The sequence below is a fragment of the Pantherophis guttatus genome, chromosome 1 (genome assembly GCF_059756535.1).
Source record: "Pantherophis guttatus breed Tessera chromosome 1, ASM5975653v1, whole genome shotgun sequence".
Taxonomy (NCBI): Eukaryota; Metazoa; Chordata; class Lepidosauria; order Squamata; family Colubridae; genus Pantherophis; species Pantherophis guttatus.
This window is the reverse complement of record NC_142063.1, coordinates 6,024,495-6,096,583: the sequence shown is the minus strand read 5'-3', so window position 1 is coordinate 6,096,583 and position 72,089 is coordinate 6,024,495. Positions and strand designations below refer to the sequence as shown.

The 72,089-nt window shown below is 42.2% G+C and overlaps 2 protein-coding genes across 2 annotated transcripts; one reads left to right on the top strand and one right to left on the bottom strand.

Moving 5' to 3' along the window:
* Window positions 1-12,480: 12,480 nt before the first annotated feature.
* On the bottom strand, window positions 12,481-20,218 carry LOC148116287 (vomeronasal type-2 receptor 26-like). Its single transcript, XM_087886550.1, has 5 exons — window positions 19,993-20,218; window positions 18,388-19,244; window positions 15,510-15,728; window positions 14,736-14,865; window positions 12,481-13,395 (listed from the first exon to the last, which is right to left on the bottom strand). Exons 1-5 carry the CDS (start codon window positions 20,216-20,218, stop codon window positions 12,491-12,493), a joined length of 2,337 nt encoding a protein of 778 aa, XP_087742676.1. The 3' UTR covers window positions 12,481-12,490.
* Window positions 20,219-31,358: 11,140 nt separating this feature from the next.
* On the top strand, window positions 31,359-67,441 carry LOC148116286 (vomeronasal type-2 receptor 26-like). Its single transcript, XM_087886030.1, has 3 exons — window positions 31,359-31,529; window positions 65,523-65,652; window positions 66,511-67,441. The coding sequence occupies exons 1-3, from the start codon at window positions 31,359-31,361 to the stop codon at window positions 67,413-67,415; spliced, it is 1,206 nt and encodes a 401-aa protein (XP_087742156.1). The 3' UTR covers window positions 67,416-67,441.
* Window positions 67,442-72,089: the final 4,648 nt, after the last annotated feature.

Here is a 72,089-nt window from a genome sequence, read left to right as displayed (position 1 = left end):
TGCATGTCAATCTTATCTTACAGAGCCTTGGTGGCACAGCAGACTAAAGCACTGTTAAGTAAAACCAGCTGCCTGCAATTATTGCAAGTTCAAATCTCACCAGGCTCAAGGTTGACTCAGCCTTCCATCCTTTCGAGGTAGGTAAAATGAGGACCCGGTTTGTGGGGGCAATAAGTTGACTTTGTATAAAAAAGAACACCGCTGGGGGGGGGTTTGGCAAAAGCCCTACTAAGCAGGTATATACAAAAGTATGAAGGCTATTGCTTAACGCATTGTAAGCCTCCCTGAGTCTCTGGAAAAGGGCGGCATATAAATTGAACCAATACATAAATAAATAAATTATCAAAAATAACAAAAAAACAACAATAACAAAAAATGATTTAATGAATGTCTTCCTTGATCCTGGAAGGTTTCAATTTCATGTCTTGTCTACCTGTCTGATTAGAAAAGGTCCCTTCTGGACAAGCATCACATTGGTAGCAGCAAACCTGCTCGCCCTCTGGAACTCTTCTCCTCTCTCCTGCATGGCACCTCTTCATGCCACACCTGGCAAAGGGCACCTTCTGAAAGAGAAAAGAGAAATACTTGAGATGATCTAAGCAATGAACCTGCTGCATTCATTCTTTTCCCCATTTCTATGTTCAGATTTCTCCCCCCCCCTAAATGAATAGTTTGCCACTGTCTATCAGAAATCAAGAACAGTCCTGAGGGATTCAGGCCATTGGCATTCCTGAAACACCCATGGATGTGGGAGATAGGAACTGGGGTCTCAGCCTGCAGAGGAAGGCTTGTCATTGGACTACAGCATTTTTAAGAGAAAGATGAGGATACAACTGAGCAGAAATGGTCCATGGAAAACACTGTTGGTTGCTTTAATTGCATCCTGCGTTTCGAGCAGGCGTTCTTCTCAATCCCAGCCCTTTGTGGAATAACACAAATCAGACCCCAAATGTGTTACATGAAAGGGAGATTTTTCATAAAATGACTGCCATGATTTCTGACTCAATTGATTATTTCTCAAGTTAGAAAGATGTTCTGCATCTCAGAAAGAAAATGAATCTTTCCCTAAACTTACTGCCTTTCCTTGAAGCTCACCTTTATGGCCCAGACGATTCCATCAGAGTTAATGGTGAAATCATGGCCTGGGGGAGCCTCAGGATTTACTTGCCCAACCTTCATGGGGATAAAAGATTGATTGGGGAGGAAAACCCAGTTGAGAAGATCATAATGAGCAGATCCCAGTCCATCTTCTGAGAAGGAGACTTCATCTCCAGCACTGTTGTTGAACTGCACATTCCTCAAATAGGGAAGAATCTGAAAGAAAAGAGACCTTTGTCAGACCTGCCCCAATCTGGTCCCTTAGGAAAGAAAGACTCTCGACTCCATTAGGTTGAAGCAAAATATTATTTTATTAAAGGAATTGGTTGAAATAAAATCATGTGACCTCTAAGTTTTCCTGCGTGAAAAAGATACAGAAAGGATTGACTTCTCCCTTTATTGCAACATTCCAGAATTGATCACATTGGGTTTTGCTTCTGTGATACTTGGCTCCATGCAATTTTAAATATTTACTTTGTCCCATGGTCTTGTAACTGATAAATTCATTTTATCAACGGTTAAATAATTTGTATGACAACCATGTACAATTCCACAGGTTTGATGAAGTGGAGACAAGTAGAAGGAAGTGCCTGCCCTAGTTTGTCATTTCACTGTTCAGAGAAGTCAACTGTTTTTCCATTAGTGCGGACAAGTCTGATGGATTTGAGACAAACAACCCATTGAGACTATTTTGAGTCCTGCTTTATGTGCTCAGGTAGACAAAGACTTTCCACATTCACACAACAAGCTGAGCACTAGAATAAATGTAAAACTGAAGAAATGGGATGGGTTCACATAGGATGCTAAACCATAGAGTCATAAGCCATGATTGGTCACAGAGATTACCTGCCATGACTGGACATTTGAGATCCTCTTTCCAAGCTTCATCATGGTTGGTCGGGCTCCGGATCCAAACATAGCATGTAAAGCGTGTGCCAGAGCATAAATGGCATTGTAGATATTGTAACTTTCACCTGTCATGCTTGTTTCAAAAGTGTAATTGGGCAGATTCTGCACATTCTCCTTTCCTGTACATGTTTTTTTCCCCTTTGGAGGGATCTTGCCTGGTTTGTGGAGTTTGCAGCCAAAGACCGCTTCCCACCATCGAGGAAGAAATACATCTCCTTGTGGGTTCAAGGGGTCTAAAGACAGGAGGAAATGGCTGAATTCTGAGACATCCCCAGCGTGGTACCTAAAATGCAAGGCCCCATGGAAAGGCTTTATGCTTTGCAAGATGTTTTGAAATTTCACCATACTAAGTTTCCAATGGGAGGTTAAGAGCCAAACCTTCTGAAATGTTGTCTTTCTCGGTTGTTCAGACACAGCTAACTGTATATTGGAAATACTACTGGAGTCTCCAAACAGAATAAAGACTTCCATTTTAGACCAGTTCTTGAAAATGCTGTGTAATTTTTTCAGTGTAACATGACTATCATCCAACTTCAACCTTTCAGTGAAGGCCAGGCAGATCTCCTTCTCCTGGAGCATTGGTGTCAGAGTTGAGATGAAACGTTCTCCCCTCTCATCTTCAGGGGCCAGAAGACCAACCCAGTTCCACTGGAAATGCAGGAGCAGCTGGACTAAACCCACATACTGAGGAGATTCCTTGGGATTAATCCGGAAGAAGGAAGGATAAATTGTTCTGTTTCCGTGAGAGAACTCAAAGCCAACACCGAGCTGGAGAAGAAAAGATTCTTCTTTCAAAGACAAAGTAAAGGTTGATGTTATCTGTAAGGGACACCATGGTGTGACCCCAGCAGTCAGACTGACTCATTTTGAGTGGCAAACTTAATCTCCTTCCCCTTTGAGGAAGAGCTACCAATTATCCATCTTTATTGCTTGTGGTACATTAGAAGAGAAGAAACCATAAACTTGATACAAAGAATAAATAGCATTAAAATGATAACTGCCCTTTTATGAACATTTAAACTAAGAATCACAAGAATCATAATGTTCTCCCGAAAACTACCTTTGGTTTCATTTTTTCTGTGTGTGCTTCTGATCTTTGTCAACTCCATACTATCTCCAAATGGAGCCCCCTTACCTGTGGTACCTTAAAGATGCTGAAAATGGAGGCCATCTGTCTTGAAGACTTGGAGTTGAGACCTCCAATGACAGAGAGCAGAGTGTCCAGTCGGTCCCATTTGTAACCAGGAACCACTTGGCCTTGTGAGGAGAGCATGGAGAGGCTGTTTGAGAAAATAATCATCTCCGTCTGTAAATGGCCATAGATGTGGAAGCCAAGGGTGATGTTTGGGAACAGAAGAAAATCCTTATTGACCTCAGAGACAGCAAAAATCAATGCGAGGAACTGCTGGTAGTTACTGGGGATGATGAGGCTGTAATGAGAAAAATATTGGGGAACATTAAAGGAAAGCTCATCTGTACTGTTAGAGTTTGCTTCAATGTTTGGGGGGGAGGGGTTTGGGCAGCAACTCTCACATTTCTTTGAGGTTGGATTTTTTTCAAAGGATCCTCCTTGACTAAACTTGAATGGCTTTGTGAGAAAGGAGATCAGCCTTTCCACCTACATCACAGACTGTTTGACACCCCTCTATTATTCCTCCCTTCTTCACTTTGCTCCCATGGTTGCAATCCTTCCTATCTGCTCCTTTATCACGCTAATAATTTAGGGTCTCTCTTGGAGAAGCTTCTTCAGGTGTGGTAAAGGTTGCTGAGCTCAGGACTACAGTGGGAATTACGTTATAGATGTACTGAAGGCCATTATACATAAGCAATGCTGATGCTAACACTGGGGGTGGGGGTGGGGAGTTTACAACTCTTGAACACTCGAAAATGATTGCGTTTTATTTGAGTTTTCCACCACAACTTATTTATTTATTTATTTATTTTATTTTATTTAGTTAGTTAGTTAGTTTGTCAAACATGTACGAGATAACAGATATAAGATATAAACATGAATATGAAAACAGGAAATGGATACAAATAAATGGGGCAGTAGGACAGGGATGGTAGGCAGGTTGGACTGCTTATGCATGCCCCTTACAGACTGCTTAGGAATGGGGGGAGGTCCATGGTAGACAGTTTAAGGTTGAAGTTATGGGGGTTTGGGAATGTAACCATAGAGTCAGGTAGTGCATTCTAAGCATTGACCACTCGGTTGCTGAAGTGGTATTTTCTGCAATTGAGTTTGGAGCGGTTTACCTTAAGTTTGTATCTATTGTGTGCTCATGTAATATTGTGATTGAAGCTGAAGTAGTCATTGACAGGTAGGATGTTGTAGCAGATAATTTTGTGTACTATGCTTAGGTCAGACTGAAGGCGGCAAAGTTCTAAGTTGTCTAAGCCCAAAACTTCAAGCCTGGTAGCATAAGGTATTCTGTTGTGAGCAGAGGAGTGGAGGACTCTTCTCGTGAAATACCTCTGGACTTGCTCAATTGTATTAATGTCTAATATACAGTGCGGGTTCCAGGCAGATGAGCTGTATTTAAGAATTAGTCTAGCAAAGGTTTTGTATGCCCTAGTTTGCAGGACAATATTATTGGAGAAGAAGCTTCGCAAGATTAGGTTAATTCTTAATGACTTTTTGGCAATGCTGTTACTATCCAATTTCATATTATAATTTGACTTCTTCACCAGGCCAGCACAATTTCTAATGTGTTGCTCCTCTCCACTTTTGTTATTCTTTGTCGTCTTCCTGATGAAAATTCTGGAAAGATTGAGAATTCCAGCCTATTTTAAGAGCTTGGTACTTTATTGAGAAAGCACCAAATGTGAACTACACTAGGACAGTGCCAATACTAGAAGAAGTATTTGTATTTGTGAAAAGCATCCCTGAATTTAAAGTAAGCTCAATAATTAGCTGAAACTTACAAAGATTTTATATTAAACATCCATGGGCGTTGTTGAAAGACTGGGACCACAGACTTAATAATAGTTCCAAAGGGCAAATTCCCACCAATAATAAGATCACCAGGACTATAGTAGCTTTCTTTGAAGTCAATATAATCCTTGAACACACATATCTTTTGCAGCCTCCTTGCTGTAGTTGGAGCCAAGAGCCAGAAGAGCATCAGCATCAGAAGTAGCATGACTCCTGCCTGGTCATTCTTATCACCTTCCCTCCTAGAACAGAAATCAAGGTTTGTGCAGAACCTGATTGGAAGGTTGCTCCTGAAATCTCACTAAAACTTTAGCACAGTAGATGTTCTGTTAAAGCGGCAGACTGCTTGGCAAAGACAGAGAAACTCCACAGAAAGGGTATCTTGCAGATTACTTTTATTTGTCAGGCATTCTCTAAACAATAACTCACAGTCATTGAAAAGATTCGTCTGATGTATACATAGTCTGTTCCCAATTCACTTTGGTGAAACGAGGTAGCTTGTCCCCATGTTGTGGGAGCAAACAGCTCCAGATAGGGCTGAAATTTAAAACCCCCACTAATCTATACATAGCAAGTTAGCCCCACAGCCAATCAGAAGTCTGACCCAGTGGCCAGTCAGAAACACAGGTGTGACCATGCGACATAAAACTACATTTCTTAAAAGCAATCCCTTAAGGGGATGGTTCTTAATTCCTAAACTAGCTACTTACTCTAACCAGAACCACCTGTGTCACCTGAATGACCCCAGGACAAATTTATATCAACAGTGTTTCCTCTTACCTCTGTTTGGGCTGTGACCATAGAGGAAACGAAGGCATCTGAGTCTCTTCAAACCCCAGAGTTAGCTCTGCAAGACCAGCTAAGGTGACATCTCCTGCCCCCATCTGGAGAACTCAGAGATATTTTCTTTTGAAAGCAGGTTTCAACTTGGAAGATTTTTTCTATCTAAAAATCCATAGGGGATGCATGAAGAATTACCAGTCTTCTGATAATTGCAAGGCAAAGCAATTGTTCCACCCTTTTAGTAACAGCTTCGCTTCATACACCAGAATGGAAAACATGTTTGTGTCTCTTCTTGTAATGCACAGAGCAGGTGGACTTGAGAGTCAGGGTGACATTGTCTATTTGATCTATTTGAAACTGAGCCCCTGCATACATTATGTTGGCCTGTGCCACAGTGTCAGGTATGCCTCCTTTCAGTACTCAAGAAAGAAAAACCCCGACTCCATTTTCATAGAGAAAGATACTTTTACTGAGTATGAACTGAATGCAAGCAAAGAAAAGCAAGGTCTGAGGCAAAAGGTGCGAAAATCACATATAGAAAGCATCATTAAAACCCTCCCCCCAATCGTCCGGTCAGGATGATCCAATCCACATCCCCCCAAGGGGTCATGTGGGGTGCAGCTTCCAATGGCTCCATCCTCCTGGTATGCCACACCGGTTGACCTTGAGTGATTATCAGTGCGCTTCCCAGCTGCGGAGAGACGCTGAGGAAAAACTTTCTTCATTTACTCCACCAGCTCACTCCACCCCCCAAGACATCCAGACAGCTCCCCCCTCCCCCCGTTACAATGGCAGCCGAGCAAGCAAGTAATAAAAAGGCAGAGGCTGACACACAGTTTGGTCAGAAAGTAGGAGAGATAATGGGGCATGGTGGCACATGACCATCAGTCCTATCCTGGTAACTGTGACCACTCATGCCAATGCTTCCATGGAATAAGTAGATTATACAAACATAGCAGCAGATGAAATTAGAAACTGGGGTTATAAGAATGGGTGCATAGTATTTGTCAGGGTTCCAAGTAGTAGAACCAGCTAGGGAGTATGAGTTGGAAATGAGAGAAAGGAGATGAGAGACGGATGATCACTTGAATATGAGCCAGCCGTGTGTGGCAGCAGTCCAAATAGCTAATACAATCCTTGGTTGTATAAACAAAGGCATAGAATCAAAATCACATGAAGTATTAGTACCGCTTTATAAAGCCTTAGTATGTTGTGGCCCGTCAGTGGCCTGTGCAGATTGTAGCTGATTCTGACAGCGAGGAGGCTGGTGTGGTGCTGCGCCAGCAGCCTGTGCAGCTGGCACCCGAGTCAGACAATGAGGAGTCTGGAGAAGATGTGGTGCCAGAGGCAGGGATTCAACCAGGGTTTTCAGAACCTCCAGAAGCTCCTTTAAGTCAAGAGGACTTCACTGCGCGCCCATGCCTCTTCTCGAAGCACGGGCATGCAAAGCTGCCAAAAGGCAGGAGTGGCTCCTCAGGAGGAGGTCTCCTTGAGAATAAGGCTTGGGGCTAATTGGCCACTCCCTTAGCCTATTTAAGGAGAAACGCCAACTGAAGCAAGTTGTAGGGAACAACTTAAGTTCATTCCCCTTCGTGTCTGGATCTCTGTGAATTGCTTCTGGGCTTTCTGCCAACCTTAGTAAGATTGTGATTACTTTATCTTTGTTTTTTTATAGGCTGTTAAAAAAGCTTATTAACAACCTTTGTTTTGAAAAAAGACTGAGTTATTTCAGTAAATTTAAGTTTTGTACAAACTTTGTGTGTGCTGTGTTCTTTGGGGTCCATAGCTGGGGCAGAACATGGTAAGGCCACACCTGGAATGCTGCCTCCAGTTTTGGTCACCACATGAGAAAAAAGATGTTGAGACTTTAGAAAAAGTGCAAAGAAGAGCAACTAAGATGATTAAAGGCCTGTAGACTGAAACATATGAAGAACGGTTGCAGGATTTGGGTATGGCCAGTCTAGAGAAAAAGAAGGACTACCTGGGACATGAGAGCAGCATTCCAGAATTTGAGGGGCTGTCACAAAGAAGAGGGGGTCAACTTATTTTCCAAAGCACCAGAAGTCAAGACAAGAAACAATGGATGGAAACTAATCAAGGAGAGAAGCAACATGGAATTAAGCCTCCTCCCCCCATAGGCGATGTAAAGCCATGGATGCATGCAGCCTTTGCACAAGTGGCAGCCGGCATGCACACGCACAGCTCAACTTGTGTGAGCGGCAGGCCAGTGTACAAATACACAAGTGCCCACCAACCCACTGCTTGCGCAAGTCAAGCTGTGTGTGTGCATGTGAACGTCAGCCCCCACTCACATGGCCCAGTTCCCCTCTCTCCCCCAGCCGGTCTGCCAAGCTGTAAAAGTTGGGGTCTGCTTTGTTAGAATACAGATGTAGAAGCAATGACTTCACTGCCTTCTGCTTGAGGTGCTGATTCCATTGCTGGGCTGACAACAGAGACTCCAAGAACTTTAATTTGCTACCAGGCAATGTTGAGCCTGGGGTAGCTCAGGAGAATTTGATCTCCATGGTAATTTGGATGTTCTCCAATCAGCCATCTCTAATTCTTTGCAATTCTGTGTGCTAGGTGTTCTGACTTAGGCTTCCTGAGACAGTAAAAAGCACACGTGGTCCCAAAAACTCTCTTTTTATTTCAACGGCTGTGAATTCTGTTCATTCACAGCCCGTAATGAGTCACAAATAGTTTGTAAAGAGTCCGACAGAAGTCTGCCACAGTCCTTCAGGATAAGGCTAATAAGCACCCACCTTTATCTCTCTTGACACTCTGCCAAAGACCTAATTGGCAATTAGATTTGCAAGGCCACATGGAGCACAGAGTCAAAACGGAGCTGCAGAATTTAAAGCAGAATGAACCAAGTTGCTTCCTGCAAAGGCTCACTTGCCTTTGCTCCCCCTTTATGTCTTAAGGGAGGGGCCAATCATCTCCAAGCCCTACTCCCCAGTCGTCCCTTTTGTCTTAACTGTTCTTGCCTTCTGGCAGCTCTGTGCATGCACGCACTGGGAAGAGTCTCCCCTTGTTCCTCTGCCTCGCTGAGGTCCGACTCTGGAGGCTTCAGAGTCAGCATATAACTCCCAGATGGCCCTGGCCCCATCTCTGCCTCCAATGCAGAGCCCTCATCTAAGCCTTCCCCAGACTCCAGGACTGGCCCATGTTCCTCCCCAACCTCCTCACTGTCCAACTCTGCCGCCAGCTCCACAGGCCACTGGCAGACCACAACGCTAGATCACTCCATATCTTCCGATTTTACACGACTTCATTCAGTTATTCTATGCTCTGTGTCATGCCCCTGTCGGAGTCTGAATCCAAAGGGGAAGACGAACAGCTGACAGAGAGCTAGAGAGTGGCTCTGTTGGCTGTGGAAAAAACTGGGGAAGGGCAAAGTCAGGCTGGGCAGAGAGGGGAGAGGTAGAACAAGGGAGAGGGGGTTCAGATGAAGACCAAGGCCACTCCCTTCTCATCCTAGGCAGTGCAGGGAAGAATGGACAAGAGAGCAACATGGGTTGCATGGCTTACCAGGGAGGAAAGGCCCCCAATTCCCTTCACAAGGCACACCTGGGGATGGAGAGGCAAATGGGAGGGACAGTTGTTGGGAACAAATGCTGAGTTCATCTTGTGTTCACTGTTTATCTCAGTTCCTGGCATCCTCCTGTAGGAAGTTAGCACCCACCCCTTTCCTGGAAGGGTGAAATATTTTAGGAAATATGAAAAAGGCAGAATATTATATTTCCCTGGATGAGAAATGGAGAAGCATATTTTACAGACAAAGCAGCTCCCACCTTCCTGCCCCCCACCCTTTGTTAATGGGCCAGCGGCAGAAACCCAATCCTTTGTCAAAGGACATTTGCAACACAATAGCAACAGAAACTAACACAATGGGCCCCATCTAGCAACTGAAACTCACCACATGTGACCATCAGCCAGCAAGGCTAGCTAAGACCCCCACCCCCTGGGAGTCTGACAACCAATCAGGATACTCTTTTGGGGCCCCAAGAAATGCAAAGCCAGAGAGAGCATAAAAACCCAAGGATCTACTTTATCTGTCCCTTTTTTCTGTTCAGGAACTCAAGCCATGTGATCCTGTCCACCATTAAACCATCTTTCCAAGCAGTCTCCATGTTTCCAGTGTCTGTTTCCCCACTTGGAGCAGAACCCAGAGGATGTTTCTTCCAACACTCCCAACTGGTTTGATTCACTGCCATGCTACTTCACTTCTGGAACTCCTTATCTTGCTGCCCTGCCAGATTAATTAACTTATCTACCCTTGTTGGATTTATAGTTGGAAGTTTTCTGATTACAACGTTTGGGACTGAAGTATTGTCAGGTTGGTGGAAGAGCTCTCTCTCCAGGCCAGAGAGTTGAAAGGGAGCACAGTTGGGGGCACAGTTGGTGATAATAAAGGGACTCTGGCGGTATTTTCTTTCTGTCACACCCCAGGTCATCACACTCTGGCTGCTGTCAGCTTTGATAGTGTCCAGACACAGTGTTCTTTGGTGATCTGGTTTCCTTTAAGCGCAAACTCTTCCAAACTTAGTTGTTTTCTGTAGTGAATTTTCCTGCATGACAGGGTCAAAATAAATGAGACATAGTATTGTGATTTTGCCTCCCAGTGACATGTCTGGTGTCAGCATTCCGAGTAATGCACCGAGTAATGAAAGCAGAACTCCAAGGGAGGGAGATCCCTCAAAGAACATGTCTGTTGGATAGGTCATATCGGCACAGCCCACTCTAACAGTTCCTGCAGTTTTCACCTTAATTAAAAGAGTTAAAATCCTCCCTCCCAGGTGTCATCGGTCACATTGTCTAATGAAGATGGATGTCAGGCTCCTCTCCTTCAATAGCCACCTGTTACAATGACCTTGGTTCCCACAGGAAAACTTTTTTTTAAAAAAAATTGATTTATATGTCGCCTTTCTCCAGAGACTCAGGGCGACTTACAATGCATTAAGCAATAGCCTTCATTCTTTTGTATATTTTATACAAAGTCAGCTTATTGCCCCCACAAACTGGGTCCTCATTTCACCTACCTTAGAAAGGATGGAAGGCTGAGTCAACCTTGAGCCTTGGAGAGATTCGAACCAGCAGAAATTGCAGGCAGCTGTGTTAATAACAGGGTGCACTAAACCACTGTACTATCAAGGCTCTTTTGTTTTGACAGTTAGCCGGGCTATCTATTTTCCCCCTCCCTTTCCCCTCTCGGGCTTCATGGCAACTATGAGGCAACACAGGATGGCTTCAGCCAGGTTCGCTTCAGAGTTGACATCTGGTATTTGTTAGTCACCTTTGCTGTCCAAGAAATACACAGGAGCCTCCTCCAGCCTCAGATAATCATCCCAGGTCACCCCAGATTAAAGAGGGCCTGATGTATACCATGGGTCAGATATTAAATCTGATATTTGTGTCAGGACAATTGTGATGTGATCTGGTATTGATGTAATTACCAACCTGTTCAGGGGCGGGTTCTAAATTTTTTTACTACCGGTTCTGTGGGCGTGGCTTATTTTGTGGGTGTGGCTTGGAGGTCGTGTGACTACGTGGGCGTGGCTAGCTGGTCAGAGTCATTTCTGGAAGGTCCTCGCACTTATGACCAGTCTTCGCACTTACGACCCAACTCATTTGTTTGCTTTTAACACTGATCAGCTGTAGGACGGCCCTTTGAAGCCCTGCGGCAAGAGTTTAAACAGTTTTTTTCCCTCTAGTCATCAGCTGGGACTCAGGAGGCAGCAATAGATCGGGGGTGGGACCAAATAAAAGGTAAGAATAACGTGGGGGGTGGGGGGGTGGGAGGGCGGGGGGGAGAACCGGTTCGGTGACATCATATCGTCACCACTACCGGCTCGGCCGAACCGGACCGAACCGGGAGAAACCCACCACTGAACCTGTTGCTGTGAGTAGATTGCTCTCTGATTGCCTTTCAGCTTGCTGGTGTCATGTGAGAAGGTAGAATATATAACATTAGCTCCACCCAGGTGATTTATGAACCCAAGTATGTTCCAGAGGGAGGTTAGGGTTCCCCTGAGGATCTAGTGAGTTAATTAAGTACCCTTGCAGAACAAAGAGATGTACTCGCATTTATAAATTTCAGAAAGGAGGGAAAGTGTTTTTATTTTCTTCATAACATTTCAGGTGCTTCTTTGAGAATGATCTGATAAACATTACCCCAGGCCCTGTGTGCTGAAAATTCCTTTCTTTCCCCTCTTTTTAAAAAAGTTTTATTACATATAAAAATTCCATTTCTAAATAAACAATATGTTCTCTGGGTACAAGTAATTTTGAGAAATAATAATCATAAAGTTTACAATGATGTTCATTACATTGGTATTAGTCACATAATAGTAATAATATTTGCTTATCCATTTTAGCAAACCTTCCTTATAAAATTAGTTTTATGTTTCCATGTTTCTAACTTCTCTTTTTATTGGCTAGACATTGATAAAATGCTTCCCATGTTAAAAAGTATTCAGTTTCTTCCTTTTCCTTAAGGCTGCATTCCTTAGGTCTTAATTTATCTACTATATAGCACCATTAATATAAAACAGATTTTACCTACACGAATGGATAGGCAACTAGAAAATCCTGGAAGACTTATATACAACAACTACAGCAAGATTATTATATGCTCAAAAGTAGAGAGTTTAGACACTATGCACAATGGAGGATGCTTTATTATTTCATATTTTTTTTAGAAATGTCATCACATCCTAAACATGCCTCAAAGAGAAATATAACTGTAGCCTATTCCTGCATTAGTTACAGATTCTTGTTTCTTATCATATTTTCTCTACAATTCAGATCTGGCCTCAGTAAGATAATGTAGCATTTGGGGAAAAAGATACAAGCCAAGAGAGCAGCTCCAGAGGCCAAAATGGAGAAGATCTCCACAGCCACCATGGACTTCCCTTTGGTGCTCAGGTAGGTGGGGAGGAAAGAGATCCAAACACTACAAAAGACCAGCATGCTAAAAGTAATGAACTTGGCTTCATTAAAACTGTCAGGTAATTTCCTAGCTGGAAATGCCACTGTGAAACTGACAAGGGCCAAAACAGCAAGATAGGCAAGGACCATGTAAAACATTAAAGCTGAGCCTTGCTTACATTCCAAGATGGCCTCTCCTACCAAGGAGTGGAAATCCAAGTTAGGAAATGGGGGAGAGGTTCCCAGCCAGATGGCACAAAGAAGTGCTTGGACCAGGGGACAGACTAAAACAATGGAATTGGTCAGTGGTTTCCCCAAGAGTTTCCTTGTCTTGTTCCCTGGCTTGGTGGCCATAAAGGCCAGAACTACCATAACAGTTTTTGCCAACACTGAGGAAACTGCAAGGGAAAAAAGAATGGCAAAAGCAGATTGTTGGAAGAGACAGGTGATCTTCCCTGGTCGACCAATGAAGAGGAAGGAGCAGAGGAAGCAGAGCAGGAGGGAGACCAGGAGGATGTAGGTGAGATCTCGGTTGTTGGCCTTGACGATTGGTGTGTCATGATGTTTATGGAAAATTACCAGGACTGCACATGTAATTACAGAGAGAGAAAGAGCTAGAGAAACTAAAGTGTATCCCAGGGTTTCTTGATAGGCAAGGAAGTGGATCTTCTTGACAATGCATTGGTCATTGTTTTTGTTGGGATATTGGTCTTCTGGGCAGGGTTCACAGTGAGCTGCATCTGAAATCAAGAATATTTATGTAAGGATTTCTGGGACACCTACTATGAGCATTATCCTTCACACAGATATGACATGACTCTTCCACTTCTGCTGTGGTGAATCAACAAAAGGTGTGATGAAAGGACCTACTTGGCAATTAATGGGACATCAAAAAGAGCAAGTCATCATTCATTCATAAAGGTTGTGTTGCTGTTGTTAGTTGTGAAGTTGTGTCTGATCCATCATGACCCCACGGACAATGTTCCTCCAGGCCTTCCTGTCCTCTACCATTCTCTGGAGTCCATTTAAGCTCACACCTACTGCTTCAGTGACTCCATCCAACCACCTCATTCTCTGTCGTCCCCTTCTTCTTTTGCCCTCAATCTTTCCCAGCATTAGCTTCTTCTCCAGGGAGTCCTTCCTCCTCATTAGGTGGCCAAACTATTTGAGTTTCATCTTCAGGATCTGGCCTTCTAAAGAGCAGTCAGGGTTGATCTCCTCTAGAACTGACTGGTTGGATCGCCTTGCAGTCCAAGGGACTTGCAGGAATCTTCTCCAGCACCAGAGTTCAAAGGCCTCCATTCTTTGGCACTCAGCCTCTCAGCCTTTCTTATGGTCCAACTTTCACAGCCATAGATTGCAACTGGGAAAACCGTAGCCTTGACTATATGCACTTTTGTTGGCAGGATGATGTCTCTGCTTTTTAGTAAGCTGTCTAGATTTGCCACAGCTTTCCTCCCCAGGAGCAAGCGTCTTTTAATTTCTTGGCTGCAGTCCCCATCTGCGGTGATCTTGGAGCCCAGGAAAATAAAATCTGTCACTACCTCCATATCTTCCCCATCTATTTGCCAAAAATTGAGAGGGCTGGATGTCATGATTTTAGTTTTCTTAATATTGAGTTTCAAGCGAACTTTTGCACTCTCCATCTTCACCCACATCAAGAGGCTCTTTAGTTCCTCTACCCTTTCTGCCATTAGAGGATAGGTTAGCCAGAGACAAAGATTTGTTTGTTCCATCTATCCATTCACTGGAGACTTCCATAAGTGTTGTGGCTTTCAGTAGAAGATTGCAGCCTGTTTTTTTCCCTTACTTTATACTGGAACCCACAGAAAACAAATAGATCAGTTAGCCATGAATGTTGCTATTTTGTACATTAACTGTTGGTTATCCCTGCATTGACTTCCCTTCTTTGTACTTTGTTTACTCATTCAGTTTTTTTCCCCCTCCATCCTTTATCTAACAGGATTATCTGAAGGGTTCTCCTGAAGATTTTGAGTGCAAGCCAATCTCATCAAAACTGAGAAAAAAACCTGATTGGCTTCCTTGATCCTGAAAAATCTACATTTGAAATCTGCTCTACCTGTCTGATTAGAAATGGTTCCTTCTGGACAAGAATCACATTGATAGCAGCAAACCGGCTCTCCCTCTGGAACTCTTCTCCTCTCTCCTGCCTGGCACCTCTTCATGCCACACCTGGCAAAGGGTGACCTCTAAAAGAAAGAGAAAAGAGAAAAGGGAAATACTTGGGATTAACATACTTAACAACTGGTTCAGTGATCGCGCGCTTCACTGCGCAAGTGTGCGTGTTCAGTTTTACAAATACTAATCTTCTGTGTTACCACTTGGGAGTAACACAGATGAGGTGCAGCAATCAGCTGAGAAGATAAAGGTAAATAAAGCACAGGGGCGGGTGGGTGGGCCGAGCTAATCATCAGAGCAAACCGGTTCACTCTCAGCTGATCATCAGAGCTACCAGTTCGCCTGAACCGATCCAAACTGGTAGAATCCCACCCCGATGCCGAAGATTGAAACTGGGACATTGACCAGCAATAAAAGCCTTGTGACACTGACCTACAGGATTTCTAAAACAAAAAATAACGACGATCCAAATGAACAAGAAGTCACTGCTACATCTCCTAACTGCATCCTGGGTTTCAAGCAGAGGTTCTTCGCAATCCAAACCCTTGTGGATTGACACAAATTAGACCTCAAATGTGCTACATGCAAAGCCATTTCTTCGACAAATGACTACCATATTTTCTGACTCAACTGACCATTTTTCAAGTTAGAAGGATGCTCTGCATGTGCTGGAGAGAATGAATCATCTCTGAACTTACATTTCCTTGTAGCTCACCTTTGTGGCCCAGATGATTGCATCAGAGTTAACGGTGAAATCGTCGCCTGGAGGAGCCCTAAGGTCTATTTTCCCAACTTTTGTGGGGAGAAAAGATTGATTGGGGAGAAACACCCAATTGAGAAGATCAAAGCAAGGAGAACCCAGTCCATTTTCTGAGAATGAGACTTCATCCCCAGCACTATTGTTAAATCGGACATTCCTCAAATAGTAAAGAATCTGAAAGATATAAGTCCAGAAATCGACTGAAAGCCATACATGAGAGATCTTGGCTTTGATAAGCCTTTGTTAAACATTAATTTAGGATTTGAGTGTCTGTCTGAGAAGCTAAAGGAGTTCCATTAGTAGAGATCTGGTCAATCAGTAGTAACACCAAGTATTTGTCTGCTTCCTCAGCACTACAAAAGCTTCACTTTATCACTAGGCATTTGTATCATAGCCTCTTCGATTCTAATTTTACCAGATTGACCCTACATACAAGGATTTTAATGCCACACTCCAAATTTCTTTATATGTTTTTGCTCCTATGACACTTGGCTATATACATTTTAAAATCTTGTAAATAACAAATTTACAAGAGGCTAAAACATGTGAAGAATGGTTGCAGGAACTGGGTATGTCTAGTTTAATGAAAAGAAGGACTAGGGGAGACATGATAGCAGTCTTCCAATATTTGAGGGGTTACCACAAAGAAGAGGGAGTCAACCTATTCTCCAAAGCACTTGTGGGCAGGACAAGAAGCAACGGGTGGAAAGTAATCAAGGAGAGAAGCAACTTAGAACTAAGGAGAAATTTCCTGACAGTGACAACAATGAAGCAATCGAATGGTTTGTCTTCAGAAGTTGTGGTGCTCAATCACTGGAGGCTTTTAAGAAGAGACTGGACAGTCACTTATTTGGAATGGTATCGGACAGTGATGGTTTTCCAGATTGAGTGCCCAAAGCGCATGCATGGGCAAATGCGCGCGTGTGTGCCCAAACCCCCAAAATGCAATGTGCGCATGGCCTCCGGGCATACGCACGTGGGCTCCCTACGTGTCCTATTCCCACGTATGCGCAGCAGAGACCTGAAGACCAGTTGGCCGGCGGGAGGCGTGCACGGCGGAGCTGAACTGGGGTGATGGCTCGTGTGCCCACAGAGACGCGTGCCATAGGTCTGCCATCACGTGTATAGGATCTCCTGCTTGAGCACAGGGTTGGAATAGAAGACCTCCAAGGTCCCTTCCAACTCTGTTAATCTGATAAACATATTTTAGGAATGATTAAATAATTTATATCATGGATATTTAAAATCCCACTGATTTTCTCTAGATCACAGTCAAAGACAGCAGAATGCAGGAATCGGTCTAACATGTAGATACATGTAGAACATCAGACCAGGAGCCCATTAGGATCACTTTGAGTCCTCCTGTGTGTGTGCTGAGAGATTCCTTTCACACGAGTTGAGTAGTGCAACAATGCCAAACTAAAGAAATGGGGTGGAGTCACACAGGATGCTAAGCCATAGAAACCTGAACCAAGGTTAAAATGAGTGGACTCGAATGTGTTCTTACAGTGAGATTCAGGTTACATATTGAGGGAAACAGAGGTAGTTCTGCAAATATGCCAATTGCGACTGGTTGAGCTGACCTCTTGAAGCATCTATAACCTGGAAATATTTGCCTTTGGGTGGAGAGAAGGGAAAAGTTGCTGAAGGAAATCTTAATCTGGCAATTGTCATAAACGTGGAAGCCAAGGATGATTTGGGGAAATAGTTGGAAATCCTTGCTGACCTCAGTAACTGCAAACATCAATAGCAATAGCACTAGCACTTAGACTTACATACCACTTCATAGTGCTTTTACAGCCCTCTCTAAGTGGTTTACAGAGTCAGCCTATTGCCCCCAACAATCTGGGTCCCCATTTTACCCACCTCGGAAGGCTGGAAGGCTGAGTCTACCTTGAGCCTGGTGAGAGTCGAACTGCCAAACTGCTGGCAGCCAGTGATCAGCAGATGTAGCCTGCAGTACTGCACTCTAACCACTGCACCACCACAGCTCTAAGACTGGGAGCTGCTGGTAATTCTTTTGCATGGGAACATGACAATAAAGCGCAAGTATTCTGGTGGAGTTTGCCCTGCTTTGGGATGCAATTGTTGAAGCAGCAACTCCCATGTTTCACTGGGTTTGGATTTAGTAGAACTTCAACCGACTTCTTGAAACATCTTCAAGAACTACACCCAGATTTTCATTTTGCTGTGGATAGAAACTTCCTCCCTGGAATGTCCACTCCACTAAAAACCAAGAAACCACTAAAGACTTTTCAGGACTTTATAAGAAAATCTTTCCTCTATAGATCTTATGGACAACTGGTTTGGTTTTCTCCCCTCTATCCCTTTTCATACAAACAGTGTACTAAATTCTTCTTGTTTCCATCCATTGCTTCTTGAGGGCAGGACAGGGGGAAAGAAGCAACCTAGAACTAAGGAGACATTTCCTGACAGTTAGAACAATTAATCAGTGGAACAACTTGCCTTCAGAAGTTGCGGATGCTCCAACACTGGAAGTTTTCAAGAAGAGTTTGGACAACCATTTGTCTGGAATGGTTTAGGGTTTCCTGCCTAAGCAGGGGGTTGGACTAAAAGACCTCCAAGGTCCCTTCCAACTATTCTATTCTATTCTATTCTATTCTATTCTATTCTATTCTATTCTATTCTATTCTATTCTATTCTATTCTATTCTATTCTATTCTTCACAGTTTTTAAATAATTGGTGTTTTAATGTGTACTGAGGGTATTTATATTGTAGGATACAGATATTTAATCAGTAGTTTAAGAAATTTGTATGGGGAGTTTTCCTCTCTAAAGATCTGTAGACTGGATAAAAATTTACAGAGATTACCTGCCATGACTGGATATTTGAGATCCTCTTTCCAAGCCTCATCAGGGCTGGTCGCGCTCCTGATCCATACATTGCATGTAATGTGTGTCCCACGGCATGAATGGCATTGTAGATGTTGTAACTTTCACTTGTCATGCTTGTTTCAAAAGCGTAATTCGGCAGATTCTGTACATTCTCCTTTCCTGTACATTGTTTTTGCCCCTTTTGTGGGATTGTCCCTAGTTTGTGAATCTTGCAGTCAAAGACCCTTTCCCACCATTGTGGGAGAAAAACATCCCCTTGTGGGTTGAAAGGGTCTAAAGATTGGAGAAAATGGGTGAACTCCAAGGTATCACTGGTGCGCTCTCTAAAATGCAAAGACCCATGGAAAGGCATTATAAATTTCAATATGTTTTGAAATCCCATCACACTTACTTTCCAATGGGAAGTTAAAATCCAAATTTTGTGAAATGATGTCTTTGTCAATTCTTCAAGAGCGTTCATTGCCAACACTAAATCTATAATAAGACGGGAGACTCCAGACAGAACAATCACTTCAGCTTTAGACCAGGTTTTGAATCTATGAAGTAATTTCAACTTTGTAGTCGTAAGAATATCATATTGAAACATTTCAGTGAAGGCCAAGCAGATCTCCTTCTCCTGGAGCATTGGTGTCAGAGTTGAGATGAAATGTTCTCCATTGTCATCTTCAGGGGCCAGAAGACCAACCCAGTTCCACTGGAAATACAGGAGCAGCTGGACTAAACCCACATACTGAGAAGATTCCTTGGGATTAATCCGGAGAAAGGAAGGATAAACTCTTCTCTCTCCCTGAGAGAACTCAAAGCCAACACCAAGCTGGAGAAAGTGAGAATCTTCTTTCAAAGACAAAGTAAAGGTTAATGTTGCCTTTACTTTATATTTTGCCCCACCAATCAGGTTGATTCACTTTGAGTGGCGAGCTTAAACCTCTTCTCAGGAAGAGCCTCCACTTACAGATGTTACACAACAATATTTACACATGTTACCCAAAGAGAGAAGCAACTTGGAATTAAGGAGAACCTTCCTAACAGTGAGGACAATTAACCAGTGGAACAGCTTGCCTCCAGAAATTGTGGGCGCTCCATCACTGGAGGTTTTGAAGAAGAGACTAGACAGTCACGTATCTGAAATAGTATAGGTTCTCCTGCTTGAGCAGAGGGCTGGATTTAGAAGACCTCCAAGGTCCCTTCCAACTCTATTCTATTCATGTTGTCTGGCAGTGAGAAGAGAGAAGGCAATGGAATAAACCCATCAATCTGATACAGAGAATAAACTGCACCAAAAGGTGGATCCATTTTTTGAACAATAAATTAGGAAGGAATACCTCTTGGCAAGTAGAGCATTTCAGAAATATCTCATCCTTTATTTCTTTGGGGTTATATAAAGATACACACCTTGACACCTATGGCATATTTTATAAGTCACCTTTTCTTGGTATGAATCCGTTGATTTCATCTTTGGCTTCAATGGGCATTTGTGTTATCTGTCTACTTCATAACTTTATCTAAAGTAGCCCCCTTACCTGTGGGACCTTGAAGATGCTGAAGATGGAGGCCATCTGCCTTGAGGATTTGGGGTTGTCACCTCCAATGACAGAGAGCAGGGTGTTCTGCCTGTCACATTTATAACCTGGAACCATTCGGCCTCGTGTAGAGAGTAAGGAAAGGCTGATTAAAGAAATTCTCCTCTCAATCTTCTGGTTGTCATAGATGTGGAAGCCAAGGGTGATGTTGGGGAGGAGAACCAGGTCCTTGTTGACCTCTCTGACAGCGAACACCAAGGCCAGCAAGTGCTGGTAGTTCTTGGGCATGATTCTATAGTGAGAAAAACATTGAGGAACAATTACAAGAAAGCTTGTGGAGGTTTGAACCACACTAAGACACTGGAAATATTATGAAGACCAGTACTTTTAAAAAGAATCCCTGAATCCAAAAGAAAGGAAACAAATTAGAATAGAATAGAATAGAATAGAATAGAATAGAATAGAATAGAATAGAATAGAATAGAATAGAATAGAATAGAATAGAATAGAATAGAAATTCTTTATTGGCCAAGTGTGATTGGACACACAAGGAATTTGTCTTTGGTGTATATGCTTTCAGTGTACATAAGGAGAATAAAATACATTCATCAAGAATAAAAAGATACAACACTTAGTGATAGTCAAGGTTACTAGTAAGCTATCAAATCGTATTAGGAAACAATATAAAAACAATATAAATTGAAAGATACAAGCAACATGGTTATAGTAATAAGTGGGAAGAAATAGATACTAGTAAGGAAGAGAAGAATAATAGTAATACAGTCTAGTAGATTATTTGACAGTGTTGTGGGAATTAGTTGTTTAGCAGAGTGATGGCATTTGGGGAAAAAACTGTCCTTGTGTCTAGTTGTTCTGGTGTGCAGTGCCCTATAGCATCGTTTTGAGGGTAGAACTTGAAACAATTTATGTCCAGGATGTGAAGGGTCTGTAAATATTTTCACAGCCCTCTTTTTGACTCGTGCAGTATACAAGTCCTCAGTGGAAGGCAGGTTGGTAGCAATTGTTTTTTCTGCAGTTCTAATTATCCTCTGAAGTCTGTGTCTGTCTTGTTGGGTTGTAGAACCAAACCAGACAGTTCTGGAGATGCAGATGGGACAGATTCAATAATTCCTCTGTAGAACTGGATCTGCAGCTCCTTGGGCAGTTTGAGTTTTCTGAGTTGTCACAGAAAGAACATTCTTTGTTGAGCTTTTTTGATGACGATTTTGATGTTAGGTGTCCATTTTAACTCTTGAGATATGATAGAACCTAGAAACTTGAAGGACTCTACTGTTGATCCTGGGTTGACTAGTATTGTAAGAGGTGGTAGTATAGGAGGTTTTCTTCTAAAATCCACCACCATTTCTACAGTTTTGAGTGAATTATTATCTACACAATCTTCCCGCTCCAGATAAAACTTACCCAGTTGGTAAACGATTCTGGGATGGGTCTCTATAAAAGCCTAATCCACTGAAGAAAAAAACAATGTTTTTCAGGGCCAAATTCCCACCAATAATGATATCACCAGACTTGTAACAGTCCTCCAGAATCTGCAAAGACTTTGCCAACAGACACACAGTTTTCATCCTCTTAGCAGAAGTTGGAAACAGGAGCCAGAAGAGGAGCAGCAGGAAAGGCAGCCCAATCATTCTTCCCACCTGCCCTCCAAGATCAGAAATCTAGGTTTCTGCAGAAGATGAATTGCATCCCTGGAGTTTTAGGACAATAGAGGCAGGGTATTCCACCTGGATGGTTTTGTAGCAGGTTGATCTCAACCATGCTACCCCATTGTATGTGTTTGGTTAGTGACCAAAGAGAAAGCTAAGGCCAGCTGAGTCTTACCAAACCCAGGTGTCAGCTCTTTGCAAGACAAGGCAAGGGGGCATGGCCTGCCCCCAATGGCAGAATTCAAAGCATATTGTTTAGAGCAGGTTTTATTTTGGAAGAATTTTGTGTCTAGAAATCCATGGGGGATACTTGAGGAATTACTGTTCTTCTGATAATTGCAAGGAACAGCAATTGTCTTGTCTGCTTAGCATTAGATTTTTTTTTGTGCATCAGAAGGGGAAAAACATTTCTCCCCAAGATGGCTTCTGCCTGAAAGGATGATTCTTCTCTCCCGACAACAATCTGCTGTTTTTGATGCCAAAGCTGGTTCTTTGGCTGGGTTGCTCCCAAGATTTGAATGTGGGTACTTAGGATTGATTCAAGATGAGTTTGGGATGGCTGTTATATAGGGAGCTTGGAATGCCCCTGAGGACGCAGTGGGCAAATTAAGCGAAATCTTGGCTGGTAGAAGCCTGGCTTAGGCATTTTAGGCAGGCCATGGATTTAATTTTTCTTCTCCCTCTGCGCTGATTCTGGGGTGCAGCTTATTTTTTTGAGGAACTTCAGTACTAGAAGGCAGATTTAAAGCATCATTGTAGGAAAACAAAGAGCAAATAAGATCATGCATACTAAAAGCTGATATACAGAACAAGGGTGAAATGCTACCGGTTTGCTCCGCTTCGAGAGAACCGGTAATGATATAAACTACCCGTTCGGGTATCCTGTGTGAGAGAAAAAAAAAAATCCCTCACAGTTGCTGTGCCTATTAATGGCCTTTGGCTTAGACAATTAAATAAGCCAATCAGAGACCAACTCCTGGCTTTAAACCTCCCTGGCTTTTCTATGCCCACCCCTAACTGCCACTGTGACAGTATAAAAGGAGATGCTTGCCAGCAGACAGTGTGTTCGGGATCAAAGGCAGAGCTGAAGTCACAAAAGCCTCTTCCTTCTGAGGAAGAAAAGCGTGAACTCCAATCACATAGAGCGATTGCACCAGAGAGCTGACAGGACACTTAAGAAAGAGAATGACATCTAATATTCTTTTTGAATAGACCTTGTTTTATTTTATGTAAATAAAAGCAGTTTAGTGTAAACTGCTCGTGAGGCTCATTTGTTCTAGTAGATTGTAAAAGAGATAAAATTATGGTCCATCAACCCCCCTCCATCACAACCAGTAGTAAAAAATATGCTTTAAAAAGTAAAAAAAAAGGTTCCAACGATCACAGCTGTGTTGCACGAACCTTTTTTAAAAAACTTTTTTAAAGCATTTTTTTTTTACTACCGGTAATAGGTAGTAAAAAATGCTTTTAAGAAAGTAAAAAAATATTCCAGTGATCACACAGCACAGCTGAGATCTTCGGAACCTCTTTTTTTTTTCTTTTTTTTACTTTTTTAAAGCATTTTTACTGCCTATTGATCTGAACTGTTAGTAAAAAAAAATGCTTTAAAAAAAGTAAAAAAAAGAGGTTCTGACGATCAAGCAGCACAGCTGTGATCGTCAGAACCTTTTTTTAAACTTTTTTTAAAGTATTTTTTTACTACCGGTTCAGGTGAATAGGTAGTAATAAATGCTTTAAAAAGTAAAGAAAAAAAAGTTGGCCATGCCCACCCAGTCACATGACCCCCCCCCATCAAGCCACACCCACCAAACCATGCTCACATAACCGGTAGCAAAATATTTTGCATTTCACCAGTGATACAGAACTACATCATGGTATTAAGAGTGGCAAAATATCCTTATTATTCTGTCCTTATTGATAAAGTTCCTCAGATCTACTTGGAATTGGATTTTGATGATGGAGGTCCAAGAAAAATCATTGGGCTCTACCATATGAGGTTACATAACTTAGCCTGAGCTTGTGATTCCTGATGAAGTGGACATAGTCCTAAGAAATGTGAGTTCTTAAACTCTTTTGTACTCCACAAAGCATGGAATCCAAATGTGGGACCCAAAGCAAATAATTAAGGCTCACTACAAAGTTTATTAGCCACTAAGTACTCACCTCCAAAAGAATAGTGGGAAATATAACTCTGCAAAGAGATGGGCTCATAATTATAGATTTGGGAAAAAATGGAAAGTGTTCTTTTTTAAAAAACATGTTTTTTTTTTTTTAAAAAAATTAAAACACAAACATACAATACATCTTTTCAGAACGAACCATTGATCTGGTCATAAGTAGGTACAATTAGTAACTCCTCTTTAACAAAAGCTTTTTCCGAATCTCCAGTAATTACCATCTTATAAAAAAAAAACCAAAGAAAAATGCCTAATTTATATTAATTTACACAAACTTTTCTATTATTTCACCTCAAATCTTGAAATGATATTGGGTTAAGGATTTTAAGATTTAGGTAATGGGTTTTAAGGCATTTTTGAATAGATAGAATTTATGGTAATAATGGTATAGAATATTAAGTTGTGTTATTTGAAAGTGTTCATTTTTATGTTCTTTGTAAAACTTTTAATAAAAATTCATTTCAAAAAAATAAAAAGGACTTTTTAGAAAAGTCATCACATTCCAAACATGTTGCAACGGCAAATCTGAATGTGGCCTATCCCTGCATTAGTTAGAGATTCTTGCTTCTTATCATATTTTCTCTGCAATTCAGATCTGGCCTCAGTAGGATAATGTAGCATTTGGGGACAAAGATACAAGCCAAGAGAGCAGCTCCAGAGGCCAAAATGGAGAAGATCTCCACGGCCACCATGGACTTCCCTTTGGTGCTCAGATAGGTAGGAAGAAAGGTGATCCAAACACTGCAAAAGACCAGCATGCTAAAAGTAATGAACTTGGCTTCGTTAAAACTATCAGGCAATTTCCTAGCTAGAAATGCCACTGTGAAACTGACAAGGGCCAAAAAACCTAGGTAAGAGAGGAGAGTGTAAAACATTACAGTTGAGCCTTGTTTACATTCCAAGATGGCCTCTCCTACCAAGGAGTGAAAGTCCCAGCTGGGAAATGGAGGAGAGGTTCCCAGCCAGCCGGAACAAAGAAGTGCTTGGATCAGGGGACAGGCTAAGACAATGGAGTTGGTCAGTGGTTTTCCTAAGAGTTTCCTTGTCTTGTTCCCTGGCTTGGTGGCCATGAAGGCCAGAATCACCATGACAGTTTTTGCCAACACAGAGGAAACTGCAAGGGAAAAGAGAATGGCAAAGGCAGATTGTTGGAAGAGACAAGTGACCTTCCCAGGTTGACCAATGAAGAGGAAGGAGCAGAGGAAGCAGAGCAGGAGGGAGACCAGGAGGATGTAGGTGAGATCTCGGTTGTTGGCCTTGACAATTGGTGTGTCATGATGTTTATAGAAAATCCCCAGAACTGCAGATGTGGTCACAGAGAGAAAAAGAGCGAGAGAAACTAAAGTGTATCCCAGGGTGTCTTGATAGGCAAGGAAGTGGATCTTCTTGGCAATGCATTGGTCCTTGTCCTTGTTGGGATATTGGTCTTCTGGGCAGGGTTCACATTGAGCTGCATCTAAAATCAAGAGTCTTTGTCTAAGGATTTCAGGGATATCCTGTGGCTTTCAGTTTGAGTTTGCCATTTGTTTTTCCCCCATTCTATACCCAAACCCACAGAAAACTGTTTGGTTTGGATGTACGTTATCTGTTGGTTATCCCTGCCTTAATTCTCTGTTTTGCATTTCAAATCTGCTGATTTAGAACGTTTTACTTCTCACTGGTCCATGTAAGAGAGATAAATGGATCATTTCTTTCTCTGACTGGTCTCTGAGGGTCAGGACTGTTAGGGGGGATTGAGGTTTGTCCCAACGAACCGTGAACCTGTTCACATGCAAACGCACTGGGGCTGAAATGAAACTGACAGAGGAGCCTTGTAAAAATACACTTTACTAGAAACATTAAAAAAAAGGACAAATGTCTTTAAAACACATCAATAGCTAACACTTATCTTCATTAGCTGTCTCTCCAAGTTCCTCTCCTGCAATACTGAAACCAGTCCTCTTAACCCTTTCCAAAGGGAAAGGCAAAAGCTAATACAACACTAAGTAGTTTCAGGATCGGTATATCATCGAGTCAGTGGGAAGCGGCAGCGTAAGGCTTCTCAGCAGTGATGAGTGAGAATGTCCTGTAGAGAGCTTCTGTGAATCAAGTCACCTGTAGAGTTGATCCAATCAGCATCGTGGTTTGAAGCTTCTGGCAGGAAACTTCTAGCAGGGAAATTCTCCAGCTCTTCCTCTTGGTCGTGGCTTCAACAGCAGTAGCAGCAACTACAGCTCAGAGACAACAGCAAATGCTGGCTTGCAGGCATATGTTGGCTTGCATGCTCAGCTCAGCAAAGGCAAGCTCTCTTCTCCTTTCTCTCTAACTCTCTGGCTCTGAGCTTCAGCTCTAGCTCAGGCATCAGGCAGGGACTTTGTTCCAGCTCTGTCTCTTTACTCAGCTCTCTGAGTCCAGGCTTCTTCGGGCTTCTTGGCTCTCAGCTGTCTTGGCTTGGCTTGCTGAATCGTTAACTTCTGCATTTCCACTAGGAAACATGGGATTTCTTTGGATAGTGAAAGTGCTTTTATTTGATTTACATTTTTATTGGACATTCATTACATGGATTTTGTATTTTATCAATTTGCAAAAAGTTTGCAGTTTTGGAATTTCTTATTTTTTTGGGGGGGGGGGGCATTTTGGATTAAAACATCCAGAAAATATCTTCCCTGTTGTTTTGTGTCTTTTCTTGTTCTGCAATGAAGAACTTTCTTATCAGTTATATTGAGCAACAACATATTGGATTACAGAGAAGGGAAGGAGGCTGACACTTGAAAATGAACACAGTCCTTTCAACAGGTCCAAGAAGGCTCCACCCCCATTTGCACCACTCAGGTGAGCCTGAGGACACAGATAAACATCCAGGTGGCCTTAATGACTGGCATCATTAGTTGTTAGTTGCGAAGTCATGTCCAACCCATCACGACCCCATGGACAATGTTCCTCCAGGCTTTCCTTCAGCCTTTCTTCTGAATGCCCAGAAGAGTGCACATTTGCACAAGCGGAACAAGTTTCTTGACAAAACTCCTCTCTGTGTTCCTCATGGGTGTTCAGACTCTCCACAGCCCAATATCACGCTTAACATAGCAGTAGCAATAGCACTTAGGCTTTACAGTGCTTTACAGCCCTCTCTAAGCGGAGGGCTTACAGAGTCAGCATATTGCCCCAACAATTTGGGTCCTCATTTTACCCACCTCGGAAGGATGGAAGGCTGAGTCAAACCTTGAGCCTGGTGAGATTTGAACTGCCAAATTGCAGGCAGCCAGCAGTCAGCAGAAGTACCCTGCAGGACTGCACTCTAACCACTGCACCACTGAGGCTCACCATACTGAATCCTTACAAAGACCTTCCAAGCCATAGCTACCATATTTTTTGGAGTATAAGATGCACCTTTTTCCTGCCTAAAAGGAGGTGAAAATGTAGGTGTGTCTTATACACTGAATGTAGCCCCGCCCACTCTTTGGCCTCTGCCTCGCAGCAGTTATCTCCTTGCAAGCAAAGAGCAAGAAAAAACAGCTCCTTTCAGCTTCAGCACAGCCTAATTAGCACAAGTTAATTGGATCAGCCTCCCGACTCTCAGCTGATTTGCTCTCAGCTGTTTTGCGCAGGGATCTGCTGCTTGCTGCAAAGAGGTAAATTGCTGGAGCAGATTTTTTTTCCCTTGTGCTAATCAAGCTTTGCTGAAAACAAAAATGAAAGTAAAGCAGGCTGTTTGCTGTTTGCTGCAATGAGGCAAAATTGCTCAGAGGCAGAGGGAAATTTCTTTTTCTTCTTTTCCTCACCAAAAAAGGTAGGTGCGTCTTATACTCTGAAAAATACGGTAGTTATTTGCTCTTTGAACAGGAGCTAAGAGTTCAGAAGACACCAGATTACACAATGGTCCCAAGTATGGTAGAGCAAAGTCATGCAGGACCAAAGAGGGAGAGTTTCCAGTACTGAGAAGACCAATATCCCAGAGCTGCTTGGTTTTGCTGAGATTCAAACTGTTCTTCCTTATCCAGCAGCCTTTCAGGCACTAGGACAAAACTTCAGCAGTCAACGGTTGTAAAACTGAATATCATCAGCATATATGATGATACCTGAACTCAAATGAGGAGCACCCGGAGGCTCCAACTGGTCCAGAACGCAGCAGCGTGGGTAGTGACGGGAGCAGCATGGCGCTCCCATGTAACACCGCTCCTGCGCGAGCTGCACTGGCTCCCAGTGGTCTTCCGGGTGCGCTTCAAGGTGTTGGTTATCACCTTTAAAGCGCTCCATGGCATAGGGCCTAGCTATCTTCGAGACCGCCTGCTGCCACCGACGATCTCCCATCGACCCGTGCGCTCCCACAGAGAGGGCCTCCTCGGGGTGCCATCAGCCAAACAGTGCAGGCTGGTGACCCCCAGGGGGAGGGCCTTCTCTGTGGGGGCACCTACCCTCTGGAATCAGTTGCCCCCAGAGATAAGGAGAATCCAAGACCTCGGTGCCTTCCGCCGTGCCCTTAAAACCTTCCTTTTCCAGCAAGCCGGGCTGGCCTAATTTTTTAAGTGTTTTTAAGTGTTTTGTTTATTGTTTTTAATTAATGGGGCCAAATTTATATATATATATATATATATTAACTGTATTTTAATATTTGTACTTGATGTTTTTTACTTGGCTGTTCACCGCCCTGAGTCCTCAGGGAGAAGGGCGGTATACAAATTCAAAATAAAATAAAATAAAATAAATTGAGAAGAGCTCCACCTTGTGGTCAGGAGCTCAGTTTCATGTATGTCCAATTCCCAAATTCACCTTGACTCTCAAATCCGCCCACTCTCTAGATCAGCAACGGAGAGATAAACATGTTTTCCTCCTTCTGATGCACAAAATAATACCTAGTGCTAAGTGGTCAGGACCATTGCTTTTCTTTACAATTATCAGAAGAACAGTATTGTTTAATGTGTCCCCTGTGGATTTCTTCCCATGAAAACCTTCCAAGATAAAAAAAACTGCTTAAAAAATATGCTTTGAATTCTCCAGGTGGGGGCAGGATGTGTCACCTTAGCATGTCTTGCAAAGAGCTAACTCCTGGATTTGAAGAGACTCACCTGCCTTCGTTTCCTCTTTCCGCAGCCCAAACACAGGTAAGAGGAAATGTTGATATACTGTAAATTTGCCCAAAAGCCATCCAGGTGGAACAACCTGTCTCTATTGTGCTGAAGTCCAGGTGAGATTTCAAATGCTATCTGCAATTTCAGATATACATAATCCTTAATTTCTCTTCTAGGAGAAAAGGTGAGAAGAATGACTGGGCTGCCTCTCTTGCTGCTGCTTTTCTTCTGGCTCCTGCCTCCAAATGTCTGTGAAGACACAACATTCTTCCAAGATTAAACCTGCTCTTAAAAACATGCTTTGAGTTCTCCCATTGGAGGCAGGCCATGTCACTTACACCTTGCCTTGCAAAGAGCTAACTCCTGGGTTTGGAGAGACTCGCCTGTCCTAAGTTTCCTCTTTGGTCTCAGCCCAAACACGTACAAGGAGAAGCATGGTTGATATCAAATTGCCACAAAGCCCTCCAAGTTGGATGGACAGTCTCTCTTGTGCTAAAGCTCTGGTGAGATTTCAAGTGCTACCTGCAGTTTAGCTTCTGCACAAACCTTGATCTCTGATCTTTGAAGGAAGATGAGAAGAATGCCTGGGCTAGCTCTCCTCCTCCTCCTGCTGCTCTTCTGGCTCCTGCCTCCAACTTCTGCAAAGAGGATGCAAACTGTATGTGTATTGTCAAGGTCTTTGGAGATTCTGGAGGACTATTACAAGCCTGGTGATCTCATTATTGGTGGGAATTTGCCCCTGGCAACCCTTGTTTTTTCTTCTAATGGCCCATCTTTTCATAAAGACCCATCTCTGCGTATTTTACCAATTTTGTAAGTTTCACCTGCAGAGGAAATTTATAGATAACTGTTTGCTTTCTTTGGGATTTAATAGAATGGAATGGAATGGAATGGAATGGAATGGAATGGAATGGAGTGGAGTGGAGTGGAGTGGAGTGGAGTGGAGTGGAGTGGTGTGTGGTGTGGTGTGGTGTGGTGTGGTGTGGAATGGAATAGAATAGAATAGAATAGAATAGAATAGAATAGAATAGAATAGAATAGAATAGAATAGAATAGAATAGAATAGAATAGAATAGAATAGAAATTCTTTATTGGCCAAGTGTGATTGGACACACAAGGAGTTTGTCTTTGGTGTATATGCTCTCAGTGTACATAAGGAGAATAAAATACATTCATCAAGAATAAAAAGATACAACACGTAGTGATAGTCAAGGTTACTAATAAGCTATCAAATCGTATTAGGAAACAATATAAAAACAATATAAATTGAAAGATACAAGCAACACGCTTATAGTAATAAGTGGGAAGAGATAGATACTAGTAAGGAAGAGAAGAATAACAGTAATACAGTCTTAGTAAATTATTTGACAGTGTTGTGGGAATTAGTTGTGTAGCAGAGTGATGGCATTTGGGAAAAAACTATCCTTGTGTCTAGTTGTTCTGGTGTGCAGTGCTCTATAGCATCGTTTTGAGGGTAGAAGTTGAAACAATTTATGTCCAGGATGCGAGAGGTCTGTAGATATTTTCACAGCCCTCTTTTTGACTCATGCAGTATACAGGTCCTCAATGGAAGGCAGGTTGGTAGCCATTGTTTTTTCTGCAGTTCTAATGATCCTCTGAAGTCTGTGTCTGTCTTGTTGGGTTGCAGAACCAAACTAGACAGCTATGGAGGTGCAGATGACAGACTCAATAATTCCTCTGTAGAACTGAATCAGCAGCTCCTTGGGCAGTTTAATGGAGTCCATTCAGAAATGTGATGTTCTCAATGTCTTAACCTAGTTTGAATCCTTGTGCTTTTTTTCAAGAATGAACCAGGCTTATACAAATGCTAGAATTCTTAATCTTTCCAGAACTCTTCATCAGGAAGATGATAGATATGAAATGTGAGGAGGAAGAACAAATAAACCATGTTGGTCTAGTGAAGAAGTTGATATATAATGTTAATTTGAGAAGGAAAGCCATAGTATAATTCTCAAAGAAAACTGCAATCATTTTTCAATGTGGGATACTAAAAATCCAACAAACAAACCAACAGTTTTGGAAACAGAAGTGCTCATGAATAACAGCCTTCAGTAAATTGATATTGTGATCCCCCCCCATAATGGAATCCTGTGCTCAGCAATGGTTTCCAGACCCAAAGAAGGTACTCCAAGAGAGAGACAAATTGATTAGATACTAGAGGAGAATTTGTGAAGGATTACGGTCACTGGAGCAAAATAGGGAAGGGAGGGATGATCAAGGGGTATAAAATGATCTGTGATTGGATAGAGAGTTTAATCAAGGATGTCCTTTAGAAAAATCCAAACCCAATGAAACATGGCACATCTACCAAGGAACAACACAAAAGACAAGACAAACTCCAACTGCATTTATGATCGTTCCTATAATGTTCCCCAATATTTTCCCCCTGCACTTTAGAGTCGTACCTAAGAAATACCAGCAGTTTCTGGCCTTGGTGTTTGCAACCAGAGAGGTCAACAAGGATCTGGTTCTCCTACCCAACATCACCCTTGGCTTCCACATCTACAACAATCACGAGATGGAGAGAAAGATTACTTTAAGCAGCATCTCTCTTCTGTCCACCCGAAGGCAGATGGTTCCAGGTTACAAATGTGATGGACAGGACATTCTGCTCTCTGTCATTGGAGGTCACAATTCCAAATCCTCAAGGCAGATGGCCTCCATCTTCAGCATCTTCAAGCTCCCACAGGTAAGGGATTTCTGCTGGATACAATGTGGAGTAGACAAGCAAAAGAAACACAGAAGCTGTGATGACCCAGGGCTGGGCATGGAAGCAACACAGCCGGAACGAAGGCATAACTCCCCTTTATTGCTCCAACTTTCCCCCAAAAGTCCCACCATTCACTGCAAGTCCAGGAGCAAAGCTCTAAACACACACCTCCAATAGTTCCTGGTTGCTATTAGTCCAGAGGAGCAGCACAGTTCTGAGAGCAGCCCCAGTTCAGAGAACTTGGTCCCAGGGAGTCCTCATCACAGGAAGAGTTCATTGGGACACACACACACACACACACACACACACACACACACACACACAGAGAGAGAGAGAGAGACAAAGAAATAAAGGGAGACTAGTATAAATGGCTAGCTGATGAGAGCTAAGTAGCTTGAAATAGTACTATAGTAGTTTCCCTTTATTTCTTTGTCAGTAAATATAAATTTAACACAAAATAGTTTGTCATGAAAGCGACTGTCTGAGGGCTCCTGGATTGAGGCTGAAAGGCAAAAGGAAGCAGTATGCTCCTTCCCATATTTGGGTAGACCAGGTTGCTTCAATAGAAAACTCCCCACCTCTGGACATGCAGACTCAGCCTGTGAAGGCATAATTAGCCCTGACCAAACACAGAGCAATGTGGCAGGGCTGTCTCAAACTGTAACAGATAGGATTAATGAGAAACGAACCTGGCCGATCACGAGGTCATGGACAAGGCAGCATATTGCAATGGCTGACAGGCTAACATCATCCCCCACTGATAAGCAAGCTAGGAGAGAGGAAACAGTAGGAATTAAGCCTCCATCATCCAGCATGACGGCAGCAAAAACAACACAGCCGATTGCAAGTGGGAGACAGCTGGAAGGGCCTATTATATGCGCAAGGGCCAAATTGATTAATGGCATATAAAGGCAGAGATTTCTGTAATGGTAATTTAATACTCTGACGATGTCAGCAGATAGCTAACGAAAGCTTAGTAAAATAAAATTTTAATTATTTTAAAATTTTAAAATTTTAAGTTCCGGAGCTCGCAGGATGTCTGCTTCTTTCTTTACATATGTGTGTGTGTGTGTGTGTGTGTGTGTGTAATTTTATTCATAAACATTTTTGAATACAATGTATTATCAGGGTTATAACTGTATTGCTGTGTTGGCAATAACTGTTCATAGCCAGAGCTCTGTCACTCCTCTATCTGCTGCCTGCCCTCTCCTCCCCTTTTGCTTGGTCATCCTGCACCTTCTCTCCTTCACTGGCAACCCTTCCCAGGCCCAAGGGACCTGGGACTGCCTCATCCTGCTCCTCCAGTCATTCCTCCATCAGCCCTAGCTCTGTCTCATCCTCCTCCTCTGACTCAGGCTCTGATGGGGCCATGATAGAAGCCAAAGATTAAAGCAAAGGTGTTTTGGGAGAAGGTGATTTAGAGAATCAATGCTACATTTTATGTGTCAAATAATTCCAGTGAGATAGATATTAAAATAATTCTGAAATTCTCTATTTGCTAAGACGAATTCCTTCCCTGACTTATTCTTAAAAAAAAAAAAAGTATCCATCTTTTTGGTGCAGTTTATTCTCAGATTGATGGGTTGTCCCTTATCTTATAACCTGTCAGAACTAGACAAAATATGTTAAATGATGACATCTCCTAAGAAGGGAAAAAGTGAAGCTTGCCACTCAAAATGAGTCACCTGGTGGGGCAATCAACCACAAATATTGACTGATAAAGGCACCATAAAACTTTTCACTGTCCTTGAAATATGTATTTCACTTTCTCCAGCTCGGTGTTGGCTTTGAGTTCTCTCAGGGAGAGAGAAGAGTTTATCCTTCCTTCTTCCGGATCAATCCCAAGGAATTTCACCAGTATGTAGGTTTGGTGCAGCTGCTTCTGTATTTCCAGTGGAACTGGGTTGGGCTGGTGGCCCCTGATAATGACAGTGGAGAACGTTTCATCTCATCTCTGTTGCCAATGCTCCAGGAGAAGGAGATCTGTCTGGCCTTCACTGAAAAACTGAAGTCAGATTTTGTTGTTACTACAAGGTTGAAATTACTTAGTATTTTCAAAACCTGGTCTAAAGCTGAAGTGATTATTCTGTTTGGAGATTCCAATAGCATTATAAATATACTGGCAGCAATGAATGCTCACAAAAAATGGACAAGAACATCATTTTGCAAAGTTTGGATTTTAACTTCCCATTGGAAAGTTAGTATGGTGGGATCTCAAGACATATTGAAAGGTCTAAAGCTCTTCGATGGGTCTCTGCATTTTAGGGACCACACCAGGCATGTCTCAGAATTCACCCATTTCCTCCTGTCTTTAGACCCTTTGAACCCACAAGGAGATGTATTTCTCCCACAGTGGTGGGAAATGGTCTTTAACTGCAAGGTCTACAAACCAGGTGAAATTTCTCCAGCCCAGCAAAAAACATGTACCGGAAAGGAGAATTTGAACATTCTGTCAGCTTACGTTTTTGAAACAAGGATGACAGGTGAAAGTTACAATATCTACAATGCTGTTTATGCTCTGGCACATGCATTACATGCCATGCATGGATCAGGAGTGAGATCAGCCATGAGGAGGATTGGAAAGAAGTTCTCAAATGTCCAGTCATGGCAGGTAATTTCTGGGACTTTTTATCTGGTCCACAAATTCTTAGAAAAGAAGCTCCCAATATGTATTTTTCCGATTTTTGATTAAATGTCCTCATGCTATCATATGAATGCATCTCACCACAGGTTAAAGCAGCAATTAGTTAAGAACTATAATATGAATTAAGTATAAAGTTTTCTTGAAAATGGGTAGAGGAAGAAGAGAGAAGTGAACCCAGCCACATATCCATAAGATCCAAAGTGGATATTTTACAATGTGTGGGAACAGTGGTATAACTGGATAGAACGGAGATAGATTGAAGATAGATAGTTATTAAGTACAAGTAATAGATAAAATAAGAATGTAAACACACACAATCTATTTTTTGTAAATAAAGTATGAATTATTGTCACAAGAAAAACACCACAATTAGCTGTTGTTGAGTGAAATAATTTTTTATGTTTTTAATGTAATAAAAGTTTAATAAAGTGTTTATTAAAAAAAGGATCCAAAGTGGAAAGTCCTTGCGATAAAGTCTTAAAAGGTCTTCAATGATTTCAGAAGGTAGCCACTTTAGAGAGGATGTTTCAGCCCAGAGCAAAATGACAATCTGGGTGTATTTGTGTAAGATGCTTCAAGAGGTTGATGGAAGTTCTAATGGACATATTTGCAGAACCACCTTAGTTTCCTTCAATATTTAGCCTGACTCCAACCAATAAAATGACAACCAACTCAATCCATTTTAATCTTAGATTATATTTCTATGGCTTAGCATCCTGAGGGATGCCACCCCATTTGTTTAGCTTGTGATCTGCTGCACTATGTGACTTGTTGTGTGAAAGCAGCACACACAGCAGGACTCAAAGTGGATCTAATGGGCTCCTGATCTGAAAGTCAACATAATTTTCGGCATCAAAGGCTGAAGACTGAATCTCTCTGGACAGTGAAGTGACAAACCAGGACAGCAGCTTCCTTCCATAGGGTCCCTCTTGATTAGACCTGGTTCCTACATTCTGCTGTCTTTGACTATGAGCTAGTCAATCAATCAGAATAGAGCTGGAAGGGACCTTGGAGGACTTCTAGTCCAGCCCCCTGCTCAAGCAGGAGAACCTCTACAAGCTGTCCTGTCTCTTCTTTAAAACCTAGAGAAAGTCAGTGTAATTTTACATAGTTCTGATAGAAATTATTTAATCATTCCTACAATGCATTTCTCACTTACAAGACCTGGAGCCAAAGAAAGCATTTAAAAATGCATACAACCAAGAATCACAGGAGCAACAGCATACTATAAAATCTAGAGTGTGCCATTAAAATCCTTATAAGTAGGAACATTGTGGTAGAACTAGATTTGAAGAGGTCATGATACAAATGCCCAGTGATAATGTGTCATCCTGGGAAAAGAGTTAAATTTTTGGTGTTACTCCTAATTGACCAGATCTCCATCAAAGGAACTCCTCTAGTTTCTTAGACATACACCTAAATCCTAAGATGATGTTTAACAAAGAATCGTCAAAGGGATGATATCTCATGTATAGCTATCAACCAATTTCCCCAATTTATGGAGCGATCTTTTCTCTCAGACTCTTCGATATTTGAGGAATGTTCAATTCAACAACAACGCTGGAGATGAAGTCTCCTTCTCAGAAAATGGACTAGGTTCTGCTCGATTTGATCTTCTCAACTGGGTTTTCCTCCCCAATCAATCTTTTGTCTCCAGGAAAGTTGGGAAAATAGATCCTGGGGCTCTCCCAGGCCATGATTTAACCATTAACTCTGATGCAATTGTCTGGGCAACAAAGGTAAGCTGGAAGGAAATGTTGTAAGTTCAGGGAAAGATTCATACTCTCCTGGGGATGCAGAACATCCTTCCAACTTGAAAAATGGTCAATTTAGTCAGAAAATATGGCAGTCACTTAGTAAAAAAAAATCTGCTTTACATGTAACACATCTGAGATTAGATTTGTGCCAATCCATAAAGAGATGGAAAATGGAAGGACCTTTGCTTAAAAACCAGGATGCAGTTAAAGGATGTGGCAATGACTTCCATCGATCATTCCCATTCAGTTGGATCCTCATGAATGTTTGATGTAGAAATGCTATAGCTGAATGTCACAAGACCTCTTTTGCAGGTTGAGGTCCCAGTTCCAATCTCCAGCATCCATTGGTGGGTCGGGAGTGCCACTGGTCTGAATCCCTCAAGATCTGCTCCTGGTTTTTGGTAGATGGTAGAAAACCATTTCATTTGATGGTATTCTGAACATAGAAATAGGAATATGGAATAGAAATAGGACTGTAGACATGGAATAATTGAAAATGCTCATTGTATAGGTCATCTCAAGCATTTCTCTCTTCTCTTTCAGAAGGTGCCCTTTGCCAGGTGTGGCATGAAGAGGTGCCATGCAGGAGAGAGGAGAAGAGTTCCAGAAGGAGAGCAGATTTGCTGCTATCGATGTGACCCTTGTCCAGAAGGGACCATTTCTAAACAGATAGGTAGACCAGAGTTCAAATATAAATAGCGATAGCACTTAGACTTATATATCATTTCACAGTTTACAGTGTCAGCATCATGTTCCCAACAATCTGGGTCCTCATTTTACTGACCACAGAAGGATGAAAGGCTGGGTGAACCTTGAGCCGGTGAGAATCAAACTGCCAAACTGCCAGCAGTCAGCAGAAATAGCCTGCAGTACTGCATCTAACCACTGCACTACCACGGCTCAATCTTCCAGGATTTAAGGAAGCCATTCAGTAGATCAAAATACTTTTTGTCATTGTTGTCATTTTTAGTAAGACTCACATGCAGTCATATTTTTCAGGAAACCCCTTCAGTTTATGGATCTAAATTAGGGGTGTCAAACTCGTGGCCCCCTGTTTTAGCAAAGAAGAAACAGTTGTGATACGTCATGTGATGACAACATGACACCTCGAGTTTGACACCCCTGATCTAAACTGTCCTGGCTCCAGAGGCCACATTTCCGCAATTTCATAGAGGATATTTTTAGGGCACAATTTATGAATCCCCAACTTGTATTTTGACTCCTAGTTTAACATCCAATTGGGAAAAAAACAATTTCCAATCTTTTCCTGAAGGAGTGAGGTTCAAGCTTCAATTTTTATTGTTTAGTGTGCGCTTCTTCAATTGGCACTATTAATCTCTGAGGAGATTCATCCACCTATATCTGTAATAAAGAGCAGAAGGGAGCAAAAAAAGTGTGAATGAAGAGATTCTAAGTATAGGACAGAGACATTAAGGAAGGGATAACCCACAAATAATGTACACAAAAACCAAACAGCAGCATTCCTGGCTAAGAGATCTAGCTGTCTTCTTTGGGTTCCAGGATAAAATGGGGAAAGAAACCGATTGGCAAATCTGAAATTGAAAGCCACGGTAGTCACAGTAATGTCGAGTGAATGGACAGCTGGAACTGAAAAAAATTCTTGTCTCTGGCTAACCTAACCTTAATATTGTAAGCAACCCACAGTTATCATGCGGTAGGATGGTCGGTTAAGAGATTTTTCAAATAAAAATAAATAAATAAATAAATCATGAAGAAAGGATGGTTTGCCCTTGTGGACGTACTATAAATAGCACAGTGGGTCCTTTTTTCACTCCCTTTGTGGGTTGGACGAGACCAGAAAGGGGACAGTCATATCATCTCTGTGGGAGGAATAGTACTCATAGTAGGTGCTTCGGAAACTTTTAGAGTGTTTAAGTGTTAGACTCTTAATTGTAGATGCAGCTCACTGTGACTCCTGCGCAGAAGACCAATATCCCAACATGGACAACGACCATTGCATTGCCAAGAAGATCCACTTCCTCGCCTATCAAGAGACCCTGGGATACACTTTAGTTTCTCTTATTCTTTTTCTCTCTTTGACCACATCTGCAGTCCTAGTGATTTTCTTTAAATACCACGACACACCAATTGTCAAGGCCAACAACCGAGATCTCACCTACATCCTCCTGGTCTCCCTCTTGCTCTGCTTCCTCTGCTCCTTCCTCTTCATTGGTCGACCAAGGAATATCACCTGTCTCTTCCGACAATCTGCCTTTGCCATTCTCTTTTCCCTGGCAGTTTCCTCTGTGTTGGCAAAAACTGTCATGGTGGTTCTGGCTTTCATGGCCACCAAGCCAGGGAACAGGACAAGAAAACTCTTAGGAAAACCACTGACCAACTTTATTGTCCTAGCCTGTCCTTTCATCCAAGCCCTTCTTTGTGCCACCTGGCTGGGAACCTCTCCCCCATTTCCCAACTTGGATTTCCACTCCTTGTTTGGAGAGATCGTCTTGGAATGTAATGAAGGCTCAGCTTTAATGTTTTATACTGTCCTTTCCTATCTAGGGTTTCTGGCCCTCATGAGTTTCACAGTGGCCTTTCTGGCTAGGAAATTGCCTGATAGTTTCAATGAAGCCAAGTTCATTACTTTTAGCATGCTGGCCTTTTGCAGTGTTTGGATCACTTTCCTCCCTACCTACTTGAGCACCAAAGGAAAGTCCATGGTAGCTGTGGAGATCTTCTCCATTTTGGTCTCTGGAGCTGCTCTCTTGGCTTGTATCTTTTTCCCCAAGTGCTACATTATTCTGCTGAGGCCAGATCTGAATTGTAGAGAAAATATAGTAAGAAACAAGAATTTCTAACTAGTACAGGGATCGGCCTCATTAATATTTGTTTTTGAGGCATGTTTAGAATGTGATTTCTAAAAAATGATGACTTGAAGGAGGATCCTCCATTGTATGTAAGATCAAAATTTTTGACTTATGCTGCAGTTGCCATATATAAGATCTCCAGGATTTTCTAGTTGCCTGTCCATTATTGTGTATTTTGACATGAATGGGACTGTTTTGTAGACATATTGAGAACTAAGGAATGTAGTCTTTCAGTTCACAGGGCCTATGATAATTTTTATCAGAACATTCTCATTGAACCTCGTGAATCTCAACATGCAAAAGTTTCTTCCAACTAAGACCATTCTTCTCTGTAGTTAACATAAAGGCAAAAGATCTATTAGGTTATTATTCATAAATATGTATGCATGCATCATTTCCCCTTCAAATAAAAGTTTATTAAAAGGTTTATGCAGATAAAAACAAACATTTTCCATCATTTCTGAAATATATAAATTTGAGCCCCTCTCTTTGTCTGCAGGACAGAGGTGGTAATCAACTGGTTCGCACTGGTTTGCACAAACCGGTGGCCAAGGTCGTCAAACCGGTAGCGATGGCCGGCTGGCTACGCCCCCGAACCTTTCCCCTCATCGCCATTCACTTGCCCTAGCTGCCATGTTTGTCGCCACCATGTTCTTCGCACACACGCCATCCCATTGCCTTGCAATAGTTCCACTATTTTTCTGGAAGAGATTTCTCTCCATAAAGCTGAATCTTCACATAATGTGTTCAAAGTAGGACAATTCCTCACTCCTGGGCAAATAGAACCCTAGAATTCAACTGTCAACTGTCTTCAACCATGCCGAAAAAAACCCAGCCCTGTGGAGAGAGGGTCAGGCAACAAAGAAGACAGGAAGTCTACAGCAGAGTCTCAATCAAGCCACCAGATCCATCCGGTGCCATTCTAGCCACTAACAATTCTTCCCCAGCCAATTCACAGCCAGCAGTCTCATCTTGTTCAACAGCCAGGATAAACCAGCCTGTACAACAAACCAGCTTGCCGTCCTTTGTGAGGATTCTGCTGCTAGTCCTTTACTACCAGATTTATTTATTGATGAAATTTCTATAGCCCCTACCCCAGACATGGTGTACAATAAAACAAGAACCCCCCCCAATTAAAAACAATTTATGTGGGAGAATGGAACAGCATCCTGCACACAAGGTAACCATCTTGCAAGATCTCCATTTCCCTGTGGTCCTTAAGCTCTCTGAATGAACCATGTTTTCAGGGATTTCTTAAATGCCCAGAGGGGTAAAGTTAATCTCAGTATGGGGGGGGGACTCTGCTCCAAAGAGTGGGTTCCATGTGAGAAAATGCCTGCCTCCTGGTCCAATCTGATGCCAAGCTCTTTAGCAGGACCTGTAACATTCCCCTCCCACCATGCTTGATTGGTCAGTAGATGCAACCAGGGAGAGGTGGCGCCTCAAATGATCTGGTGGGTAACAAACATCAAACATTTGAATGATTGCTCACACTTACTAGGGTGCAATGGACTTTTGTATGCCTCCATGACCTATTAGCAATCATACTATCCAGGCAGTGGTGAAATGTAAAATTTGTTACTACTGGTTCTGTGGGCGTGGCTTGGGGGGGCAATGTGACTGAGTGGGCGTGGCCAACTTTTTTTTTTTACTTTTAAAAGCATTTTTTCTACAACCTTAAGAGATTGCAGAAAAAAAATGTTTTTTAAAGCCCCTGACGATCAGGCAACTCAGCTGGGATTGTCAGAGGCTTTTAAAGGCATTTTTTGTTCTATAACCTCTTCGGGTGAAGAGGTTGCAGAAAAAAATGCTTTTAAAAGCCTCTGATGATTGCACAGCTCAGCTGGGCATGGGCGAGGGCAGGGATTTTTGCTACCAGTTCTCCGAACCACCCACCGCCATTCCTACTGGATTGGGCGATCCTGTCCGAACCAGGAGCATTTCACTCCTGTATCCAGGGTAAAATGGTCTGATAATAAATAAATAAATAAATAAATAAATAATTTTATTTCTATACCACCCTTCTCCCGAAGGACTCAAGGCGGTGTACAGCCTATTAAAAGCATAAAGACAGACATCAATTAAAAATAATTAAAATTATTAAATAATTTCGGCTCAGATTTAAAACCCCCCAAATTTAAAACACCCAATTTAAAATCATTACATTGATAGCCCGGCCTGGCGGAACAGCAGGGTCTTGAGGGCACAGCAAAATACATGGAGGTTGGAGATCTTACGCATTTCTGGGGGCAGTTCATTCCACAGGGCAGGGGCTCCCACAGAGGAGGCCCTCCCCCTGGGTGTTGCCAGCCAACATAACTTGGCCAATGGCACCCTGAGGAGACCCTCTCTGTGGGAGCGGACCGGCCAGTGGGAGGCTATTGGTGGCAAAAGTTGGTCTTGAAGATACCCGGGTCCTATGCCATGGAGCGCTTTAAAGGTAGTGACCAGCACCTTGAATCGCACCCGGAAGATCACTGGGAACTAGTGCAGCTCGCGCCGGAAGATCACTGGGAACTAGTGCAGCTCGCGCCGGAGGGATGTCACATGGGCACAATGGGTTGTGCCCATAACCACCCGCGCGGCCGCATTCTGGACCAGTTGGAGCCTCTGAGTGCTCTTCAAGGGGAGCCCCATGTAGAGAGCATTACAGTAGTCCAGCGGGGAGGTGACAAGGATGTGAGTGACCGTGTGCAAGGCGTCCCGGTCCAGAAAGGGCTGCAACTGGCGAATCAGGTGAACCTGCTAAAAAGACCCCCTGGCCACGGCCGTCATATGCTCTTCTAAAGACAGCCATGTGTCCAGAAGGACACCCAGATTGCGAGCCCTCTCTGTGGGGGGCAGAGATTCACCCCCAATAGTAAGCAATGGCACCAGCTGACTATATTGGGACACTGGGAGCTACAGCCACTCAGTCTTGGAATAGTTGAGTCTAAGCCTGTTCCTCCCCATCCAGACCCGCACGGCCTCCAGGCAGCGAGACATCACATCAAGGGCATCATTGGGGTGGTCTGGGGTGGAGATGTACAGCTGAGTGTCATCAGCGTACTGATGGGCTCTCACCCCAAAACCACGGATAATCTCACCCAGCGGCTTCACATAAATGATGAACAGAAGGGGCGAGAGGACTGACCCTTGCGGCACTCCCCATGCGAGGCGTCTTGAGGTCGACCTCTGCCCCCCTGCCAACACAAACTGTGAACGGTCAGAGAGGAAGGAGAAGAACCACCTCAGGACGGTGCCCTCTATTCCTATCCCCCTCAACCGTTGCAGCATGATACCATGGTCGATGGTATCAAAAGCCGCTGAGAGATCTAATAGGACCAGGACAGAGGAGCAACCCCTGTCCCGAGCCCTCCAGAGATCATCCACCAACGCGACCAATGCTGTTTCTGTGCTGTACCCCTGCCTGAAGCCCGACTGGTATGGGTCCAGATAGATAGCTTCATCCAGGTGCCGGGGAAGCTGTCGTGCCACCACACTCTCAACAACCTTCGCCACAAAATGAAGGTTGGAGACCGGACGATAGTTAGCTAATTCAGCTGGGTCCAGGGAAGGCTTCTTGAGGAGGGGCCTCACCACCGCCTCTTTCAAGGCAGAGGGGAAGAAACCCTCATTCAGAGAAGCACTTATAATCCCCTGGAGCCAGCCTCGTGTAACCTCCCGGGAGGCCAGTACCAACCAGGAGGGTTATTCTACTGAGGCCCGACCTGAATTGTAGAGAAAATATAGTAAGAAACAAGAATTTTTAACTAATGCAACAACTGGCCTTGTTGATATTTGTCTTTGAGGCATTTTTAGAATGTGATCAGATTTTGGAAAAAAAGATGGCACGAATGAGGAATTTGTCCATACAAGAATTGCTTATTAATTTCTGCAACTGGTTACAATATATCTGCTTTCAGCAACAATCACCCAGCCTTTCATTTATCATGTCTTCAAAGCATCCTTGTCTTGTCCAGTGCCCTGTGTGGATGGAAAGCTAGTTTTTAAAAATGTGTTTATTATTTCAAGGAGGAAATATTATCATTTTAATCTTTTTAATTTAGTCATTTCTTCATATAAGTATTTTAAAGGATTTGGTTTAGTATCTGTTTTTTTTTTAAGCATATATGGATGTTTCCTTAGATGTCTGTGGCTTTATGGAGTCCCCTAACAGTATTCAGTTATTTTTGAGAACATCTCCCTTTCCTTCAAATGGTCTGTCATGCGAGAGAAATAAACATAGAAGGAGTGTGCTAATTGACCCATAAAATAGCTAACTTGAATTCTCTGGTTTTCCATAAACTTTAACAAAATGTCTATGGCAATGTAAGGTAATGTAAGTGATATGTTCTTTCATTAAGAGAATGCTTCTTTGTTGACTATAGTAACAGTAGATTAGTGGGAAAATAACTGATAGGGTATTTGTCAGATTGCTAAAGTGATATTGCCATATAATTGGGGGGTTGCGGAGGAAGACCCCTGAATGTATCATCTTCCTATTTCCTTTGACAGCTGCTATTTTATTACCTTTATCCTGGTGCCTGACCGCCTTGGGATTTTCTCAACTTTCGTGGAATGCATTAAGGGGGGAGGGCCATGTGGGTTGTTTCACTCAGTATGCTAGCGGAAGATGACCCTGGGAACGCTGCCTTATCTCGTCCTCAGGACAGCCATTGCAACAACATCTTCACACCTGTGGATTGGCTGAATCCACATCTGACTGGAGGGAGGGGTTTCTAATGCCTTATTCCTAACTGTATTGACTGAAGGAATTTAGAGTCTGCTTTGCCTTTGTTCTGCTATCACTTTCTGCTCAATAAAAGAATTCTTTCGAAATACGCTCTTTGAAGAGTTCTACTTTCTTGAGCGGGAAGGAGAGGCAGGACCTTACAGATCCATTCTGCTTTTGTCATGCGGTCTATGCAGTATTGCGGAAAGCTCCTGAGGTCCCATGCCTGGTGGGTGGGTGCCAACAAGAGTGATTTTTGGTCTACGGGGTGTGAGGGGCCAAGGGTCGGAGACAACAACAGAATGGATGATGATGATGACAGTGGTGCTATTAGTAGATCAGATTCTTGTAGAGAGCATCAGCACACAGTAAGGCTATTTTCATTTGGATTGCCTGGACTCCTGACTGCCCACGCTTGATGGTTGATGACATTCAAGACCACCAAGTGGTCGTGTTGAGCCAGAATGCATGCATTGCCCTCATCCTGCTTCTTCCAAAGTTCATCTAAAATTGCTACCATTTGTGTTTATTGATGAACCTGTTTGTAGGCTTCATTTAATTTGTGTAACTTCAGCTTTGGGCCAGTCAAACCAGTGTCATAAATTTTCAATGTGGCTTAAAAACAGGGACCTCTGGTTATGGCACTTGACTACCAGCTGCCATGTGGCTACAAATAAGTTAGTTATTCCATCCAAGCATTGCTCACAGTTATAAGAGTACAACTGATTCTCATGTGCCACAAAACCCCATTGGCATTCATACTAGCTGACCAACTATGGCACAGGCCAAACTCCACCTTGTATGGAGGGGGTCAGTTCCATGGAGGTCAAATACACAACTTCAGCATGACTCCATTTGCTCTGTGCATTGCAAGAAACACAAACAGGTTTTTTTTCCATTCTGGTGTATCAGAAGCTTTAGAGAGAACAATTATTTTTCCTTGCAATTATCAGAATTACAGTAATTCTTACTGTATCCCCTGTGGATTTCTAGATACAAAAACTTCCAAATAAAACTTGCTATAAAAAATATGTCTGAGTTCTCCAGATGGGGGCAAAACATGTCACATTAGCCAGTCTTGTAAAAAGCTAACCCCTGAGTTAAAAGAGACTCACATGCCTTTGTTTCCTCGATGGTCACAGCCCAAACAGGTAAGAGGAAGCATTATTTCTATAAATAGGTAGCACAGGTGGTGTCTGATCTGCTAAAGTTCCAGTGAGATTTCAGGAGAAACCTTCAAATCAGTTTCTGCATAAACCTTGATTCTAGGAGGAAAGGTGATAAGAACGACTGGGCAGGAGTCATGCTACTGATGATGGTGATGCTTTTTTGGCTCCTGGCTCCAACTACATCAAAGAGGCTGCAAACCGTATGTGTGTTCAAGAATTATATCAAGTTGGATGAAAACTACTGTAGGCCTGGTGATCTCATTATTGGTGGGAATTTGCCTTTGGGAACCTTTTTAGAGTCTGTTGTCCCAGACTTTAATACATTGAATCTTCTTGTAGATAATGTGTAAGTTTCAGTTGGAGGAGAAACATGCAGTTAAATATTCTCTTTGCTTTAAATTCAGGGACCCGTTTCAGAAATAACTGTTCTAGTGTTTTGCAATTTCCTAGTGTAGTGAATCTTTGTTCTTCTCTCAATAAATTCCAAGCTCTTAGAATGGGCTGCAATTCTCAATTTCTTACTCAAGGAGATGATAAACAACAAACATGAAGGGGGTCAGTACATTAGGAACTGTTCTGGCATAGTAAAGTTGAATTATAATATCAATCTGAACAGTAACAGAAAAAATCCAAAGAAAAGCTCAATCCTCTTCTAGTGTTCAGGAGCTATAAAAATCCCTCAATGTTGGAATCAGCATTGCTCATTATAATGGCCTTCAGTAAAACTATGCAGTGACCCCCATTGTAATCCAGTGCGCAGCTATGTTTACCACACCTGAAGAAGCTTTTGCAAAAGAGACCCTAAATTGTTGATGTAAAAGAGGAGCAGCTGGGAAGGATTACAACCCCTGGAGCAAAGTGAAGATGGGAGACACCTGTCATGTCATGTCTTACATGACAGAGGGCTGTAAAACTATCCATAATATGGATAGAAAAGCTTGTTTCCTTTCTCATAAAGCCATCCATATTTAGCCAATGGAGATGTTTGGAAAAACCCAAAACCCAGGGAATTTGGAAACACCCTCCCCCCCACCCGCCCAAACAATGAAGCAAATTCTACCCAGCACACATGAGCTTTCCTATAATGTTCTCCAATGTTTTTCTCACTACAGTCTCGTACCCAGTAACTACCAGCAGTTCCTTGCATTGATGTTTGCTGTCTCTGAGGTCAATAAGGATTTTCTTCTGCTCCCCAACATCACCCTTGGCTTCCACATCTACCGCCATTTCCAGAGGGAGATATTTATTTCCTTAAACAGCCTCTCCATGCTCTCCTCACGAGGCCAAGTGGTTCCAGGTTACAAATGTGTCTGGAATGACACTCTTCTGTCCATCATTGGTGGTCTCAATGCCAAGTCCTCAAGGCAGATGGCCTCCATCTTCAGCATTTTTAAGGTCCCACAGGTAAGAGAGCTCCATTGGATACAGCATACAAAACATTTACTGGACCAATTTTCGAATACTGCTCATCTGTCTGGAACCCGCACTGCATATCGGACATTAATACAATTGAGCATGTCCAGAAATATTTCACAAGAAGAGTCCTGCACTCCTCTGCTCGTAACAAAATACCCTATGCCACCAGTCTTGAAATTCTGGGTTTAGAAAATTTAGAACTACGCCGCCTTCGGTATGATCTAAGTGTAGCTCATAAAATTATCTGCTACAATGTCCTACCTGTCAATGACTACTTCAGCTTCAACCACAACAATACATGAGCACACAATAGATACAAACTTAAAGTGAACTGCTCCAAACTCGATTGCAGAAAATACGACTTCAGCAACGGAGTGGTCAATGCCTGGAATGCACTACTTGACTCTGGTTTCTTCCCAAACCCCCAAAATTTTAACCTAAAACTGTCTACTGTTGACCTCACTCCATTCCTAAGAGGTCTGTAAGGGGCGTGCATAAGTGCACCAGCGTGCCTATCATCCCTGTCCTAATGTTCCCTTTATTTGTATTCATTTTATGTATTCAATTCATGTTTATACTTATATATATTATCTAATACGTACTTGACAAAATAAATAAATTAAATAAATGGAGTAGACAGAGATCAGATGGTTACTCAGAAACTAAAGATCAAACCAAAGGCAGATTTTTTTTGGGGGGGGGGCATGACATGATTACAGATTGACAGAGTTGGAAGGGACCTTATAGGTCATCTAGTCCACCCCCCCACACACCCAAGCAGGAGACCCTACACCATTTCTGACAAATGACTGTCCAGTCTCTTCCTGAAAGTCTCCAGTGATGAAGCTCCCACAACTTCCGAAGGCAACTTCTGTTCCATGGGTTGATTGTTTTCACTGTCAGAAAGTTCCTCCTTATTTCTAGGTTGAATCTCTCCTTGATCTGTTTCCATCCATTATTCCTGGTCTGGCCATCAGGTGCATAAGCTTGTGACTATTTATATGTGATTAAAGAATAGTCATTATAGTGCCATTTATTCTCTGTATCTTGTCTTCTGAGATACCACAACCAATCAAAATGGGTAACTTGTAGCTCTTTCTAAGTAGGGGAAAAGGTTCAGTTTGCCATTCAAACTGAGCTACCTTGACAGCTGGGGCTATCAACCACACAATGGTAACTACTAAAGTCAGCATAAAACATTTACTTTGTCTTTCAAAAAAGAATCTCTTTTTCTGCAGCTCGGTGTTGGCTTTGAGTTCTCTCAGGGAGAGAGAAGACTTTATCCTTCCTTCTTCCGGATGAATCCCAATGAATATCATCAGTATGTGGGTTTAGTCCAGCTGCTCCTGTATTTCCAGTGGAACTGGGTTGGGCTTCTGGCCCCTGAAAATGACAGGGGAGAACATTTCTTCTCAGCTGTGAATCCAATGCTCCAGGAGAAGGGGATCTGCCTGGCCTTCTCTAGAATGTTGAAATTGGATGGTATTCATATCACAATGAAAAAAGTACTTCACATTTTCCAAACATGGTCTAAAATAGAAGTATTTATCCTGTTTGGAGATTCCACTGTGACTACCAGTATACAAGTGGCTGTGGTTACATATGAAATAATTGAAAGGATATCATTTAGGAAAGTCTGGATATTAACTTCCCATTGGAAACTTAGTTTGGTGGAATCTAAAGACGGATTGCAATACATAAAGCCTTTCCATGGAGCATTGCATTTCAGAGACCACACAGGGGATGTCTCGGGATTCAGCCACTTCCTCCTGTCTTTAGACCCCTTGAACCCCCAAGGAGACGTCTTTCTCCCTCTATGGTGGGAACATGTCTTTCACTGCAAGATCCACAAACCAGGCAAGATCCCTCCAAAGGGGCAGAAACAATGTACAGGAAAGGAGAATGTGCTGGATCTGCCCAATTACACTTTTGAAACAAGAATGACAGGTGAAAGTTACAATATCTACAATGCCATTTTTGCTCTGGCACATGCATTACACGCAATGTTTGGATCCAGAGTTGGACTGACCATGATGAGGCTTGGAAAGAGGATCTCAATTGTCCAATCGTGGCAGGTAATTATTGTGGCTTTTTACTCAGTGCATAGATACCTAGAGAGGAAACTCCCCATATCAATTTCTTCAGCTACTGATTAAATGTCCGCATGCTCCCATATCAATCCATCTAAAAACCTTTTAAAACACCAATTATTAAAAAAGGTTAAGAACCATATTTTATTGAAAGAGGGTAGATGGGGAAAAGAGAAGTAAGCCAAACCAGGGGTCCATATCTTCCACAGAGGAAAGAACTTTATAAACTCCTGAATTGCCTTCAACAGCTGCCTGAGTGTCAGAAGGGGACCAGTCCGAGGGGGAAGTGCCAGCCCAAAGCAAGATAGCAATCTGGGTGTGTTTGTGCAACACATTTCAGCAGCTCAGTTGAAATCTTAGAGGGCATCTATGCAGAACAATCTCAGTTTTGATCAGAGTGTGCCCTGAATCCAATTTGTAAAAATACACTCAATTCGTTTTAAGCTTACTTTAGGTTCCCATGGCATAGTATCCTGTGTGATCCTCTGCCCTTTATGTTTAGTTTACCATTTGTTGCACTAGTCACCTTGTTGTGTGAAGGCAGCCTCTGTCAACCACAGCACACAGCAGTGGTCTTAAAGGGATGCTGACAGTGGACAGTGAAGTGACCCACCAAGAGTGGTGCTTCCTTCTACTTGGTGCCACTTGGTCAGACCTGGTTACTGCATTCTGCTGCCTTTGACTATGAGGTAGGGAAAGTCAGTGGAATGTATTTGAATATTAGTAGCTCGGGTTGGTAGTTAGGCTGTTGTTCAAAGCTCCAAGCTTGGCAATTTGGTTACAAACATTTTGTCACCATTTGAGGAGACGTCTTCAACTGGGTGTAACCTATAATTAAATTTGGAATATGGAATTAAATTTTTGTGTGTGTTGTATTTTGATGAAACAGGAGTTGGAAAGCATTTGATAAAGGAAACTTTTGTAGTTTCAAATATTTGGTGTTACTCCTGATTTTTCAGATCTCCACCAAGAGAACTCCTGTAGCTTCTCAGATATAAACCCATCTTCTCAAGATAGCCATCATATTATGATAGAAGCCACAATGACTCATCTGTAACTCTAGCTCCAAAACTCCAATTTCTGAAGGTCTCTTTTCTTTCAGATTCTTCCCTATTTGAGCAATGTGCAGTTCAACAATAGTGCTGGAGATGAGGTCTCCTTCTCAGAAGATGGACTGGGATCTGCTCGTTATGATCTTCTCAACTGGGTTCTCTTCCCCAATAAATCTTTTGTCCCCATGAAAGTTGGGCAAGTAAATCCTGAGGCTCCCCCAGGCCAGGATTTCACCATTAACTCTGATGGAATCATCTGGGCTAAAAAGGAAGGAAATGATGTAAGTTCAGGCAAGATTCATTCTCTTCCTGAGATGCAGAACATCTTTCTCACTTACAAAATAATCAATTGAGTCAAAAATTATGGCAGTTATTTGGTGAAAAAATTGCTTTGCATGTAACTCATCTGAGGTCTGGTTTGTGTCATTCTGCAAAAGGCTTGGGAACGACTTCTGCTTGAAACACAGGATGCAATTACAGCAAGCAACAATGATTTCCATGGACCATTTCCACTCAGTTGTATCCTCATGGTTTCTTCTTTTAGAAATGCCGTAGTCCTATCACAAGCCTTCCTCTGCAGCCTGATATTCCAGATCCAATCTCCCACATCCATTCCAAATGGAATTAATAAAACATAAGCTGAATCTAATAGATAAAGAAGAATTAGCATAAAAAATTAAATGCGCTAAACAAAATTTATTTGAAAATGCAAATAAACCAGGAAGATGGCTGGCGTACAAACTGAAAAAGGAGAAAGACAAAAAAATATTCATCACCAAAATGATAATATAAAGAAAGTGATCCAAAAATACTATGAAAAATTATATGATCAAGAGACAGTTTTAGAAGATAAATTAAAACAATATTTAGAAAATGTGGAATTACCTAAAACACCTGAAAGAGTGAAAGCTATGTTAGATGAACGTATAACAATGATGGAATTAACAGAAGCAATTAAGAGACAAAAGAATGGCAAAACACCCGGCCCAGAAGGTTTGCCTGCAGAACTCTATAAAGATTTACAAAATACTTTAAGTATACCAATGTTGGAAGTGTTCACATTATCAGTTGCTTTCTGGGCGTCTAAAAAAATCAATGCCATTTGCTTCCCTGGTGTACTTCGTAGTACTCCAGTGTATTTAAAGTTATTTTCATATTGTCTTTAATTTGGCTCTTAGGTAGATATCCATTTTGATCTGGATCAGTGGTGGGTTGCTCCCGGTTCGGTCCGGTTCTTGTGAATTGGTAGTAATGGTGGCGGGAGGCTCCACCCACCCACCCAGACGTCATCATGAATGATCTCCGCATACGTAGAAGTGCAAATGCATGTGCACATGCTCCCCACCCCTGATCTGGATGTATAAACTGATTTAAGAATCTTTTTAGTCTTTCTGCAATTATTGAGGCATATATTTTCTAGTCAGCATTCAGTAACAATATCGGTCTGTAGTTTTTTATCTGTTGTTAATCTGAATCTTCTTTGGGTATAAGCGTAATATATGCTTCTGTCCAGGGGTGAAATGCTCCCAGTTTGAACCGGATTGCCTGATCCGGTAGCGATGGCAGCGGGTGGTTCGGAGAACCAGTAGCAAAAATCCCTGCCCCCCCCATGCCCAGCTGAGCCGCGCAATCATCAGAGGCTTTTTTTTTTTACTTTTAAAAGCATTTTTTCTACAACCTCTTTGGCTAAAAAAAAGCCTCTGATGATCGCGCGGCTCAGCTGGGATCATCAAAGGCTTCTAAAAGCATTTTTTTCTGCAACCTCTTTGGTTACTGGCAGTTTATGCTAGCACTACTAAAAGACATGGATTTTGGGGAGATATTTATTAACATGATTAAGGCAATATATTATAAGCAAACAGCAAAGGTGATGGTAAATGGGGACATGACAGAGAAGGTTAATATTAAAAAAGGTACAAGACAAGAATGTCCCTTGTCTCTTCTATTATTCATATTGACACTGGAAGTATTAAACAGAAATATTAGACAAAACATAGAGATAAAAGGTATGGAAATAAAGAAGGAAAAATATAAACTACAGGTATTTGCAGACGATTTAGTCTTCATTCTAGAAGAACCACAAGAAACAGGGCCTAAATTGATAAAGAAAATAGAGGAATATGGTGAAGTGGCAGGATTGAAAATAAATAAATAGAAAACTAAGATATTAGTTTAAAATCTTACAGACATGGAGAAAAAAGAGTTAATGAAGAGAATAGATATTCAGATTACTAGGACTGTTCCTGATTTCTGATAGACAGCGGCAATCTATTTCTTTAGAAGAGAATCTGAACATAGAAGTAGGAAAAAGGAAGAAGAATATAAATGGGGAAAAGAATGAATGCAGCAGGTTCATTGCTTAGGTCATCTCAAGTATTTCTCTTTTCTCTTTCAGAAGGTACCCTTTGCCAGGTGTGCCATCAAGAGGTGCCATGCAGGAGAGAGGAGAAGAGTTCCAGAGGACAAGCCAGTTTGCTGCTACCAATGTGATGCTTGTCCAGAAGGAACTATTTCTAATCAGACAGGTAGACTAGACTTCAAACATAAATCTTCCAGGATTAAGGAGACATTCATTAAGTCATTTTTGTTATTGTTCTCATTTTTGATAAGACTGACATGAAATCATATTTTTCAGCAAAACTGCCCTGGCCACAGAGGCCACCTTTACTGATCCTCAGCAGTTCCTTGCAGGATCGCTTTAGGGCAGAATTTATGAATGTCCAACTTGAATTTCCAGTCCTACTTTAACATCCAGTTGGAAAAACCAACTTCCAATCTTTCCTGAGGAAGTGATGTGTGTGGGCCAAGATTTAATTTTTGTTATTCAGAACATGCTCCTTCCTTCAGCAGCATTAACCTTTGAGAAAATAGACCTGCCAGGGAAAGAGGACATTCATCTATCTATGTCTCTTTGATAGAGCAGGAGGGAACAAAAAAAATGTGAATGAACAGATTTGAAGTAGAAAGGAGAGAGGTTAAGGCAGGGATAATGTAAACACAAACAAAACAGCATCATTCCCGAATAATAGACCTGTCAATCTTCTGTGTGGTCTGCTATAAAATGGGAGGAAAAACAGGCAGCAATCTCAAACTGAAAGCCATGTAGTTACTCAAGAAATCCTTAGACAAAAACTTTTGATTTCAGATGCAGCTCGCTGTGAACCCTGCCCAGAAGACCAATTTCCCAACAAGGACAAGGACCAATGCATTGCCAAGAAGATCCACTTCCTTGCCTATCAAGACACCCTGGGATACATTTTAGTTTTTCTTGCTCTTTTCCTCTCTGTGATCACTTCTGCAGTCCTGGTGATTTTCTATAAACATCATGACACTCCAATTGTCAAGGCTAACAACCGAGATCTCACCTACATCCTCTTGGCCTCCCTCCTGCTCTGCTTCCTCTGCTCTTTCCTCTTCATTGGTCAACCAGGGAAGGTCACCTGTCTCTTACAACAATCTGCCTTTGCCATCCTCTTTTCCCTGGCAGTTTCCTCTGTGTTGGCAAAAACTGTCATGGTGGTTCTGGCCTTCATGGCCACCAAGCCAGGGAACAAGACAAGGAAACTCCTTGGAAAACCCCTGACCAACTCCATTGTCATAGCCTGTCCCATGGTCCAAGCAGTCCTGTGTGCCACCTGGCTGGGAACCTCTCCCCCGTTTCCTAATTTGGACTTTCACTCCTTGTTTGGAGAGACCATCTTGGAATGTAAGCAGGGTTTAGCTTTCATGTTTTACATTGTCCTTGCCTATCTGGGTTGTTTGGCCCTCATCAGTTTCACAGTGGCCTTTCTGGCTAGGAAATTGCCTGATAGTTTTAACGAAGCCAAGTTCATTACTTTTAGCATGCTGGTTTTTTGTAGTGTTTGGATCACTTTCCTCCCCACCTACCTGAGCACCAAAGGAAAGTCCATGGTGGCTGTGGAGATCTTCTCCATTTTGGCCTCTGGGGCTGCTCTCTTGGCTTGTATCTTTTCCCCCAAATGCTACGTTATTCTACTGAGGCCTGATCTGAATTGCAGAGAAAATATAGTAAGAAACAAAACTTTCTAACTAATGCAACAGCTGGCCACATTTATATTTGTCTTAAGGCATTTTTAGAATGTGATAAGATTTCGGAAAAAAATGATGACATTAAGTAGAAACATGTCCATAAAATAATTGCTTTTCAAGTGCTCCAACTGGATAAAATATGCCTGCATTCAGCAACAATCACCCAAACTTTTGTTTATCATGTCTTCAAAGTATCCTTGTGTTGTTGAGTTCCCTGTGTGGATGGAAAGCTAATTTTTAGATATGTGTTCATTATTTCAGTGAGGAATTTTTCTCATTTTAATCTTTTTAATTTAGTTACTTTTTAATAACTGTTTTAAAGGGTTTGTTTCAATATATGGATGTTTCCTTAGATGTATGAGGCTTCTTGGAGTCCCCTAACAGTATTAAGTTATTTTTGACAACATCTCCCTTTCCTTCAAATGGTCTGTCATGTGAGAAAAAGAAATATAGAAGGAGTATTTCCAAATTGACCCATAAAATAGTGAACTTGAATTCTCTGCTTTTCTATAAGCTTTAACAAAATGTCTATGGCAATGTAAGGTAATGTAACTGATATATTATTTTATTAAAGAAATACTTCTTGATTGACAATAGTAACAGTAGATTGGTGGGAAAATAACTGATAGACTGTTAATTGTAAGCCGCCCTGAGTCTCCGGAGAAAGGCGGCATATAAATTGAACTAATAAATAATAAATAAATAAATTATGAATAAGTATGATTACATCATCTATTTCTTATGCATAACTCAATTTCTCCTCCTTTCTCAACTGTAGAAATATGAGTGCATCCGTTGGTCTTCAAGAGTTCCTCCCACTATTATCTGGAGAGAATTTATTCAGGGTGCAACAAATAATTCTGCTGTGAGACTTGATTATTGATTTTTGGTCCTGCATTTGAATCCACTGTGGTCTTGAGAGGATTAAGGATTAAGCAGTTGTAATAGCCACATAAACATGACAGACAGTCCTTTTTTTTTTTAGCAACAATAATGAAATAGTAACTTTGCAATACATCACATTTATGGGAATGGGACAATTGGCCACAGTAGCCTCACCCTAGTCATCCCACCACACCTTCCCCATCCTTACCAACCCACCACAGCCTCTTCCCATCATCCCCTCCCTCATTGCCTTGCCTTAGGAATTTTGCCACAGTACAATTTGACCTGGCCAATTTGCAACATGGAACTATTAGCTATGTGTGTCTCAACCTGGTCACAGAACATCCTTCCCATCACATTGAGCTCCTCCTCCACTACCGCCTCCTGGAATTGGGGTCCCCGGCCCTCCCCATTCTTTCATCTCCTCCCACATGACAGCCATTCTTGGCAAAGAAAAATTGGGGCCAGGCGGACAGCAGTCAGGAAGAGGCTCTGTCCACCAGCAGCCCAGCAAAGGCAGGACATGACTGGTGGTCTCAGATGGAGACTGATACAGAGGGCTTCCTAGATCAGAGGCTCCTTCCAGAGAAGGGCCCTCTTGAATGCCTCGTGATTTGCCCCACTTCTGTCTTGGTTCCTTCCATCCAGGAGTGATCAAGAATTTACTCCCAGCAGGTAGTTGTAAGGAGAACGCAGTCCTGCCCTGCACCCACAGTGGATGACAGCTCATGCACCCCGCTTTTCAAACTGGACCCTCTGGGCTGTGTCATTCATTAGCAAATTGAAGCTCCGGGTTGAGTGCTGTGAGGTAGGGACAGAACCTTCCCTGCCCTCGTGCTCGCCCCATTCACCTCAACCAAAGGTGGGCAGCTGAGGGGGAGTTGAGGGGCAAGCAGTATCATTCCTGCTGTGGCCCAGGGTGTCCAGTTTGCAAAGAAGGGTGCAAGAGCTGTAGCCCACGGAGGGTGCAGAGCAGGACTGTGCTCTCCATACAACTATACGGGGAGAGCAAATTCTCAATCACTCCTGGAGGAAAGGAGATGAGACTGAAGCAGGGCAGCTCACAGGGAGTCAAAGGGTTCCTCCTCTCTGGAAGGAGCCTCTAATCTAGCAAGTAACCTGTAGGTGTGTCCACAGGGACCACCAGTCACCTCCCGCATTTGCCAGCTTTTCTGGTAGACAGAACCCTTTACTTTCTCCAGCCCACCTGTCCCCAATCCTTCTTCATCTAGAGAAACGTTATGTGGGAGAAGACAAAGAGAATTGGGAAGGGACCCTAATTCCAGCAGGCAGCAGAGGAGGAAGAGTTCGATGTGGTGGGAAGGACCTTTTGGGACCAGTTTTGGTCTGGGAACAGTTGAGATGCACATGGCTAATGGTAAAACTGTTCAGACAATTGTGCCACAGTGAATTGCCCAGGGAGAGGCAGTGGGGGAGGGGCGGATGGGAAGAGGCACCAGGGATGGGAGCCTGGGGTTAGGCAGTGGGGGAAATGGTTCATTGGGGTGGGTGGCATGATGAGCTTAGGGTTAGGGCTGCAGGAAATTATGGTAGACCCTATATTGACAATATTCACAGGTCTATAAAGTATATGAAAACTGATCTCATTCCGTAAGTGTTGGGACAGTTTTGCCTAGCAAACTTTTCCAGCATGATTTTGATAGCAGCCACCAGTGGCCTCATTCAGTTGTGGTCACATGGAATATGGTGGCCACTTCTGTCATTGCACCATGTGGCCTTGTGACAAAGTGATTCGTTCTGTTTCCCTCTTGCTGTTTGTGCAGCATTGCAGAAGATTCTGGAGCTCCAGTGAAGGTGAAGTTTAAGGTGGGGTCAACAACAGTGATTATATTTATTTATTTATTTTATTTTCTGAGTCCAAAACATCTTACATTAAAAGGAGAAAATATGCTATTTAAAATTATTATATTGATCTAAATTAAAACAAATTCAAGAACTATATAACAAATATAAAAATTAAAGTCAGAAGGAATTTAAAACTCTATAAAACATTTTATAGCATTTGAGGCCCAGAAAGTAACAGTCTGGGCATCAACAGCTCAGTTCAAAGAAGATCAAAGTTTCTTGCCTTTGGGGGGATATGGAGAGCAAGAGAAGAAGACAAGAGGAGAAGGTGGCACTTGGGGGCATCTCTGAGGAGGACTACTTGGACCAAAGCAAGTGGCTATGGGTGTCCTCAGCTGATTTGAGACTAGAGGAGGCACCTCAACTTGATTCTGCCATGAGGAGTCATGCCACCTCCTGCCCAGAGAACAGAAGAAACACCGCATGAGTCAAGATGGGAAGGGACAGACTTCATCTCAGGTGGCAAAATATTCCATTACAGAAAAGATTTTCCTTCTAGACCCTGAAAGCTGAAACTCTGACCAAGAAGGCCTGCAGTATGGGCCTTCTGCTGAATCGAGTGGGATGGGCAAATAACATTGGGGTGAGATGGTTCCTCAGATAGAATCAAAGAATCATAGGGCTGGAAGGAAACTTGGAGTTGTCATAATCCAACCCCTTACCTAAAGCAGGAGTCCTTGTACATTTTGAACCAATGGCAGTCCAATCTCTTCTTAGAAACCTCCAGTGATGGAGCACCCAAAACTTCTGGAGGCAACCTATTCCGTGGATTATTTCTCTCCCATTCTAGGGCCTCTCTTTGATAAGTTTCCAACCATTATTCTTCTCCTTCCTCAAATGATTTGGAAAATAAATTAACCCCTTCTTTGGTGGGACTGCATCTCAAATATTGGAAAAGTGCTATCTATGCACCTTTGGTACATAGATAGTACATACATGCTGGCCACATCACCATGGAAATTGTTTTCAAACAATACTGATTCCTCAACCAAGAAACATCATCCCCAAGAGTCAGACGTAATTGAAAAGGAAATCTTTATCTTTTTGCTATCATTTTAACCCTAATCCTTCTCTTTGTTAGTGTTGACATACTATTTCCATTAAATATACATCATATGAATTCATGTTCTTCAAGGAAGTTACACAAAGGATTGACTAGTCACAACTGTCACCTGTTCCTCAAGGAAGAGTTGCAAGTCCAGGAGTGCCCTCAGATTATACACCAGCTCAGTATGAGGCATTACAACCCTTAAAATCCAAAGATGATAAACACTCAGATAGAGGAGCCCTCCAGCCTCCCACACAGTCTCCATCCTATCAAGGTTCAGTTGAAGCCTTTCGTTCCCCATCCAGATCCCCACAGCATCCAGCCACCATGAAGGAACATCCATTGTACCTGCTAGTTCACCTGGGACACAGATGTACAACAGGGTATCATCTGCATAAAGACATATCTCATTCTATGGTAAAATGTAGGTGTTAAACAGGAATAGAGAGAGCACCAAGTCCTCTGGCATCTCACAAAGAGGCTGTGTGGTGGAACTCTCATTCCCTCTAGAGATAATCTTGTGATAATTGGAACTGTCCATGGAGGAAGGAGATGAACCAGCACAAAATTCTACTTCACTTCCTTAAATCCTGGAACCAATTCAAAAGTATACATGATCAATCATATCAAAAGAAACCTAAAGGTCCACAAGAACAAGAATGGATTCATGACCTTCATCCTACTTCCACCAGAGATCATACAAAACCATGACTAAGATGTTGCTATCCCATATTGGCTCTGAAACCTGACTATATGAAATCTAGATAATCCACTTAATCCAGGATCCTCTCAAGATGCAGCCCTACCACTTTCTCAATCACCTTCTCTTAAAAGAGGAGGTGGGAGACTGGATGAAATAATCAGCATGGTGGGGTCTAGCAAAGATTTATTGAGCAGACGCCATAACAGCATCTCTTTAAAGGATGATGAGAAAACCTCTTTCTCAAGGATGAATTAACCATCATTTGGATCCATCTTCCAGGTAACCTTGACCAGCCAAGAGGGACATGGATCTAGTTCACAAGTGGTCACATCTACATCCCAAGGACTCTGTTGACTTCCTTGGGCTCAACAATGTCAAACTGTTCCTAGATAATTGGGTAAATCCTTTCCCCAGCCATCTCCAGAGGTTCTACACCATGCTTGGCCTCCAACTGGGAACAGATCCAGTTTTATCAACCAGATGCATTGAGAATTCCTGTCAGATCCATGTATCTGCCATTCTTCATGGAACAAAGGGAGGATTTGGAGTTGTCACATGTAGTTCTTTTCCTATGTATCATAAGTATCCAATTTCTTGCCTGATCCTCTTTGTATAAACTTTACCCTGATTTATAACCATTGCCTGGTCCCAGGAATGCCTGGAGAATTCTCACACCTCTAGAAATGAAAGGGAAGGTGGTGGTGGTGGGGGGCCAGTGGATTGTAAAATGACCGTGAGAAGCTTGTTGTGACCCCAACTCCCGAGCCTGTCCTAAAAGAGGAAGAGGACTCAGAAGGTGATGGGGAGGAACTGACAAGGCCTCCCTCTCCAGGACCCTCCTCTCTGGCAATGCCTCAGGTTCCATCCAAAGGCCAAGAGGAACAGCCTGGGATATGCCAAGAGGAAAGCATATCAGAACAACAACAGATAGGGAGTGAGGATGATGAATCCTGATCCCAGGCAGTGTTGGAGGGAGAAGCATGCGCAGCAACGGAAGAGGCGTGGGAGGGCCAGAGATTGAGCTGAGTCACTGAGCCACACCCCACAAGGAATAAAAGTGGGTGTGATTGCTCTTCAGCCTTTGAGACGGTCAAAGTTAAAAACCTGAGAGTTACATCGTGTTACCTGAAATCTGGCTTGTGCATATTTGGGCTGGACCTTGGCTAATTCTTGCTTCGTGGATTAATTTTTGCTACTGAACCGGACTGAGGATAAACGCTTTCTTGCTAACTGTGAGTGGAAACTGACTTGGCAGGCATTTCGCAGTTTACTGCCAAAACTCTTATCTGCAAGAGTTTCTAGTCTGATTGCTTAATAAAATCTTGGCAGGCGTGCCTGGTGGTGTGTTTGCCTGTGTGGGGAAGGGGGACAGAACAAAGCTCTTCATATCTGTTTGTCAGAGAGGCTGGTGCAATTCATATTCACACCAGCAGATTGGTCATAATCCACATCGGAAGGTAGGGAGGGGGTTCCTAATTTCCTTTATCCTGAACTGCATGCCCTGAGGGACCCCAGAGCCTGCTTTGAGTTTTGACTAGCTTTCATCCCTTTCAATAAAAGGTTCCTTTTGAAATACAAAGTTCTCAAGAGTTTGTGCTTTCTTGGAAGTGGGTGGGGAGGGAGAAGCTGGTGCTCATAATTCCTCTGTGAGGCCTGAAGGAAAACCTACATGTGAGGCTTACTCAGAAGGTTCCGGATCATCTTTAAAAAGACCATAGGGTGTCACTCAGTGCAATAATAAGTGCAATACGAATGGAGAAATATTGACATTTTGTGCCTTGTACTGCCATGAGGTGGGCCTTAATAGAAGCTCTAGCTCAGATAGGTCAAACACAAGGCCTGTGCATGCATAGGAGGTGAGGAGTGCACAGGGGTCAATGGTCTGGCAGTAGCTGCAGCCTCCTGGAGCTCACTGGGCTCCACATCCCGTGCTGTGCAGTTGAGTCCAAACACTGGGAATGCCAGGCTGGCCATCCAAGCAGCAGGTGGTGGCAGAGGCATAGAGGAGGCAAGTGATCTGGCCTGCTGAATGCAGTGGTGGCTGCCCATTGACCCACCCATTCTGTCCTACCATTTGTTTTTGCTTGCCCATGGCGATCCTGGCTGAGACATGGCAGCCAGCCACATGGCCACCTTGCAGGCCAAATCTCATTCCACCCTCCATGCATCTGCTTCCACCTACTGTTGGTGCTGCCACCACAGGGCTCAGCCCATGCCATCCAAATCTCCTACTCCAGCTCCGCCAGAAACGTGGGACAAGGAACCTGCCCACCATCCCACACACAATGCCCTAGTTTGTGCAAATATCCTGAGAAACTTCATCAAATTACATTTCTGGTTTGTGCCATTATACCCAAGTAGCACTCCTATTTTCTGACCCAACTAGGGCATAAGCCAGAATCCACCTTGTGTGCAGGGGTCACTTTCATGTAGGTCAACTACACACCTTCCCCATGACTCCACCTGCTCTGTGAATTACAAGAAGAGACACAAACATGTTTTCCATTCTGCTGCATGAAGAGAAGCGGTTGCTAAGGGGAGAGGACAGTGGCCTTTCCCTGCAATTATCAGAAGAACAGTCATTCTTCATGTGTCCCCTGTGGATTTCCAGACACAAAGATCTTCCAGGATAAAACCTGCTTTAAAAAACATCTCTGAGTTCACCAGATGGGGGGCAGAACGTGTCACGTGAGCCTGCCTTGCAAAGAGCTCACTCCTGGGTTTGAAGAGACTCACATGTCTTTGTTCTCTCTATGGTCACAGCCCAAACACAGGTAAGAGGAATAATTTTTGATATAAAGTTATCCTGAGGCCATCAGGTGGCACAGGTGGTGTCTGATCTGCTAAAGTTCCAGTGAGATTTCAGGAGCAACTTTTGAATCAGTTTCTGCATAAAACTTGATTTCTGTTCTAGGAGGGAAGGTGATAAGAATGACTGGGCAGGAGTCATGCTACTGTTGATCCTGATGCTCTTCTGGCTCCTGGCTCCAACTACAGCGAAGAGGCTGCAAACCATGTGTGCACTCAGGGATTATATTGATTTAAAAAAAAGCTACTATAGGCCTGGTGATCTCATTATTGGTGGGAATTTGCCCTTGGGACCCACTGTAAAATCTCCTCTCCCAGAATTTAATACTGTGAATCTTCGTGTACGAAATGCGTAAGTTTCAGTTGGAGGAGAAACATACATAAAGATGGTCTCTTTGCTTTTAATTCTGGGACCCCTTTCAGAAATAATTCTTCTAGTATTTTGCACTGTCCTTGTATAGTTCATATTTTGTGCTTTTCTCAATAAACTACCAAGCTGTTAAAATAGGGAGGAATTCTCAACCTCTTTACAAGAAGAAGATAAACAGTAAAAATGAAGAGGGAAACTGTGCTGGCCTAGTGAAGAACTCAAATTATAATATTAACCCAAATAGTAACTTGTGGTTAGATAACTCAAATCAAGTTCAACCCTAACCCTAACCCCAAACCCAATAAAATTTGGGGGTTGCTGCCCCAACGCTCCCCCAATCAGTGAAGCAACACACAAGCTTTCCTGTAATGTTCCCCAATATTTTTCTCACTACAGGCTCATACCCGGTAACTACCAGCACTTCCTTGCATTGATGTTTGCTGTCTCTGAGGTCAATAAGGATTTTCTTCTGCTCCCCAACATCACCCTTGGCTTCCACATCTATGGCCATTTCCAGAGGGAGATATTTATTTCCTTAGACAGCCTCTCCATGCTCTCCTCACGAGGCCAAGTGGTTCCAGGTTACAAATGTGACCTTCAGGACACTCTGCTCTCTGTCATTGGGGGTCTCAGCTCCAAATCCTCAAAGCTAATGGACTCCATCTTCAGCATCTTTAAGGTCCCACAGGTAAGATAGCTCCGTTAGATACAATATGGAGTAGAATAGACAAAGATCACACGCACAAACATAAGCCAAGATGAAATTGAAGGTAGTTTGGGGGAGGCACATCATGAGCCTGTGACTCTTCGTTTATTCTTCATAAAAGGGTACCCATCATTTTAGTGATGTTTATTCTCTGTATCAGGTTGTTGGTTTCTTCTCATGTCTTCTTGTCTTCTGACATACCACAACCAGTCAAGATGTGTAAGTGGTGGCTCTCCCTAAGAAGGGAAGGAGATTAAGTTTGCCATTCAGAGTGAGACAGCCTGACTGGTAGAGGAAAAGCCACACAATGGTGACTCCAACGGTTGCCCTAAGACTTTACTTTGTCTTTAAAAAATGAATCTCATTTTTTCCAGCTCGGGGTTGGCTTTGAGTTCTCTCAGGGAAAGAGAAGAGTTTATCCTTCCTTCTTCCAAATTAATGCCAAGGAATCTCCTCAGTATGTGGGTTTAGTCCAGCTGCTCTTGTATTTCCAGTGGAACTGGGTAGGGCTTTTTGCCCCTCAAGATGACAGGGGAGAACATTTTATCTCAACTCTGATGCCAATGCTTAAGGAGAAGGAGATATGCCTGGCCTTCACTGAAAGGTTGAAATCAGATGATATTCAGATAATGGTGAAAAAATTACTTCTCAATTTCCAGACTTGGTCAAAAACTGAAGTGATTATTCTGTTTGGAGACTCCAATTGTAGTGTCAGGGTACAGATATTTTTGTTTGTCCATAAAAAAATGAGGAAGACAACATTTCAGAATGTTTGGATCTTAACCTCCCATTGGAAACTTAGTGTGGAGGAAACTGAAAACACTTTGCTATTTCTAAAGCCTTTCCATGGAGCCTTGCATTTTAGGGACCACACTGGGGATGTCTCAGAATTCAATCATTTTGTTCTGTCTTTAGACCCCTTGAACCCACAAGGGGATGTATTTCTCCCTCTATGGTGGGAAATAGTCTTTGATTGCAAGATCCACAAACCAGGCAAGATCCCTCCAAAGGGGGCAAAAATATGTACAGGAAAGGAGAATCTGCAGAATCTGCCAAATTACACTTTTGAAACAAGCATGACAGGTAAAAGTTACAATATCTACAATGCCGTTTATGCTGTGGCACATGCTTTACATGCAATGTATGGATCCAGAGCCCGACCGACAGTGATGAGGCTTGGAAAGAGGATTGCCAATGTCCAGTCATGGCAGGTAATTTCTGTGGCTTCCTTAGAAAGGAAAATGTATTAAAAGCAAATATTAGAAAGATATGAAATAAGAATAATGTTTTGTTGGAAGAGTTTAGAGGAGGGGGAGGGAAGAGATCCATAAGATCCATAGAAGAAAGACCTTCGTAAAGTCCAAAAGGCTTCAATGGTTGCCAGAGTTTCAGGAGGTAACCATGACAGGGAGTAGATGTCAGCTGAGAGCAAAAGAACAATCTGGCTGTGTTTGAGAACGAAGCTTCCAGAAGTCAGTAGAAGTCCTAGTTGGCATATTTGTAGAACACCCTCCGTTTCCCTCAGCTTGGAACCCAAATCCAACTTGCAAAAAGACACTCGATTCCTTTCAACCCTGGTTTATGTTTCTATAGGTTAACATCCTATTTGACCCCACCCAATTTGTCCAGTTTTACGTTTATTGTATTGCTCAGGTTGTAGTGTGAATGCAGCAAATCTTGGTTCACCTGAGCACATAAAGCAGGATTCAAAATAGTCTTAATGGGTTGTTTGTCTCAAACACATCAGACTTTTCTGCATTAATGGATAGACGTTGAACTTCTCTGAACAGTGAAGAGAAAAACCAGGGCGAGCCTTTCCTTTTCCTTGACTCTATTTCCTCAAACATGGTTCCTGCATTGTGCTCTGTTCAATTCTCAGGCAGAGAAAATCAGAGGAATTGTACTCCGTTCTCATACAAATTATTTAATTGTTACTAAAGTGAATTGATCAGTTACAAGACCTCAGGACAAAGTAAATATTTAAAACTACATGTAATCAAGTATTACAGGAGGAACAGCATATACGACCTCGTAGATGACCCTCACTATGTCAAAGACCTTGGAGTACCCATCTCAAATGATCAAAGTGCCAGAGCTCACTGTAAAAACATTGCCAAAAAAGCATTAAGAGTTGTTAATCTAATCTTGCAAAGCTTCATTTCTGGTAATATTATACTGCAAACTGGGGCATACAAAACCTTTGCTAGACCAATTCTCGAATACAGCTCATCTGCCTGGACCCCACACTGTATATCAGACATTAATACAATTGAACAAGTCCAGAGATATTTCATGAGAAGAGTCCTCCACTCCTCTGCTCACAACAGAATACCTTATGCTATCAGGCTCAAAATCTTGGGATTAGACAATTTAGAACTACGCCGCCTTCGGTCTGACCTAAGTGTAGTATACAAAATTATCTGCCACAATGTCCTACCTGTCAATGACTACTTCAGCTTCAACCACAATAATACACGAACACACAATAGATACAAACTCAAGGTAAACCCCTCCAAACTCGATTGCAGAAAATATGACTTCAGCAACAGAGTGTTCATTGCCTGGAATGCACTACCTGACTCTGTGGTTACTTCCCCAAACCCCCAAAACTTTACCCTTAAACTGTCTACTGTTGACCTCACCCCATTCCTAAGAGGTCATAAGGGGCATACATAAGTGCATCAATATGCCTACCGTCACTGTCCTAATGTCCCTTTTTATTCATATCCATTTCATGTATTCATAATCATGTTTATACTTATATTTGTTATCTTATATGTATTTGACAAATAAATAAATAAATAATAAAATATGATTAATTTTGGAATGTGGCACTAAAATCTTTCAATGTACTTAATCTGATAAAGCTTGATTTGAGGGAAACATGATACAAAGGACGAAAGAAAAACCATTTGTAGTTTCAGAGTTAAATATTTGGTGTTACTGCAGATTCCTCAGTTCTCCACCAAGGGAACTCCGCTAGCTTTTCAGAAATAAATTCATCTTCTCAAGTTGGTCACCATGTTCTGATAGAAGCCATAACCATAGCTCTAGCCCAAATACTCCCATTTCTGAAGGTCTCCTTTCTTTCAGATTCTTCCCTATTTGAGGAATGTGCAGTTCAACAACAGTGCTGGAGATGAAGTCTCCTTCTCAGAAGATGGACTGGGATCTGCTCGTTATGATCTTCTCAACTGGGTTTTCCTCCCCAATCAATCTTTTCTCCCCAAGAAGGTTGGGCAAGTAAATCCTGAGGCTCCCCCAGGACAAGATTTCACCATTAAATCTGATGGAATCGTCTGGGGCACAAAGGTGAGCTGCAAGGAAATGTTGTAAATTCAAGGAAAGATTCATTCTCTTCTTGAGATGTACAACATCTTTCTAACTGGAAAAATAATCAATTGAGTCAGAAATCTTGGCAGTCATTTGGTGTAAAATCAGCTTTGCATGTAACACGTTTGATGCCTGATTTGTGTCATTCCACAAAGGGTTAGCCTTGGGAACAATGTCTGCTTGAAATGCAGGATGCAGTTACAGCAAGCAACAGTGATTTCCACGGACCATTGATGTTCAGTAGTATCCTCATGGTTTTTTTTTTTTTAGAAATACTGTAGTTCAGTCACAAGCCTTCCTCTGCAGTCTTAGATCCCAGTTCCAATCTCCAACATCTGATGGTAGGTTGGGAGTGCCAATGGCCTGAGTCCCCCACCAGCTGTTCCTGGTTTTTGATAGATGGTGGCAATCTATTTCTTAAGAAGAGAATCTGAAAATAGAAATAGGAATAATGAAGGGAAATAGGAATGAGGGAAAGAATGAATGCAGCAAGTTCATTGCTTAAGTAATTTCAAATACTTCTCTTTTAGACCATCCCCTTTGCCAGGTGTGGCATGAAGAGGTGCCATGCAGGAGAGAGGAGGAGAGTTCCAGAGGGCGAGCAGGTTTGCTGCTACCGCTGTGATCCTTGTCCAGAAGGGACCGTTTCTAATCAGACAGGTAGACAAGCCTTCAAAAGTAGATCTTCCAAGATCAAAGAAAACATTCATTAAATCTATTTTGTTTATTGTGATCATTTTTGATATTATTTATTATTATTTATTCATTTATTATTATTTATATTTCTATACCGCCCTTCTCCCGAAGGACTCAGGGCGGTGAACAGCCAAGTTAAAAAACAGTAAATAACAACGTTAAAATTAATTAAAAGAATTAAACAATTTGGCCCATTTTTAAAATACTAAATTACTAATATTAAAATCCTCATACAAATAATTAAGTTAAATTAAGGTTAAGAATAAAATTAATAACAACTAGGCCAGCCCAGCTTGTTGGAGCAGATGTGTTTTAAGGGCCTGGCGAAAGGTGCGAAGATCGGGGATCCTCCGTATCTCTGGGGGCAGTTCATTCCAGAGGGCAGGTGCACCCACAGAAAAGGCCCTCCCCCTGGCTGTTGCCGGTCGACACTGCCTGGCCGATGGCACTCCAAGGAGGCCCTCTCTGTGGGAACGTACTGGTCGACGGGAGGCCGTTGGTGGCATGATTATGATTGGCATGGACTCATACTTTTCAGCAAAACCTTTTAGTTGATGTCTCTAAATTACCCTGGTGACAGAAGTCACCTTTCCCAATCCTCAGCACTTCCATGCAGAATAGTTTTAGGGCAGAATTTATGAATCTCCAACTTGTATTTCAACTCCTCCTCTATTATCTGATTGTGAAACCCAAATTCTAATCTTTTCCTGAGGAAGTGGGGTTTATCCTAGAATCTAGGATTGATTCTATCCTAGAATCATTATAAGTGCATCATGATTTCCTTGAATGAATGAATTCTTAAACAAAGACTTTTGATTTCAGATGCAGCTCACTGTGAACCCTGCCCAGAAGACCAATTTCCCAACAAGGACAAGGACCAATGCATTGCCAAGAAGATCCACTTCCTTGTCTATCAAGACACCCTGGGATACACATTAGTTTCTCTCACTCTTTTTCTCTCTGTGAACACATGTGCAGTCCTGGTGATTTTCTATAAATATCATGACACACCGATTGTTAAGGCCAACAACAGAGAACTCACCTACATCCTACTGGTCTCCCTCCTGCTCTGCTTCCTCTGCTCCTTCCTCTTCATTGGTCGACCAGGGAAGATCACCTGTCTCTTCCAACAATCTGCCTTTGCTGTTCTCTTTTCCCTTGCAGTTTCTGCTGTGTTGGCAAAGACTGTCATGGTGGTTCTGGCCTTCATGGCAACCAAGCCAGGGAATAGGACAAGGAAACTCTTAGGAAAACCACTGACCAACTCCATTGTCATAGCTTGTCCCCTGATCCAAGCAGTCCTTTGTGCCACCTGGCTGGGAACCTCTCCCCCGTTTCTTAACTTGGACTTCCACTCCTTGTTTCGAGAGATCATCTTGGAATGTAAGCAAGGCTCAACTGCAATGTTTTACGGTGTCCTCTCTTACCTAGGACTTTTGGCCCTTGTCAGTTTCACAGTGGCATTTCTAGCTAGGAAATTGCCTGATAGTTTTAATGAAGCCAAGTTCATTACTTTTAGCATGCTGGTCTTTTGCAGTGTTTGGATCTCCTTCCTCCCCACCTACCTGAGCACCAAAGGGAAGTTGATGGTGGCTGTGGAGATCTTCTCCATTTTGGCCTCTGGAGCGGCTCTCTTGGCTTGTATCTTTTTTCCCAAATGCTACATTATTCTGCTGAGGCCTGATCTGAACTGTAGAGAAAATATAGTAAGAAACAAAAATTTCTAGGAGTTGCCTCATTTTTATTTGTCTTTGTGGCATGTTTAGAATGTAATAAGATTTCTAATAAATGATGAAAAATTTTGATCTTATATATGTTGACAGCAGCAAGACAATTATACGCACAAAAATGGAAGGACGCTTATGGACGAATGGCTGCAGAAGCTGATGGAGTTGGCAGAAGTGGCCAAATTGATCATTTTGGTTAAAGGAAAAAATATAAGTACCTTTGTTTCCACATGGAAACCACTTCTGAACTTTGTGCTTGAAGTGGGAAAAAAATGAAAGTTTGATTTTGGGTTTTACTCATTAGATTGATATGTTTTTTATAGAAATGGCTAGTTTATATTACTATGGAAAAACAAAAAGTTGTGGTTTGATGTTAATGCTTTTTTTTTTACTGCAAAAGAAGGAGTCGGAAGTCAATGTTTCTTCTTTTCTTTTCCCCAATTTCTTCTCACTTTTCTCTCCCTGTTTCCCCCTCACACACACTGTGTCTTCCTATTTACTTTTGTATTTTGTATTTTATCTTATAACCTAATAAAAAATGTTAAACTTGAAAAAAGATGTCTTTATTATTTCAAGGAGGAAATTTTCTTAGTTTATTTAGTTTATTTTTAAGGTAGTGTTTTAAAGGATTGTGTTCAATATCAGCGTTTTTAAACATATATGGCTGTTTCCTTAGATGTTTGAGGCTTTATAGAACTTCCCTATCATTACTCAATTGGTTTTGAAATAGCAGAGTTTAAATCCCCCACCCATCCAGATCTGCAGTACTGCCTCATCAATGTTGGGCAGAATTTCCCTGAGAGGAGTGAACAAAGAATGTCATAATTGTATGCAGTATGTTAATCATCTGTTGTGACATTATATTGCATGGACTTCCCTGGTAAAACTACACTGTTCCATGAGATCTGTGTGCACAGAAGGTCTCCACAGGAATCATTCTATCCATGCCCAACATCGCAATCAAATTTCTTTAATGAGGACAAGTTCCCAGTAACGTCATTCAAGGTGTGCCAAGGTGTGACAGTCATCAAAGTCAGGAGGCACCTAGAAATCACAGAGTCCTCTGACATGTAGTCATTTAATCCTGGGTAGTGCACAATTGGTATGTTGAGGATAACATCTCCATTTCCATCAGAAGGCCTCTCATGTGGGAAATGGAAACAATGGAGGAATGTGTGCAAATTGTCCCATTAAATAGCAAATTCAAATTCTCTGGTTTTATCAAAATTTCTATGGCAACGTAACTGATATACTTTTTTATTAAGAGAATATTTCTCTGTTGAAGATAATAACAGTAGAAGAGTGGAACATAATTGATAGTTTGTTAATTATGAATAGGTAGGCTTACATCATCTATTTCTTATGCATATATCATTTTCTCCTTCTTTCTCAAATGTATAAATATGAATGCATCCTTTGATCTTCAAGCATTCCTCCCACTATTCTCTGGAGAAAATTTATCCTGGGCATACTCTTAACAAGCAATACTGCTATGAGACTTCATTATTGGTTTTGATCCTGCATTTGAAGCCTGAAGGCTTAAGCAGTTGTAATAGCTGCAGAAACATGAGAGATAGTCCTTATTTTGCAACAATGATGAAATAGTAACTTTGCTATTGGGAAAAATATTATAAAGCGGCAAGTCTGATATGGATTAAGGATTGGGTCAATTTGGATAACCAAAGAATATTGAAATTGGAAGGTCACGATTTATTAAAAGGCTGGCATGCTTATTTGTGGAATATTGGAAATAAAACATACAAACATTTCAAAAATCATATAATAAGAAACTCACTAATTGGCACCTGGTTGGAAATTAAACATAAGCACTATATGAAACTCCCAGGCTGGATATCTGCATTAGAGGCAACAATGCACCCCAATACATCAGCCATCCAAAAAAATAATACGATACAAAGAAGTTCTGGACATAAATGGAAGACTAAAAACACGGCAAGAGCTCAGGGACCAGGGTATAGAAATGGACTGGTGGCCGTACTTATTAATACAAAGCAGATACAAAAAAGACAGTGAAGAAGGAGGAGTTGAAATAAAATCTAACCAACTAGATAAATTATTACTAACCAAAGAGGGAAAATTAATCTCAAAGATTTATAAATACCTATTAGAGTTCGATCTGGCAGAAAACATAGTTAAAGGTCAAATGATAGCTTGGGGTAGGAACATTGGAAGAAATATACAATTGGAAGAGTGGGAAATGATATGGGAAAATAACTGCAGAATAACAAAGGCAACAACATATAAAGAGAACCATTACAAGATGTGGTATAGGTGGCACCTAGTCCCTGCTAGACTGGCAAAAATGTACACAAATTTTAACCCGATATGTTGGAAATGCAGACAAACACTGGGAACTTTTTATCATCTTTGGTGGCTCTGCCCAAAAATTAAAAAAAAAAATTGGATGAAAATTAGAACCTGGATAATAGAAATAACGGAAGAAGATATTGACCTAAAACCTGACACTTTCTTGTTAGGTATACTTAAAAAAAGTAGTAGAAAGGAAATAAAATACATCACGTTACACATAATCACGGTGGCTAGATTAACTCTAGCCCAATCCTGGAAATTAGAACAGTTGCCAACAGAACAGCAAATAATTCAAAAGATATTCATATGCGCAGAAATGGATAGATTAACTTTAAAATTAAACGATAAGGAAGACTCACAGTATTTCAAAATATGGGACAGATGGTATGAATGGATTAATCAATGGAAAAAAAGGTAAAGTCAGATATAGTAAGAAATTAAAGGTAACAAATATACACCGTCATTAAGAAATTAAGGTTAATGTATATATATATATATATATTCACATGTTTAAATATTATAGATAGATAATCCTGTTTTTTGTTTTTGTTTGTAAGTAATTTAGAATTGTATTTTTAGAGTTAAGAACGTTTTGTACAATTTTTATCTTTTTATATTGAATAAAGTTTTGTTTTTGTTTTTTTAAATAGTAATTTTGCAACCCAACACACTGATGGAAATGGGACAATTGGCTGAAGTCGCCTTGCCCCGGCCACCTCATCCCAGCCTCCCCATTTCAGCTAACCCACCATGGCCACCCCTCCCCATCAGTCCCTCCCTACTATCCCCTCCCTATCAGCCCCCCCACTGATTCTCCCTAGCCACCCTCCCCCACTGCCTCACCCTGGGTGATTCACTGCAGTACAAATTGCCCTGGCAGATTTGCTATGTGGAACAATTAGCCCTGCGTGTCTCAACTCTTCCCAGACCAAAACCATTCCCAGAAGGTCCTTCCCACTGCACCAACCTCCTCCTCCTCTACTGACTCCTGGAATTGGGGCCCATTCCCCATTTTTTTCATCACCTCCCACATGAGAATCACTCTCAGCAAAGAAGGATCGGGGCCATTTGGGTTGCAGACAGTAGCAGGCTCTAGGTCAGATCTGCCATAAAGGCTGAGAGGGGGGAAATAGGGAAGGGGGGAATGACAGGAAACATAACAGACAACCAGAGACAATGACTGAACGATCCAAGGACAGAGGCATGGGAACAGAATGCAAAGGGCCACCAAACAGGCTCCAAACTTTACAAACCAAAACAGCTCATTTTAACCTCATTGGACACTAACAGGATGACATATGGGGAAGGTCCTGGGAGTAGGGAAAATCACATGGTTTATGCGGGAATCTTCAGATCTGACTTTGCTTACACTGCAACCACTTGATTTTTAGTAAAAGCATACCCAATTCTACAAATAGAGTCAAGGATTTTTCTTTCCTAAATGTCTAAGCTGGGACAGGCCTGACATTCTGTCCACCAGCAAGGCCAGCAAAGGCATTATGCAACTGGTGGTCCCAACTGGAGAGCCATAGATGATGCTTCCTAAATTAGGGGCTCTGTCACTCCAGAAGAGATTGAGAATTTTCTTCCCCCAGATAACTGTACAGAGAGCAAAGTCCTGTCCTGTATTGATAGCAGGCTACAGCTTGCGGGCTCCTTTTTACAAACTGGACACCCCAGGAATTGATCACCAAACTGAAGTGCTGGGTTGGCTGCTACATGGTGGGAACAGAAACTGTCTGGCCGATGTGCTCACCTTACACACTTCCACCAAAGTTGGGCAACTCACAGGGAGTCAAAATGCAAGCATGAGCACTCCCGCCATGGCCTGAATTGTCCACTTTGCAAAGAGGGGAGCGTCAACCATAGCAGCTAGGGAGGGGTGAATGCCATGGGTCAGCTGGGGTGAGGGGGCTGGGATGAAGTGGATATAGCCAATTGTCCTAGACTACACATTGACAATGTTCACAGGTCTGTAAAGCATAAAAAAATGATGTTCTTCATCAATGTTGGGACAGATTCGCTAAGCAAGCACTTCCAGCATGAATTTGGTAGCAGCCACCAGTGGCCTCATTCAGTTGTGGTCCCTTGGAATATGGTGGCCGCTTCTGTCATTGCACCATGTGGCCTTGTGACAAAGAGATTCTTTCTGCTTCCCTCTGGCTGTTTGTGCAACATTGCAGAAAACTCTGGAGCTCCAGCGAAGGTGAAGTTTCAGGTGAGGATCAACAACGGTGATTTTATTTATTTATTTTATTTTCTGAGGGCAGAACATCTTATATTAAAAGGAGAAAATGTGCTATTTAAAATTGGCCTATTGATCTAAATTTTAAAAAATCAAAA

Excerpts from the sequence above, each read along its gene's own strand:
- LOC148116287 (XM_087886550.1), bottom strand. The coding sequence starts at position 20,218 with ATGCCCAAGAACTACCAGCACTTGCTGGCCTTGGTGTTCGCTGTCAGA. Across the intron at positions 14,866-15,509 it reads CAATCATCTGGGCCACAAAG|AGGTCACCCTTTGCCAGGTG; the intron begins GTGAGCTACAAG and ends TCTTTCTTTTAG. Across the intron at positions 13,396-14,735 it reads AACCATTTCTAATCAGACAG|ATGCAGCTCACTGTGAACCC; the intron begins GTAGAGCAGATT and ends TCTTGATTTCAG.
- LOC148116286 (XM_087886030.1), top strand. The coding sequence starts at position 31,359 with ATGGAGAGAAAGATTACTTTAAGCAGCATCTCTCTTCTGTCCACCCGA. Across the intron at positions 31,530-65,522 it reads GCATCTTCAAGCTCCCACAG|ACCATCCCCTTTGCCAGGTG; the intron begins GTAAGGGATTTC and ends CTTCTCTTTTAG. Across the intron at positions 65,653-66,510 it reads GACCGTTTCTAATCAGACAG|ATGCAGCTCACTGTGAACCC; the intron begins GTAGACAAGCCT and ends TTTTGATTTCAG.